A 72,089-nucleotide genomic window follows, 5' to 3' on the forward strand; every position below is an offset into this window, starting at 1 on the left:
GAAAACTTATCAGCATTTTAGTGTGAATTTTCTCAAATATACATGTTTCTATGCCATTTGGCCAAATACACACAATATTGTACATTGCTTTCACTCCTATACAGATTCTCCTGTACAAATATTGTACATTGCTTTCACTCCTATACAGATTATTTTGTGCACTTCCCCCACCCAGGATGTGAATTTTGTACACATGACTTGGTTAGAACAAAATGTGGAGAATTTTGAAGGGTGGTGTTCATATTCTTTCGGATGATGCTCACTACTTGAAGCAGCCAGAATGTTACACAAATTGCAGGTGCCAGCTAATATTTCTTCTCCATCTTGTCCTCCATCCTTTTCCTCAAAGTTCAGGTACATTTTGTGGACTTTGAACCTCCATGTAGATGAATTGTATGTATTAATTCTCTGCTAGATATCTCACAGAAAAAAAATTGCCTCAATTTTCTGGGACCCCCCCCCATGTGCAATTCTGGGGTTAAGTTTCATGCCTCCTCTCTGCCTGTTTGCTGTGCATGTCACTTTTCACATTTGTTGACCCATCCTTCCTGTTTTGCACATTAAGCTGTGATTCCCTCTTCCCGGTGCAGAAAAATTCACATTTGAATACCATTACTAAATGTGTTTCCCCACAAATTAAGCCTCTCTAAATGGATTTTCTCTCAAAATGCACATTTTATAAGGTTTTTTATATGCTCATTGAACCAAGAACTGCAATGGAACATACAGGAAGTACGAAAGCCAATGGATAAATTAATTCCAATTTTCACTCTGGCCCAGGAGGTGCAGATTATATCAGAATCCACAGGAATCCTCCATTCGATGTTATTCAAAACAGAATCCTCCCATTGTAAACTACACTACAATTCTTGATTATGCACAGCATCCTATACACAGTTGGCCCCACTGAAATGTGAGGTTGTGGCAACATTGGTAAGGAAAGAATACAAGTTTCTACCTGACAGGATCCATACTGGACCCCACATCCCAGCACCACTGAGACTGTTCCCTTTTTTCCTCAAAGTAATCACATCCTCCACCCTCTTCTCTTTGCTGTGATGCCAGTGTGTAAATTATCCTTCTTAAAGTGGGTGTCAATTTCAGTCGTCTTATGCCTGTCTCTGGAGGGGAACATTATGACTACTTGGAGCTATGTAGCTGCACAGTTAGGAATTGCTTTGGTCCTTGCCAAGGTTAATGATTTAGCATATATTAGCTGTGTGCTCAACTTAAAACATTCATCACCCAGGCAGAAATCATACATTTATATTCATAGATATTTAACTTGTACGGACTTCACGGGAGAGAATGAAACCCTCCTAGCATTAAATATCAGTGTGTTAGTTGCAGGCTTTTTTCCCAGGCACTGGAGCAATAAGGCTGCAATCCCATACACATTTACCTGGGAGTAAGTTCCCATTGAACTCAGTGGAGTTTGCTTCTGAGTAGATGCTTATAGGCTTGCACTGCGATCATCATGTATTGATACAGAACTACGATGGACAACAAACAATTCTGTCTATATCTATCTAGAAAGAGGACAGCATTGTTTCTAAGCGAAGGTGAGTGGCAAAACCAAGGTTTCATCAATAGGAGTCTCAAAATCCTACAGCTTATAAAAAGGGAATCTGACGAGCTAAAAACAGGAAACTGGATATGCATCACCTACTGGATGGTGTCTATGAAAGTGCCAGATTTCAAACCCATCAAGTAACAGAAGACCGTCCAGAAGACAACAAAGTATCAGAAGAGAATGCCAGTTTGGTGTAGTGGCTAGAGTGTCAGACCACGACCTGGGAGGTCAGGGTTCAAATCCCCACTCAGGTGCCAGCTTACTGTGTGAGCTTGGGCCAGTCACTTTCTCTCAGCCTAAACTACCTCATAGGGTTGTTGTGGGGATTAGAGGAGGACAACCATGTATGCCACCCGAAGCTCTTTGGAGAAAACGGTGGACTATAAATGCGATAAATAATGCAAATAAATAAGTGCCAACTCTAATGGGTTTTTTATGGCATAACATGTGTGTATATTTTTGCTGGAGCAGTGATCAGATTGCAGCAGTTGTGGAGAACCCCTACTCTCTGCAGCCCACAGCTCTTCATTGACCCTGCTCCACACCTCAAGTGTCTCTGTGTTATTGGCATGGGCAACCCTGTGTGGAGGACCTGTGCCACTATTTATTGCAGTGCCCATTATATATAGACCCAAGAGACCAATTCATAAAACCCCTGTTTCCGAATGGAACTCACTTGAGTGTGGTGGAGTCTCCTTCTTTGGAGGTCTTTAAGCAGAGGCTTGACAACCATATGTCAGGAGTGCTCTGATGGTATTTCCTGCTTGGCAGGGGGTTGGACTCGATGGCCCTTGTGGTCTCTTCCAACTCTATGATTCTATGATTCTATGATTCTAGGGTGAAATTAGGTGAAATGGTTGCTGACCGATACTGATAACTTTGCAACTTATAAAGTAGCACTCTATGCGTTGGCAGCTAAGAAGATCAGGAGGAAAGAACTAGATAAAATAGTGGTCAACTGCAAAGGGGATTCGGATATTTAATTTGGTGCATTTTACTAGAGAATCTTCTGCTGTTCTATTTTATGCAACAAACAATCTTAGTAGTTGTAACCGTGGTTTATATTGTACAGTATGTGTGGTACCTGATGATTTTTATGGTTATTGCTGTTGTTCCTTTCGTATTTTTCTGAATGATGCCGTGGCCTATAGCTAGTGCAATAAAAGTCTATGATGATAATGATGATTGGCATGTGTTCTGGGACTCTGATAAGCTGCTTGTCTGAATGGAGAACAGAGAAGAGTACATGCATAAACTAGCCTACCGTACCATGGTAAAACTTACATGTGTTGCTCATGTCATTGAATTCTACTCAATATTGATCTAGAGAAGAACTCTGACGTATAGTTAGTAGAGTAAAAACTTAAATACGTTGTAGGAGTTCCAAAAAAATAGACCAGAGGCCATTGTATTTCATCCAGCAGAGCTTTACTGCTACTGAAGGCAAATGAGCATAATGGTCACCAATCCAATACATTCAGGATTGGCACTGGCCATAAGGAATCCAGTTGCAGCAGACTTAACTTAAACTTGCAACAACTTATAATAAGTCTAAAGCTTAAGACTAAGTATACAGTCATACCTCAGGTTACAGATGCTTCAGGTTGTGTTTTTTCAGGTTACGGACCCACCAAAACCCAGAAGTACTTCCGGCTTTTTGGGGTTGTGCATGTGCAGAAGCACTAAATCGTGCTTTGCACATGTGCAGAAGCGCTGAATCGCACCTGCGTGTGTGCGGACATGCTGCTGTGGGTTGCGAACGCTGCAGGTTGCGAACGTGCATCCTGCATGGATCATGTTTGCAACCCGAGCGTCCACTGTACTATGTACACAACACCACACCAGAAGGAAAAGAGATAGAAAGCGAAAGGGTGAAACCCAGAGTCCTTCTGGCCTTACTTTTATAGTCAGCATGACCTTGACTGAAAGGAATAACGCAACATCAAGAACCTTCTGCTTGTTTCTTTCACACAGAGAAGCTCCCAGAACCCTCTTGAATTAAGTAGAGCAGGAAAGATCTCTGCACATCAGATGAATACTTTCTGCACTAAGAAATGCAAACTGACAGCTCAGTCCACTTTTCCATCATCTTGCCCTGCCCTCCACTAGCATGTGACTGAATAGCATCCCCCATTACTGCAGCATAGGGTGGTGGTGAGTTTTTACTTGTGGTCGTGTCCAGCTTTTATTCAACTCTTTGTTGCTTTGGTAGCATCTTGCACTTAAGTCTCACATCCATCCACATCAGTTGTGGTTGGTGTTTCCGGGTGAGGCTCGCCCACCCCACTGCAGAGCTTGGACACCAAGCTTGCAATGTGTGTCTTATAAAATCCCAGGTTTATTTTTATAGTGAAAAGCAGAGTATCTGCTGAAGAGCACCAGATCTTCCCAAGCTTTTTACACCTCTCCCCACAAACCCTTTTGCACTGTACGGAGGAGGGTGGGGAGAGGACCTGCTCTCAGCAAGGATGCCATTATAAGAAGCAGCTAGTGCCTCCCCCCAAAAACACACTTGGTGACATCTAGCCGTGAATCCCACCATCTGCCACATGCTGCAATGAGCCTCAATTCCACAAGAGTGAGTTTCTGATTGGTGAATTTGTCATTGTTTACCCACTCTCGCCCATCTTTCCCAATTGCACTCGCCCCTGATCCTGCGACTCTGTCTGTCATCGTTACATTATTGATGGCTAGCTCCTGAGAAACAATGCCCATATATTTTGCACTAGATACCCAGAATCTACGGGGAGCACATAAATGGCTGGTTGCTGCTATTGTATTTTTTTTATTATTTTTAAAACCCTCATTATGCGGGAACAAGATGCTATGTGTCAAGAACATTTCTTGTCAATCAACCTGTTAGATGTTAGATCTTGCCAACTTAAGAACTGAGCGGTGTGCAAGCCAGTTGAGGCTTCTGCTTGGTTTTGCAAGTACCAATATTTATCTGTTGCCTCTGTAATACAGGGGTGCCCAAAATGGAATTCGTTCTACACCTGAAGCTTGAAAATTGTGCTGGCTAGAGCTGACAAATGTTGCAGTTCAAATTATCAGGAAGGCACCAAGTTAGAAAAGGTTGTTTAGTGGTTGTATAACTGCTGTAGTTTCTAAAATGCCTTTTATATAAAAACCTCATTCACAATATCTTACAGCAAATTAAAATGTACAGACATTAAAACAAGGCAGTGTAACACAAAACAGGATTAGCAATAACTTAGTGTCATAACCACACCACCCAAGCAGCTGCCTGCCCCCTCCCCAAAATCATGGATAATCAACTTTTAAAAGATATAAAAGCAACCATCCTACCCCATCGTATTTCTGGCAGTAGAGGGTGTTAAGTATAATTGTTTAATTGTAGATTGAAATGGAAAACGACTTTGTATGGGCATTGCTAATGGTTAAATATTGGGGAAATTCTATTGAAGCTAAGAAGAGCTCTCTGAGCTCCTTTTGGGTTGGTGATTAACTGTTAATGTCTCTCTGTGCTTCTCTTACACATGGTGTTTAACCTTAGATCACATGAGTAAGGTATTCAGTTGTAAATCGCTGTTTTGAAGGAGGCCTTTGTTCTCAAGCCACTGTGAGTGAACAGCCTCAGGCTCGAATGCAGGCTAATGGATTGGATTGGATTTGATATGTTAATTAGATGTTCTTATTGGAAAATTAATAAACCCTTTTAAAAAAAAGAATGCAGGCTAATGGAGTCTGCAGGAGATACATAGCTCTGTTTTATAGTTCTGATTATAAATAGTATATCATATTTGTAATGTGCTGAACCTATGCTTGGGAAAGCACATGATTTTATGCAACTATTTGGATGTATTACTATTGTTTTATGTCTATTTAAAGAAAGTTCTGTTAGTAAAGCTCTGGAACCATAGTCTTTGGTCTGAATTTTTTTTATTCCAAGAGGAGTCAGTTTTTATTCATCCTATTGCTTCAAGCTGCACAATATTAATATCTGCAATAGAGGAACCTCTGAAAAGATGTCAGGCAGGTCTTGCTGTGAAGAGCATTCTACAGATGGAGTACTACTGCTGAAAAGACCCTGTCCATTGTCATCATTCTTGGAACCTCTCTTGGGTGAGGTATCCAAGAAAGGCCCCAGGCATTGGCCTAAAGGTATCAATAGGGACCATTGCTCTGTGGTAGAACATGTGCTTTGCATGCAGAAGGTTGCAGGTCCAATCCTCAGCAACTCTAGTTAGGGCTAGGAGAAACTCCCTGTCTGAAACCCTGGAGAGTTGGTACCAGTCAATGTAGATAAGACTGGGCTTGAATGGACCAATGGTCTCAGCATAAGGTAGCTTCCTACATTGCGGGGACAGGCAGAGACCCCCACCCCCACCCCCACCCCAGGCGACTCCCTAGTGGAATAGTGACTCGTGACAATGTGTTATGGGATTAAAATTGGCCACAACTTTATTAAAGATTCAGATGTAGGGAGACCTTGGCTTAGGCATTGGCCGTTTATCCCTCCCAGTCCCCAGCCAGGGATCTGGCGAACATCAGGGTTATCCAAAATGTGTGGGGATTGGGCTGACTCTGGAAAACGTATGTTTAAGCAGAGAGGCCGCCCCCCATTTCGCCGCAACGCAGGGGAGACTACTGACAACCTATCAGTGTATGGCCAATGACTCCCCTCAAAACAACCCTTTTAACGGGGAACCCTGAGATCGTTGCTGCAGGGAGAGGGCATGGGTAACCACTTCACCACCACCCCCCCCCCCATTTAGGGAAGTTAGACTAAAGGATTCCGCCCAAGGCCTGAAACCACCAAAGTTGTGACGTTTTGCTACGGGGAAGGCAAAACCTGCCAATGTAGGGAAATTCTTTCCCAGCAGCGCTGTTTAGGGAAGTTTTTAATATTTAATGCTGTATTGTTTTTAATACTCGATTGGGAGCCGCCCAGAGTGGCTAAGAAAACTCAGCCAGATGGGTAAGGTATAAATAAATTATTATTATTATTATTATTATTATTATTATTATTATTAATTATTGCCATCTTCAAATATCTCAAGGGCTGCCATAATGGAGCAAACTTATTTTCTCCTGCTCCAGAGGGTAGGGCATGATCCAACGGATTCAAGTTGCAAGAAAGGAGATTCTGACTAAATACTAGGAAGAACTTTCTGACAGTAAGAGCTGTTTGACAGTGGACTCTCCTTCCTTAGATGTTTTTGAGCAGTGGTTGTATGTATTATCTAGTTGAGATTTCTGCATTGCAGGGGGCTGGCCTAGGGGTTCCTTAAAGGTAAAGGTAAAGGGACACCTGACCATTAGGTCCAGTTGTGTCCGACTCTGGTGTTGTGGCGCTCATCTCGCTTTACTGGCCGAGGGAGCCGGCGTACAGCTTCCGGGTCATGTGGCCAGCATGACTAAGCCGCTTCTGGCGAACCAGAGCAGCGCACGGAAACGCCATTTACCTTCCTGCCGGAGCGGTACCTATTTATCTACTTGACTTTGACGTGCTTTCGAACTGCTAGGTTGGCAGGAGAGAGGTTCCTTACAACTCTACAATTCAATGATTCTGTTATTCCATTAATATTAAAATCTACAAGCAAAACCCTTCTCTCTCTCTTTTTGAAAAAAACAAAAACAAAACCAGTTTACCCTGTCCCAGCATCCATAAACTGAATATATGGCCACATATATCTAATACACAGTTACTGCAGCCTGTAAACTAATTATAGAGGCATTAGAGTCACTAAACCTTGCCTTGTTAATTAAAACCACCGTCAAATGTTTGTACTGCAAAGATTACCACTTATACTCACAAACAGGAGAGAATCTTAATTGTATTCCATATGCTTAATTGTGCCACATCAAAGTGACTGCCTTTTTCGTCTTGGCTCACATCAGTGCAGAGCCACAGCTCAGTGGCAGAACACATGCCTGGCATGTAGAAGGCCCCAGGTTCAAATCCTGACAGCTCCAAGTAGGGCTGGGAATGTCTCCTGCCTGAAACCCTGGAGAGCTTCTGCCAGCCAGTGTAGACAACATTGAGCTCAGATGGACCAATGGTCCCTATGTTCCACAAAAATGTGCTGCTGGAGGATTTTTGCTCTGTGTTCTTGCCAAACCATTGCTTGGTTTTACAAGGCAGAGCCTGAAGTTCACATTGCTCTTCGTTCCCCTGATTTTCTTTTGGCACACATTTTCATAGTTCTGCCAGTGTTTTTTGTTGTTTTGTCTCAAAATGGCAAATTCATGCCTGATCACCATACTAGTCCCCTGTCTGTAGCTCTGCCTTCTGAAATAAAGGATCATCTGCACACAGCCCTATCCTGTCCTACTTGCCAATTACATTCCTTTTGATCTTTCCAGCTCTGTAGTTTCATTTAGTCACGGCCTACAATAGTGACAGCTGGCTGAGGCAGAACAATACCCAATTACAGTGACACATCTGGGAACTTTGGGGAGGTCGGACGGATGCTTGATTTCTACCATTGTTAAAGCTATCGTGCAAAAGCTTCATTATTATATGCATAAACATGATACAATGTCTATACGGAAGACTGCTGCCTATAGACCTACTGTGCTTTACAGTAGACAACAGATTGGATCAGGTGGAAGGGAAAGAAAAAGGCACGTGGAAAAGTTTGTGGAGGCACATCAAGCCTCTGTATCCTCAAGGCTTGACTACTGCAATGAACACAGTCTGGGGCTGCCCTTGAAGTTGGTCTAGAAGCTGCAGTACCATATTTTTCGCTCCATAAGACACACCTGACTATAAGACGCACCTAGTTTTTAGAGGAGGAAAGGGGGAAAGCCCCATATTTTGGGGGATCAGCTCACAGTTGTGCAGCTTCTTTTGCAAAGGGGAAAAATCCTGTTTTTATGGGGTTCAACTCACAGTTCTGCAGCTTCTTTAGGAAAGGAAAGGGAGCTATTTCTACAGTTTCCAGACAGATAATCTAATCAGCCAGTCAGATGTCGCTGGGGAAACAAACAGCCTCCTTCTGCAAATCATTCAACAATGGAGGCCTGGGCAAGGGGCTGGGACTGGAAAGGGAGTCAGCGATCGACCACACATTCGCTCCATAAGACGCACAGACATTTCCCCTTACTTTTTAGGAGGAAAAAAGTGCATCTTATGGAGTGAAAAATACGGTAGGTATAAAATATTGCTGAGAGGTTGTGGTATGGAGCTAACCATACTACAATTTTGTGAAGCAGCTGTGCTGGCTGCCTATAAGCTACTGAGGTTCAAGGTGCTGTTTGGATTTGAAGAAGAAGAAGAGTTTGGATTTGATATCCCGCTTTATCACTAACCCGAAGGAGTCTCAAAGCAGCTAACATTCTCCTTTCCCTTCCTCCCCCACAACAAACACTCTGTGAGGTGAGTGGGGCTGAGAGACTTCAGAGAAGTGTGACTAGCCCAAGGTCACCCAACAGCTGCATGTGGAAGAGTGGAGACGCGAACCCAGTTCACCAGATTACGAGTCTACCACTCATAACCACTACACCACACTGGCTCTCTGTTACTTGTCCACAAAGTCCTAAACCAGGGGACAAGAAACCACAAGCTTGCATGCCCTTCAAGTCTTTCTGTCTGGCCCTCGAGAGTCTCCCCAGGCCACACCCTTTCCTAGCCATACCCCTCTAATGTGCAGCAGAAGGGAGTTCTGGAGGGTAGGTGCCACCACACTAAAGGCCCAGTTCTTATTTCATATAGACTGGACCTCCTGATGACAATGTATCAAGGACTGGCTAGCTGAGGAGGAGTGGTAGAAGCACCTGACCAGGGAAAGTACAGGACAGCACAGTCTGGACCCAGGTCCAGACTGGTGGGCAACTGGACACACTCCAGAGGAGAAGAGGAACTGGGAGATACTGAAGGGCGAGGAACAGGAGCCACCAAGCAGATGCTCCAGCCCCAAGTCAAGACAGGAGTCAGACTAGGCACCAGATGACTGTGTGTCTGCCCAAAGCCTGCTAGCACCTCCTCCCTCGCCCCAAACAAGGTGTTTACTCCATGTAACAGAGAACAAAACAGAGACAGGAAAGTTCCTGGAGGCAGAGGGAGGGATCTAACAGTTAGAAAATAGTCTAGAAGGTTTCCCAGGTGTCAAAAAAGGTTATTTATGTGTGTCACTACTACGGCCCATGTTATGTTAGCCCCCAAATGGAAAACAAATGAGGTCCCAACCAAAGAAGAATGGCAACTTAAGAATATGTGCAGCTTGCAGAGTTAACATATAGAATAAGAGAACAAGAAGAACATGTGTTTAGAGAAGATTGGAAAACGTTTATTGAATATCTGGGAAATAACTGTGTAGCTACAGCTGAAAATGCTGGCAGCCTTAAGATAAATTAAACAGTGTAAATAAGTTTTGATGGATGTAATAATGGAATACTGAATGGTGTAGTTTTTGTAAAATATGCAGGGATTTATGATATGCAAAATGAACCGTGGAAAGAGAAGAAAGGAAGTCATTGATATCTTAAGGGTGTAAAAATGAGTACTTTAAATTGTAAAACAGAAAATTTAATTATATATATATGTCTAGAAGGAGAGGAGCTAGCCACTCTGAGCACCAGCTTACGTGAGAAAGCATATCTCACAAGTTTCTGTATATTCCTGTTCTGATTTTATAATAAAACTGTTAACTCCAAGTTCACTGTGTTACCCTGTATCTCTCTCACCTTTGCTGAACTGTGCTACATCTCAGCGTTGAAGCCATGACACAAGAGTATCTGCAGGAGGCCCTCTATACTATCACTAGAGGTCGCAGTTCGTATCTTTGCTGGTGCAGCTGTGCTCAGCATGGGCTTCAGTGGACTCTCAGTCCTTCATCTCCCAGCTGGTCCTCAATGGTCATGCACTGGTGTGTGCAAGGACCTCCTAACTTGAGAACTGTGCACTCATCATACTGGAGGGAAGTTTCAAGATGGTTCTGCCCTGGGTACCGTGTTCTTCATCATTTCTACAGTGTCTTAGATGAAGAGCCATAGAGAACAGGAGTGCCATCTTGAATAAAATATGGGGGGGGGGAGTAAGCCCCACCCCACATAATTGATCACAATTTGTGGTGCACACACATCAATTGAATGCCCCTCAACTGGCTGGGCTCCCCAAATATTTTACTGGGGGGGGCAAAGACCCCTCAGCCTTTAGGAGTTGGCTCCTATGGTAGAGAGTGGTGATTAAATTTTGAGACAATGCAAAACTAGGAGGAGCAGCTAAACCCTCATAAGACCCTGGAACAAAATTCAAAATAAATTTGATAGAATGGAAATCTGGGCTGGAGATAACATAATGTTATTCAATCAATATTTGTGCAAAGTTCTGCATTTGTTGGGATGGAAATCATATGCACAGGTAGAGAATGTAGGATATCTGATTTGGCATAAATATATGAGAAATGAATCTTGGCATTCTAAGCTTTGTGTTATGTTAATACAAACACTTTATTATGCACAAGTCCAGCTGCATCTGAGCTACTCTTCCCAATTCCGGGTCCAAATTCTAAGAAGGGTATCAGCAAATTGGAATGGGTTTTGAGGAGGGGATTGAAGATGGTGAAGGGGATGGCAAACAAGTTGTATGAAGCAAAGTATTAGGATATGGCTGTGTTTATTCTAGAGGACAAAAAATCTGGGGTAGGGATGGGGGGCATGGAGGGCACTTGAAATACCTGAAGGGCTGTCACAGGTACCAGCGATGGGGAACCTCTGGCTCATTGGCCAAATAAGACCCACCAAGGGTCCAGATTTGGTACATGAAACCCACTTTCCCCAGCCCTTCTACCCTACCCCACACCTAACAGCATGTGATGTCAGGTGCTGGACAGGTAAATCTGCAAAGGAACAGCCAGGAGCCATGGAATGTGCTCTCTGTTGTTTCTCTACAAGCAGGGCTTGATTTCATTGCCTTTTAAATTTGGTGCCAAATACAAGCCCTGTCGGGATGGGTTTCACTGGACAGCTCCCAAGTGGAGCCGATCCCTGCCATGTATTTAAATTCAGCAGCAAATGCAAGGCTCACTAGGACCAGATTCATTTGGGAGTTCCCAATCAGAACTCCCAAGTGGAGATGATCCATGCTGAGCAAAGAGCTTCCATTTGGTGCTGAATTCAGTGATCCAACCCTCCTGTCACTGGTGGTCTCCAAAGGGTGGTGATGTTCTAAATCTAGCCCACTGGCTGGACCCAGTTCTTCATCTCAGCTCTAGATCAAATGTTCTTAGGTTATAAGAGTGTACATTTTGGTTGACTATTAGAAGAAACCTCTTGATGTTGAGAGCAGTTCAGCAACAGAGTTAATTATGTAGAGTGGAAGGAGCTTCCCCTCACTTGAGATCTTTAAGCAGAGACTGGAGAACCATCTGTTGGAGACCCTCTGGATCTCCTGAAACAACCCAACTCTATTATTTTGGTGTATCTTGAGGGAGGAAAGTATTGAAATGCAAGTATATTTCTACCCAAGTATTCAGCTGTGTCTTAGTGATGGATTATTTCCTAAGCTTCAGTGTATACATATGCCACACACTCATTTAGCAAAGGGAAAAAAACATGATGAAGGAATGAGGTTTTAGAATTAATAGTTCCTGCCAGTTTAATTAACAGTCTGGAGTAATCCACTGGACTGAGTGGAAGGCTCAGCTCCTTGTACTGAAGATTTGTTTTGGTGTCCTGGGAGAATGCTGGAAGCATTTTTCCACAGTTATACAGTGGTTTATATATATAAATGACGATCATTAGGATATTGGAAGGGGCAGATTAATGGGCATGCAGCTAGCAGAGAATTGCATTCTGACTGAACAATGGAGAGCAAATGATAGGCCTGGGGGCAGCACTAGTTAGATCTCAGGGTCCTCAGCATCTCTTTAGGAACACAACTTTAATATGATCTTTAATCAAACTAGAACAACAACAACAAAACCCTGAGCACTGAGTCACTTGACAAGTCAATGAAAATAAAGGCAAATCTCCCTTGAATCAATCTTTGCTTACAAGACCAGTAGACCTATATCAGTAACGGTTGTTGGGCTACACATAATTCCTGACCGTTGAAGCCACGCCAACTGAGGGTGATAGAAGGAGGGTGTAGTAGTCCAACAAAATCTGAGGAGCCTGGGCTTGAAGGTCCTTCAAGGCAAAGCGCAATTCACAGATTTGCCACACGGGGCAGCTGTACAGAGATCCGGCAACTCTTGACAGTATGCTATAGAATCGTGATAATCAAAGAGATAGCTTCTTGCTCCCTCTGTTACTTGTAGATTCTTCACCAAGCATGCACCTGCTTTCCTTCTCCTCTCTTCCAGAGCGGCCGGAATGTAATTACACAATAGAATCTAATTAATCTAACCCTCAGGCTGATTACATTGTGGCCAGGACCTCATGAACACTGAAACGAGAATTCTCTGCTGGCAATGGTGCAAGGAGTGCGCACGTAACAACGCTCACTGTCGTAACATGTGGAAATGGTGGCATGCTGCCACCTGGGAGGTTACAGCTGCTTTGCATTAGCAGCCAAGGGAGAGCAAATTTATTGTGTGTGCAAAATCCATTTTGGGATGGTTTAAAAGAAGCTGGTCAACTGTGTTAATGACAATGTTGTCTTATATTGTAAGAGCTGATGACGCAGCGGGATGAAGACATGATTGTGTTGACAGATGGGTTCCTTTTGTTCTGTACTGGAACAACAAATACCAAGACAATGTTCAACTTCGTTATTTTGTTTTTGCTGGCTTTGAGGGCCACATTCAGCCCCTGGGCCCGAGGTTCCTCACCAAACATTTATATATTAGATTCCCAATACAGTGGAATGACAATTCCTGGATTTCTAGCAGGATAAAATCCCTGCAGATAGACCAGGCATCCCCAAACTCAGCCCTCCAGATGTGTTGGGACTACAACTCCTATCGTCCCTAGTTAACAGGACCAGTGATCAGGGATGATGGGAAGTGTAGTCCCAAAATATCTGGAGGTCCGAGTTTTGGGATGCCTGAGATAGACTATCCCCTGAACAGGTCCATGCAACAGAGCTTAAAGAGTTGCTGTTAAAACTGCTTCTGGTGAGTTTGGGGGTACAATGCAAAGCACTGCAAAAGAGTTAAAAGTATGGGGAAAGGGTTTTGCCAGCAACAACTGCTTGGGGGCTTCAAGGACGTCCCTGGTTTTGCATTGTGGGAAGCAGGACACTGGTCTAGCTGAACATTTTGTCTGATCCAGCAAGGCTCTTCTAAGGTTATTAGGAGCCTTGTAATAAAGCACACTGAAGCACTATTATAGAATTAATTACCCCCCATCAGAGGTAATGTTTGGCACTCAAAGCTACGGTGGTTAAATTCACCTGCTCAGATATAATCAATGATTTTGTGCTACTTCAGAGAAATCATTAACAAGCCCGGACCCTGGTACAAAACATTCTGCAAGCAATCTAATCATAATGGCCCTGCTCTGTCTCTAAAATTAGGTCCATTTCCTATTTTTGTTTTTTAAAAAATCTCCCAGCCTCGCATATCTCCAGCCAACGCACTTATATCACAACAATGAAACACACACATTTCAAATAGCTGTTGTGGACAGCTTGTACTTTACTTTTTAAAAACAGGCACAAGTTCTAGGTGCAGGCCAAATTTGTTATGATGTATAACAACATTGGGTCCTTAAAAGGGGGGGGTGCAGGAATTTTCACTACCCCCTTGGCAGGGATTCTCAGTTCCGGCAAAAAAAACCCAAAACCCAAACAAGTCCAATCTCCTCCACATAGATTTTTCAGTTTTATAGTCTCCTTGAACCCTGCATCCAAGCTCCTCAACAGCAAAAAAAACCCAAACCAAAAACCCAGGGAATTCAGATTCGGTAGGGTGCTGCAAAAGACCTTTACCCCACATCAAAAAAGATCAATTCTCAGAACTCTGTGGGAGGAAGAAGAAGGGATTTAATATTAAAGCAGTTTGTCTGTAACATGGAGAAGCTCATGCAGCAAAATTTAATTTTCAAGCTAAGGAAAGGAGGATACACTCAGTGAACATCTGAACCTATACCTAGAAAGGGGAAAGATGAATTCTTCATATAATAAACCTTTGACTTACTGGATTCACTGCTATCCAGTGTTGTGCTGGTTACAAAATTAAATGTGTTTTTGAAAGAACAGGTCTCCAAGCCGGAGACTGATACATTCATCAGTCATGTGCTAATGCACTGCACATATCTCTGGCCACCTGCCTTCTGATGCATGCCTAGCTAAGGACTGCCAGCTCCTGTTTGGACAGACTGAACCAAAGATAATTGATGCTGGATGCGGCAATTTGTTTGGAGCTTCAGTTTGGTTTTCTATAAAAATAAAATAATAACATTTTTTTTAACTGCAGTATTGGGATCATGTTCCCAGCCCTGAGTTCCCAAATATTGCTCCCAATGTTTGGATCCCCGGTCTAATCCTTAGCAGCCTTATCCGAAATGCTTTTGGATTCTCCATGGTAATAAGAGGATGTATAAGCCCATGTGATGACTGTACCACTTTTGAAACAGCTTGTTTGAATCTTCTGTCAGATTAAACATTATGAGGGATGTGCAAGCAGAGGCATAGGAAGGTCAGGTCACACACCCCCCCCAATTATTTATTATTTATTTATTTGTTTGTTTGTTTATTTATTTATTTTTGCCTGCAGAAATGGTTTTACGTTATTTCATATTTTCTTACAAAGGAATAATAATAAGTAATAATAATAATAAACTTTTATTTATATCCCGCCCTCCCCACCTGAAGTCGGGCTCAGGGTGGTTAACATCAGATTTGTAACATTGGTATAAAATCAAACAATAATTAAATTACCTCCTAAAAACATGTCAAAATCAAATTAAAGTCTAATTAGATGGGAACAGTAAGTGCTCCCCTGAATTGAAATTTCAGCCTTCACAACATAGGAAAACAGCCAAGTAAACAGCTATATTCATGGAGGAGGGTCAAGATATTAACTGATATGCATGAAATTTCATGTTGTTGTTGTTTAGTCGTTTAGTCGTGTCCGACTCTTCGTGACCCCATGGACCAGAGCACGCCAGGCACTCCTGTCTTCCACTGCCTCCCGCAGTTTAGCCAGACTCATGTTTGTAGCTTCGAGAACACTGTCCAACCATCTCTTCCTCTGTCATCCCCTTCTTCTTGTGACCTCAATCTTTCCCAACATCAGGGTCTTTTCCAGGGAGTCTTCTCTTCTCATGAGGTAGTCAAAGTATTGGAGCCTCAGCTTCAGGATCTGTCCTTCCAGTGAGCACTCAGGACTGATTTCCTTTAGAATGGATACGTTTGATCTTCTTGCAGTCCATGGGACTCTCAAGAGTCTCCTCCAGCACCAGAATTCAAAAGTATACATTCTTCGGCGATCAGCCTTCTTTATGGTCCAGCTCTCACTTCCATACATCACTACTGGGAAAACCATGGCTTTAACTATACGGGCCTTTGTTGGGAAGGTGATGTCTCTGCTTATATAGCTATATAATCCCTAGTGTAGTAAGATAAGACCTTTGGAGCAGGCATTTTTTTAAAAAAACGTTTTTTATGACCTTCCATAAAGGTAAAGGTAAAGGGACCCCTGACCATTAGGTTCAGTCATGGCCGACTCTAGGGTTGCGGTGCTCATCTCGCTTTATTGGCCAAGGGAGCTGGTGTACAGCTTCTGGCTCATGTGGCCAGCATGACTAAGCCACTTCTGGCGAACCAGAGCAGTGCACGGAAACGCCGTTTACCTTCCCACCGGAGCGGTACCTATTTATCTACTTGCACTTTGATGTGCTTTCGAACTGCTAGGTTGGCAGGAGCAGGGACCGAGCAATGGAAGCTCACCACATTGCAGGGATTTGAACCGCCGACCTTCTGATCAGCAAGCCCTAGGCTCTTTGGTTTAACCCACAGCACCACCCGCATCCCATGAACGCCCCCTGGTAGGGCAGTAATTGTTCCTTTATAATTTGTCACCCCCCCCATGATGGAACTTGGGGCAAACTGTCCCCACCCACCCCTTCCTACACCCCTGTGTGCAAGAATAGCACTGGTGGGGGGGGGGCATGCCCTTCTTCCCATCTTGCATACAGAATTATTGCAGTTTTCTAGTGGGCTGTTAATACAATCACTGTATTTAACATCAAATAGAAAGCACTTACGCGTCTTTCTGCTGGAAAGTATTTATTGCACTTCTGACAACTTCTTGCTGGCTACTTTTCACCCCCTTGATAATTTAGCTGCAGGGATAATAGGGGGAGGGAACACCTCCAACAAAGCCCTTTGCTTTGTTCTTTCAGCATTGAAATGTTCCAGTCCAGGAGATTTATGAAGTTTATTTAAGACTGTACCTTTCGATAACAAAACAGAATCTACTTTTACTTTTCCAGTTTCATTTGGCCGAGAGAATAAGCCCACTTCCCCCCTCCCCATACCGCCTCTGCTTTCTTCTGTAGACATATTGCTTTGTCCAAGCGCAAACAAACAATATATTTAATTGCCTTTCCAGTGCCAAATGGGACAGGAGACCTGAATGGAGCTGGGCTCTTGGAGATCAAAACAAGCCCCTTGCATTGTGGAGTCTCAGACTGGCACATAAAATGTTACTGGGTTATGTAAGATATTTGGCGCTACGGGTTTGAAGGTGCATGTCTGGAGGGGGGGCAGGGAAAGATCGCACAGTGGTACCTCGGGTTAAGTACTTAATTTGTTCTGGAGGTCCATTCTTAACCTGAAACTGTTCTTAACCTGAAGCACCACTTTAGCTAATGAGGCCTCCTGCTGCTGCCGCACCACCGGAGCGTGATTTCTGTTCTCACCCTGAAGCAAAGTTCTTAACCCGAGGTACTATTTCTGGGTTAGCGGAGTCTGTAACCTGAAGCGTATGTAAGCTGAAGCGTATATAACCTGAGGTACCACTGTACATCCCTTCAGTCTTTAAATGAGCAGGTGATCAGTTTGGAAGAAAAGAACAGAAAGGAACATTACACAAGTATTCATTTGGTAGTTGCCTCAGAGCAAGGGTACCGACTTGAATAAAATATTCTGGTGAGGGGAGAGGTAAGCCCTGCCCTGCATAATCGATCACAATCTGTGATGCACACGAACCATTTTTTGGGAAATACTTCTTATTGAAGATTTTCTTAAATTACAAAAAAATGTGCAATGTCTCTCCTCTCCTCCCCCCCCCCCTCAAATCATAGAGTCCCTTAGTTACGTTCAGTGTAAGACCATGTTGTATCTAGTATAGGCTTGAAGGGGGAGAGAGAGGGGAGGAGAGAGTGGTGGAGAGAGGGGGGTGGTACATTTGAATGGCAATGCTTATCAACTTTGGGGGGGCCTGGGCCCCTCAAATATATTATTGGGAAGGTCGAAGGGACCTTGGCCCCTAGGAGTTGACTCCTATGCCTCAAAGCAGGGGTCAGCAAACTTTTTCAGCAGGGAGACGGTCCACTGTCCCTCAGACCTTGTGGTGGGCCAGACTATATTTTTGGGGGGGGTGGGATGAATGAACAAATTCCTATGCCCCACAAATAACCCAGAGATGCATTTTAAATAAAAGGACACATTCTGCTCATGTAAAAACATGCTGACCCCCAGACCGTCCGCAGACCGGATTTAGAAGGTGATTGGGCCGGATCTGGCCCCCAGGCCTTAGTTTGCCTACCCATGCCTCAGAGGAAATTAGGAGCCAAAGGGACTTTTGACATATACAGGGACCTCTTTATGGTGGCCCCCAGGTTGTGGAATTGTGATCTATCTTGCACCATCATCGTCATCTATTGGTCATGACACATCTCTTTAGCCAGATCTGTGCTTACGGTGTGGTCTTCACACTTCTTTCACTGATGTTCCACACACCAATGCATTAACTGAGTTGCTGGTTAATTCTGTGGTTGTGTTTTATGATTTTATTATATTATCTACCTGTTATAGTTGTGATGTTTCTGTAACCAGCTCTGGGAACATTCCGTGAAGGGTAGGATCCAGGAGCAAATTATCTACTATATATTTTGGACCGTTGTGATTTGTTTGTCAATTCACTCTGCCTTTAGAGGTATCGTAACCCAATATTGCATGACGGTTCCTGAAATCAAGGAACAGATTTTTGTCTATGTTTGCATACAACTGGGCACGATTTTGAACCAAGGTGGCAAAATGAACCTTTCAAAACTGCAGTGATTTTCACCACTGAGTTCAAAACTGCACAGTTGTTTTTGTTTCTTCGGATTCCCAGAAAAAAATCAGGTACAAGACTGCTGGTAAATAACTAACTAACTGGGGATGAAGTTCTACATTCTGCATCAGGGATCTATGCATAATGTCACTGAAGAGCAGGGTAGGAAAGCTTCAAATAATATGGATATACCCATTGCACTTTGCACTTCCAATGCAATTTTATTTTTTTTAGTAAATAGAAAAATCTTAAAAAATAAAATTGTGTATTTTGAGGGAAAATATGTTTAGAAATGTGTATTTTGGAATTAGATGCACATGTTCACATGATTTCTTTTTAAAGAACAGGCTGTGTGCTCCTAAATCACAGGAACACAAGGTGCTACCTTAGGCTTGGTCCATTTAGCTCAGTATTGTCTACACTGACTGGCAGCAGTTCTCTATTGTTCTAGATAGGGAGCCTCTCCCAGACCTACCTGGAGATTCTGGGGACCTTCTGCATGGAAAGCAGATGCTCTGCCACTGAGCTACAAGTTACTCCCCCATCCCTACCTGTGATGGTTATGGGTGGGTTACTCGTGTGTAAATAGCCTCCACTTCAGTTAGATCGTTTGCTCAACCATGTTTAGGGTTAGAGCTCGCCCTCCGTGACCTGTTAGTCACTTGCAGAATCCGTCAGTGGGCGTTTCTTGAATCTCTTCCAGCATAAAAGCTGTTTGACCCCAAGTCTCCGCCTATGTTCCCTGCGCGGAACGCGTCTGCGCAAGTAAAAGGACGGCAAGGGCGTGCCAGCGCTCTCTCCGCTGGTTTCGGTAGAAGGGTCTTGGAGCCCTGACACCGATTCCTCCATCTCCCTCTCCTCTCTATTGGTGTCACGCTGAATTCCTTCCCCCCGACTGGTTCCCTCTCCGGCATCGCTCTGGAGCCCTGCCTCCGCTTTTTGCTCTGATGTCAGTTCCCTGACACTACCCTACCCTACAGGTATTCCCACTATTGGCAAAGTGGTGCACCAACAAGCACAAAACAACCCCCCTGCAGAGCCACAAATCCAACTCAATGGTGTAACTCTAGAAAATGTCGGTCACTTCTCCTACCTGGGCAGTTATCTTTCCACAAGGGCCAACATTGCTGCCGAACTCCAGCATCGCCTGAGCTCTGCGAGTGCAGCTTTCTCCCAATTAAAGTGCAGAGTGTTTGAGGACCGGGAAATTCTCAGGGAAACCAAAATGCTTCTTTACAAAGCTATTGTACTACCAACCTTACTATATGCTTGTGAAACATGGATCACTTATAAACGCCATCTCCAACTCCTCGAAAGATTCCATCAGTGGTGTCTCCAAATAATTTTACACATCACTTGGGAAGACAGGCGAACTAATGCCAGTGTACTGGAAGAAGCAAAGATCACCAGTGTCAAAGCAATGATTCTTCAACATCAACTTTGTTGGACTGGTCATGTTGTGCGGATGCCTGATTATCGTCTTCCAAAGGTCTATTCCAAACTTTAAAATGGAAAGCGTAATGCTGGTGGTCAACAAAAGAGGTTTAAAGACTCTCTCAAGGCAAATCTTTAAAAATGTAGTATAAACACCGACAACTGGGAAACACTGGCCTGTGAGCGCTCCAATTGGAGAACAGCCTTTACCAAAGGTGTCATGGACTTTGAAGACTCTCGAACTCAGGACAAAAGGGAGAAACGTGCTAAGAGGAAGGTATGTTTGGCAAACCCTCACCATGATCAACTCCTGCTCGGAAATCTCAGTCCTCACTGTGGAAGGACGTGTGGATCCAGAATTGGCTTCCACAGTCACTTACGGACTCACTGTTAAGACAGTGTTGGTGGAAGACAATCTTACTCATCTATGAGTGATCACCAAAGAAGAAGATATTGTAGTCATTTAATTTCACCACTATATCACAGACAGAGTCTTGCAGGGGTTTCTGTTCTCTGCTGAGATTCCTTCTGGGGAAAGCTGCCTAATCTGAGGAATTTGTCGCCTTTTGTGGTGGCTGCGTGGGAGCGGGAGCAAAAATGCTCCAGATTTTTATTCCATTCTGCTCCTCTTTACTGATGGACATAAAAGGCAGTCTTCAGTTCTGTGCTCTGCTCATGTGCTGGTCCTCGCACATCTTTCCTTAATTATATAGCCTGCTTTCCTGATTGCAGTAAACAACATAAGGCATACCGCCGGCAACGATGTCAGATCATTTCTTGGGAGCAGTTTCATATTTAATATAATAATTGGTTTGGCTGGAGATAAATCGTATGTCACGAGACCCAGGGAATCAAGAAATTGATGCTATCTTTTCCTGGAAGAACCCCCATCTCCCCCCCCCAAAAAAAAAATCAGTCCCAGCAGTCGCAGTATTACTCAGTAATTATGCCTTGAACCTCTCTGTGTTGATACATTTGCTATTTCTCCATTGTGCACAACAAATCTGTGACGAACAGCAAAGGCTGCATGTGGCATTAATGCTCATCAAATAGTAGAGTGCAATTAAGGGATGGGACATTTATCCCCTCTTTTCTCAAGAAAATGGGACGTAGCAGCGTTGGGTACATGAAAGAGAAACCTCCCACCTGGTTTGAAACAGAGCTGGCCTCACTTGGAATTCCACTGGGGTAGTGGTGAATGTTGACGTGCAGGAATTCATCCTGACTGCTGCTATAGACACCCCTCCACACACATACAAGGGGAGTCCATCGCCATGCCTCAAAGGAGTTCAGAGCCATCCTTCCGAGAACTGCCCATTGCATGCCAAGGCAGCTGAGCCACAAAGTTCCCTGGAGACCAACAAATCACACTGACACAGAGTATTTTTCTTTATGGGTTCAAATAGGACACAACTTTATTTCTTACAGATGTGAGTGGTCTGGCTTAGGCATTGGGGTGAAGCCAAGCTATATCTTGACTCCGGCCTGTCTGCAGGGAGGAGTCCACGGAAAGGTAAACCACCGATACGGGGTGCTCTATAACTTACATCAGATACAGATAGGTAGCCGTGTTGGTCTGCCATAGTCAAAACAAAACAAATTCCTTCCAGTAGCACCTTAAAGACCAACTAAGTCAGTTCTTGGTATGAGCTTTCGTGTGCATGGTATCTGAAGAAGTGTGCATGCACACGAAAGCTCATACCAAGAACTGACTTAGTTGGTCTTTAAGGTGCTACTGGAAGGAATTTGTTTTGTTTTTACATCAGATAGTGGCACCCCAAGGGGTCCCCATAGGGCCTGTGACATGGCCCTAGCCCACAGCCAGGCTTCGGACAGTATTCACACCCCAGAGCCCTTTACAGTCATACCTCGGCTTACAGATGCTTCAGGTTGCTGTTTTCGGCTTGCACACCATGCCGAACCCGGAAGTACTGGAATGGGTTACCTCTGGGTTTCAGCACTTGCGTATGCGAAGAACCACTAAATCGAGCTTTGCACATGCGCAGAAGCGGCGAATCATGACCTGCGCATGCGCAGATGCGGCGCTGTGGTTTGCAAACGTGCCTCCCCCCCAGATCACACAGATTGCAACCCAAGCGTCCACTGTAACAGGATACTCTTACTGAGGAGGGGCAGGCAAAGGCAACAACATCCCCTCCAGCCAAACAGAGGCTTACCCAGTGCTGGCAAGAAGAGGGTGCCAATTGGCTGCTCTGGGATGAAATCGCCCACGGCCACACCCACCCTGGCAGCAGATTGGCTGGGGTTGTCCGCAGGACAGATGACACGGCTGGCCATGGATGCTCATGTTTGAAAAACAAGGTGCATATATTCACAGAAGAGGGATCCTACTATTAGATGTTGCCTCCCACACTTTTCTGCTTGTGTGGTGGCACCTCGGTAAAACCACTTCTTACTGTTTGTAGCAGAGTTTTTCCTGGAGGCAGAGGACAAGAACAGGAATCATCCTGAAATTCTTCAATAAAGAGCTTCTTTATTGCTTGACTGGTTGCACAAGCATTTCTGTTACTGTTATATACAAGCTATTTACATTCCTTCTCTATCTCTCCAGCACGGTATAATCTCAGTCCAATAGTTAACAATCCGGACACAGCAAAACTCACAGTATCAGCAGCACACATTGTCTTACTTCCAACCTTGTTGTCAGTGTATGTGCTGATAGAGTGTGTGTGTGTGTGTGTGTGTGTGTGTGTGTGTGCGCGCGCGCGCTTTCCTCTTGTGGAAATTGCATCCTGCAACTTCCTCCCTTTATTTGCACCTCCAGGTGACACCAATCAAGCCCAGGGTCCCACTCCTACACACTAAAGAAAATTCTGGAAACCTCTTTAAAGCTTCCAGGAACTTTTATCTGTTTCTTAAATAATGTTTTCCCAACACCTGCAATGGCTGTTATTTGTGATCACTACATGAAACCTTCATTTGCAGAGGCAGTCTACTCTGTGCAAAGAGTAGAAATTGTTGTGTGCATGTGGAAGAGGCTCACCTCCTTTTACAGCCTCCCTGAGAAAAACGAAGAGGGGGGGAAGCAGACTGTCTCTTGCTGCAATCCAACACTAGATTTGACAGCCCTTGCTCTGCGTGACCCAGCAAAGCAATTCTTCTGTTCTCGTTCTTATTAGATGATGGAAGTGCAAGCCACTCCCGCTTCATTTCTCACACTTCAAAAACCAATTCGTTTCCTGCTCTCTTAGACCAAGGGAAAATAACTTGTTTGCTTCAGTTTAGCCTCTTTTGGCAAAGCCTCGTTGTGGCGGCATCCCCTTCGCGTCCGCGTTTTTAACTTTTGCCTTGTTTCCTTGGAATTTGTTTTGCAGCTTTTGCATGCTGGTGAGATTAAGCAGTGAGGAAACAAGCCTGCTGTTGCTCAATTCCTTGAATATATAGGAGAAAATGAGTGAGATCTCATAGGAACAACATAAGAACACAGGCCTTTCACCAAGTCAGATCCATCTATGTATTGTCTTTTTTTAAAAAAACTTTTTGTTCAGTTTTACACTACACATTTAAATTCAAACATTAGACATCATCATCATCATCATCATTTAGGATTCCCTGAATCCTTAGACTCTCCTCCACCCTTCCATGGCTTGCATTTTCTGTCTTTTTCAACTGCATCATATATTTTCTCTATTTTTCTTAAAATAACCCATTTTTACCTTAGTTTTTAGTACATTACAAGCGTTACTCAAAGTTTTTGGTAGTTTACAGTGTTCTCTTAGGTAATTTGTAATGTGAGTTTCTGCTAGTGCAACCGCTCTGCTGGCTTCCTCTGTTGCACAACATTAAAACTCATCTGCCTGTTGTTGTTGCTGTTGTTCTTGTTGTTGTTGTTGTTGTTTGCATTTATATCCCACCCCTTTCTCCAAGGAGAGCGAGGTTGCATACATGGCTCTCCCTCTCTTCCTTTAATTCCCACAACACCAACCCTGTGAGGTAGGTTAGGCTGAGAGGCAGTGACTGGCCCAACGTCACACAGTGATCTCTGTGACCAAGTAGCAATTTGGATCCTGGTGTCCCAAGTCCCAGTCCAACACTTTAACCGCTACACCACACCAGAACTCATGTGCTAGTGGGCAGAAAATGTTGGACATAGCCCACAGTAACCTATACTGGAGCAGCTAAATGAAAAATGAAGAAGCACATGCATAGATTCTCTTACACACTGAGCTGCTTGGTCTGAACACAAAATGTTTTGCCAGTCGTGAGCAGCATCTGCAATCTCCTTAAAGGAAAGCAATGTGTTAGCACGAGCTTCTTAACTCCGGTTCTGCTAGGCAGCTGATACATATTAAATATTTAGGAACCACAGAATTTTAATATCACAAGGGGCCCTTTGCAAATTTATAAGGTTAACTCCCCTCACCTACAGAAGCCAGTTATGAAGAGATGGAATAATTGGAAGAAAGAGTTCTACAGCAGGACACATGGAAAATGTGCACTTTCCACAGAGAAATGTTTTGCTCTTTCCTTTGCCAGTTGCCTTGAGCTTTGCAGGGGTTATTGTAGTGGTTGTTGTTATTCAGTCGTTTAGTCATGTCCGACTCTAACCCTAACCCTAACCCCCTGGACCAGAGCACGCCAGGCACTTCTGTCTTCCACTGCCTCCCACAGTTTGGTCAAACTCATGCTGGTAGCTTCGCGAACACTGTCCAACCATCTTGTCCTCTGTTGTCCCCTTCTCCTTGTGCCCTCCATCTTTCCCAACATCAGGGTCTTTTCCAAGAAGTCTTCTCTTCTCATGAGGTGGCCAAAATATTGGAGCCTCAGTTTCAGGATCTGTCCTTCCAGTGAGCACTCAGGGCTGATTTCCTTCAGAATGGAGAAGTTTGATCTTCTTGCAGTCCATGGGACTCTCAAGAGTCTCCTCCAGCACCAGAATTCAAAAGCATCAATTCTTCGGCGATCAGCCTTCTTTATGGTCCAGCTTTCACTTCCACACATCACTACTGGGAAAACCATAGCTTTTACTATACGGACCTTTGTTGGCAAGGTGATGTCTCTAGTCTTTAAGATGCTGTCTAGGTTTGTCATTGCTTTTCTCCCAAGAAGCAGGCGTCTTTTAATTTCGTGGCTGCTGTCACCATCTGCAGTGATCGTGGAGCCCAAGAAAGTAAAATCTCTCACTGCCTCCATTTCTTTCCCTTCTATTTGCCTATTCTATTTTCTATTTGCAGGGGTTATTAGGAAACATCTAAGAAATGATTTGGATAGAGCTGCATCCTTTGGCTGGCAGATCTGGTCCAACGGCTTGGGTGCAGGAATGACCAATGATTTGTTTTCAGGCTGGTGGGGGCGGTTCAGGTATTGGGTGCTGTGATCTTTGAGTGCCTGGCATTGTGCCTGGATGGCATCTCTTGATGCCCAGCACTAAGTAGTAAGGGCAACAAATGGGCAAGCAGATTTTGTGCTGGGTTCCACTTCTTTTTATTTCAAGCATTCACAAATTTATTTGGCTGCCTGGAGGACCCAGAGCTGCATTGTTTGGAACCAATATGACTCTTTGGCACCTGACAGTCCTGAGCCACTAAGACAGTTACTATAATGATCTCTTGGCAGGCAAGCAGCCTGATAAGCAGCAATGACTCTCCGTCAGTTTTATGTATGTTTATTTACATCTGCAGAGTCGGCCCCTTGCTCGCTTACCTCAACTTCTGAGGCTCAATGTCTGAGACCCTTCCACTGCGCTCTGGAGGGCCACATTCCTGGCAGTTACTTACGAAGAACAGACTTGGTGTTAAAATATTATCTGTAAAAAGATGCCTGGCCTAAAAGGTGGCTTATCACACCAAAGTCAAAAACTTACTCAACTGACAAGATTTTGAGATGGGAGATGGGAGACGGGGGGAATGGCAAAAGCTGTTGCATATTCGTCCATTTCTGGAAGTGTAATCATAATTTCGAAACAGACATTTCCAGTTGTTTGTGCTGTTTTGTAGCATGAAGTTTTCCTCTTTGAAGTTGCAGTTGTTTTTGAAAGAAGTGATCTGTATTTTTCTTCTTTCACAGGAGTAATGAAAAGATATACATTAGAGAAGATTGCTGAGCAGATGGAGACAGAGTACTTCTTAAAGACTGTCTTGAACAAATGTCTCGTTTGTCCAGTCAGGCTATTGAGAGAATGTATAACTAACCTACTCATTAAACCATCCTCTCTCTCTCTTTCACTCTCTCTCTCCCTCTCTTCTTATCCCTAAATTGTCAAATATGAATCTGTCCAAATTTAATTTAATTTTTTTTATGCTTTCATCTTTGGCATTAAGCAGGCTCTTCAGTAAATTAAGCCTACTGGATTTGTTCAAGTCTCTCTAATTTCCTCACAGTATGATCCCCCCCCCCCACACACACACATACTACCAGACTTCAAATCCAAATTGTATTTCGGCTTTGCAATCAACTCTTTTTTCTTTTTAAAAAGAATGGAGACACAATGCGCTGAGAATGTCTCGTAAGAACAAAAGAACCTAAATCCTAAAGAGAGCTTTGTTGGAGGAGACCAAACCACCATCTAATCTAGTGGTAGCCAACCTGACAAGCCCTCCAAATGTTCCTGGACTACAGTTCCCATCATCCCGGACCTTTGACCATGCTGTGGGCAGCTGATGGAAGTTGGGATGCAGCAGCATCTGGGAAGCAACACTAGTTCCTCAACCCTGATCTAGTCCAACATGCTGCTTCTAACAGCATTCATCCTTCTGACTCTGGAAAGTTTATAAGCAGTGGCACGTAGCCAATGACCTTCTCCTTGAGAAATCCAGTAGTAAAGGTAAAGGTAAAGGGACCCCTGACCATCAGGTCCAGTCGTGACCGACTCTGGGGTTGCAGCGCTCATCTCGCTTTATTGGCCGAGGGAGCCGGCTTACTGCTTCCGGGTCATGTGGCCAGCATGACTAAGCTGCTTCTGGCGAACCAGAGCAGTGCATGGAAACGCCGTTTACCTTCCCACCTATTTATCTACTTGCACTTTGACTTGCTTTCGAACTGCTAGGTTGGCAGGAGCAGGGACCGAGCAACGGGAGCTCACCCCGTCGCGGGGATTAGAACTACCGACCTTCTGATCAGCAAATCCTAGGCTCTGTGGTTTAACCCACAGCGCCACCTGCGTCCTAGGAAAACCTAGGTTGGAATCCAGCAAGTCATGGTTTGCTGTGCTGTGGGGTAGTTGAACTATAGCAGTGATGGCAGCTCCCATCATCCCTAACTAACAGGACCAGTGGTCAGGGATGATGGGAACTGTAGTCCCAAAACAGCTGGAGGGCCAAGTCTGGCCATCACTGAAAATATAAATAGTTAAACTGCTAGTTAAACTACTTTTCCTATACTTGAAAGTGCCCCAGATTCTTGCTGCTCATAGCATCTTTTGTTGCACTCATCTCCAAAGTAGGGGATTCATTTCAAGTATCTTATTGTATGGCTAAGGCAAAATTACTTACCTTTTCTGCATTTGTGACAGCATCAAAAATGATAACAAAAAACAAAACACCACTTTCAGTGATTTTGCAGTTGCACTGCCCTTATTCTGCTAAAAGCTCTATATGACCCAGACCCTGAATATCTGAGAGACTGCTTCCTTCTTTACAAACTCCGTCAGGTGTAAAGATCAGCAGAGGGGGCCCTTTTGGTAGTTCTGCTTTCCTCTGAGATTCAAGTGTGGTGGCGGGACAGGGCCTTCTCTGTGGTGTCCCCTAAGTTGTGTGAAGGTGCACCTGGCAACTTCATTAAACAGTTTTTGGCAAATGCTGGAAATGCACCTCTTTACCCCTGGCCTTTGACAACTGAGAACCTACGCTATTTTTGTGTGTATTTGCAAAGTGTGTGTGTTTTAAAGCTGTTCTTAATGTTGTATTTTAAATGACTGCAACGCAGCCCAGGACCTTAGCGTGAAGGACAGATGGGGGGAGGATAATAAAATATAACAGCTGCCACTGCCGCAACAATTTAATTTGTTCTTGGTGGCATTAGCACCTTGCCATATCTTGTTAGCGACATAGTGGTGTTACATCATCTTGCTTGGTTCTTCATCCTGGACTAGACGGGATGGGGGTTATGGGGCTAACGCAGCAATAAATGTCCTTGTTAGCCTTCTTTGGGTGTTATTTTTCCCAACAGCTGTACCCTTTTAATCCTCCACCACCCCACATGTTGGGGGCTGAATGTCTGCCGTGGGGAACTTTCTCTAATTGTGCATCCTCCACAATCCATTCAACACCCTATGCCGGTTTCTACATCACAAGTAAGGAAGGTTCCCTGTGGCATAGGTTATCCTTCCAACACATGGAGGGCAGTAGGAATGCATAGCATGGTTGGTAGAGCCAATAGGTTTGGTATCCCAGTTGTCCCCTTCTTTCGATTCTATTTGAGGGGCGGTGTGTGTGTGAACAACTGAATAAGTTTATTCTAGATTCATTTTGGCTTCCCTTCATCACAAATCTGAATGACTGGTCTAACACGACACCTTGTCTCTTATAGACTACAGACTAAGGCCATCGTGTGAGTAATATGGGAAGGAAAATGAAAGCCTTCAGGAGGAAACAAAATGGAGCAACAGCAGAAAGGAAATCAATGTCACTGAATAGGAATTATAAAGGTGAAATTAATTGTGCAAAAGCCAGTGCTTTTTTCTGGGGGGTATGCAGGGGTACGCATACCCCTAAACATTTTGTGAATCTAAGTTTGGCCTCATTGAAGGGCAATATTTCAATATGAGTAGGAAAATGAGAGTACCCCTAAACATATATATTTTTATTGGGGGGGGGGGAACACTGGCAAAAGCAATAAATGTTCTGAGCGCCCCACCCCAATAGCTGTTCTGTACTTGAAGATCCAAGCGGAAATAATGGTTGGTGTAGTAGCAGAACTCTGGCTCGTTGCCATAACTCCATTATAACCCAATGAATACTTTTCCTTCATGCTTAAGGAAAGATAATGGGGAAATATTTGCCTCCTTATTGGAGGTGTTAACAGCAACATTACAAGACTCTCAGCTCATTGATTCGGAACAGGCTGCTGAGATTATGAGCGTCACACATTATTTAGCTGCGAATATATCCCTAAAGGGCCTGTTGTCACACTTACTCCTTTTTAGTAATTCCGTAAAACACTTTCCCCTTTGCTTCTTTTTCTCATGTTGGATCATATGTCTCTCTGCTCTTTTCCCAGTATTTAGTGGACTTTTTATTTAAAATTTTTAAAAAAGGATTTTGTGTGCATGCTTTATGCAGCCCTTCTGGCAAAGAGAACTGTCCCTCCCCATATACCATGAATAGTTCAGTTGGTTAGAGCATGGTGCTGATAACACCAAGGTCACAGGTTCAATCACCATATGGGAGAGCTGCATATTCCTGCATTGCAGGGGGTTGGACTAGATGACCCTCAGGGTCCCTTCCAGCTCTATGATCCTCTGAATCCCCCAGCTCTGCAGAGCAGGGGTCAACAGCATGGTGCCCTCCTGATGCTATTGGGCCACAAGTCTAATCAGCCCTGGCTATTGGCCGTGCTTATTGGGCTGGATGGAAATTGTAAGCCAACAATCTCTGGAGCTGAGATGTTGCTTACCCTTGTGTTAGAGCTTTCCCCATCCTGTGGGCTTACCAAGACCCAACAGTCATGATCATTGTCACTGGAGATGGAATACTGGGCACAGTTCGGGTCAGAAAGAAGACAGTCATACCTTAGAAGTCAAACGGAATCCGTTCCAGAAGTCCGTTTGACTTCCAAAACTTACAGAAACCAAAGCACAACTTCTGATTGGCTGCAGGAAGCTCCTGCAGCCAATTGGAAGCTGCAGAACCTCCACCAGACGTTTGGCTTCCAAAAGAACATTTGAAAACAGGAACACTCACTTACGGGTTGCATTTGAGATCCAAGGTACTGTACTCTACAGTTGGAAAGGGTTCAGAACAACAGGATGGAGTAACTCCACTATGTGAAAAAGGTTGTAGCCCTTGAGACTTCTTTGTTTAGAGAAAGGATGAATAAGAGGTGACAAGACAGAAGACTTGTAGCTGGTTGACTGACAGAACCCAAAGAGTGCTCACTAGTGGTTCCTCATCCTTCTAGACAAAAGTGGCAAGTGGGGTGCCGCAGGGTTCTGTCCTGGGACCGTTGTTGTTCAACGTCTTTATAGATGACTTGGATGAAGGAATTGAGGGGTTGCTCATCAGATTTACAGATGACACTAAACTGGGAGGGTGTAAAGTTGGTGTTCCCTCTTCGCAGTAAAACTCCAGCACACACAGTGTGATATTTACAGTCTTTATTACATATATACAGTCATACCTTGGGTTGAAGTAGCTTCGGAATAAGTATTTTCAGGTTGCGCGATGCGGCGACCTGGAAGTAACAGAGCGCGATACTTCCGGGTTTCGCCACTCGCACATGTGCAAAATGACGTCACACGCATGCGCAGATCCCATTCACATCCAAAGGTACCACTGTAAAAAGTTCAAAATCACACATCCGAACCTGTCGAGTCAGATTCGGGGAGTGGCTTCCTTAGATTTCGGTGCCAACAAAGTAGACATGGAAACCTCACGATACGTCTTTGCTCTTTACATTTCATTTCCCTCCTTGCCTGTGCTGGTATGAAACCCCGCCCCCTTTTCTAAGTCTGAACTTCCTCTTACTGGCTCTGGTACGTTGTAGGGCTCTTCACCATCCCTGACCCCCTGCTCCTCCTGACTACGCCCCGCCCCGCCCCCTGCTCTGCTTCGTGCCTCAGTTCCCTGTCTTCCTCTTCTGCCAGTTCCTGCTCAGAACCCTCCCCTGCTACTGAGGAAACTGCGGGTTCTGGCTATTCCCTGACAGAGGGGTAGCTAATGCCGCAGAAGACAGAATCACAGTTCAAAATGACCTTAACAGATTGGAGAACTGGGCTCAAACTAACAAAATGAGTTTAAATGTTTCTGTACTAAGGCAGGGAGAACCAGTAAACAAATATAAGACAGGCTTGCCAGTCTTCTTTACTCAAATCCACTTCACTCCCTCCTCTGAGGAGTTCGGCACATTGATCAATTGATGATGACAAGCTCAAAGAAATACCTTGCAAGTGTGAAATGGGCTTTCACAGGTAATAAAGTTACGTAACCTCAAAAGCAATGATTTTTGGAAGAGATAATTCACACATGTGGTATTTATGTTATTTTGTGAAAGCAAGCATTGGGCATTCAATCGCTTATTTTATGCTGAGTCAAACCACTGGTCCATCTAGCTCAATATAGCCTGCACTGACTGGCAGCAGCTCTCCAGGGGTTTTATAAAGGGTCCTACTTGGAGATCCTGGCAACTGAACCTAGAACCTGGAACCTTCTGAATTCAAGGTAGATGCTTTGCCGCTGAGCTACGGCCCTTCCCTGCAAAAGAAACCATAATTAACTAATGTTATTTCCTCCATCAAACAACTGATTGGTTCAAAATTGGGAAAGGAGTACGACAAGGCTGTATATTGTCTCCCTGCTTATTTAACTTATATGCAGAATTCATCATGCGAAAGGCTGGGCTGGATGAATCCCTAGCCAGAATTAAGATTGCTGGAAGAAATAACAACAACCTCAGATATGCAGATGACACAAGCTTGATGGCAGAAAGTGAGGAGGAATTAAAGAACCTTTTATTGAGGGTGAAAGAGGAGAGCGCAAAATATGGTCTGAAGCTCAACATCAAAAAAACAAAGATCATAGCCACTGGTCCCATCACCTCCTGGCAAATAGAACGGGAGGAAATGGAGGCAGTGAGAGATTTTACTTTCTTGGGCTCCATGATCACTGCAGATGGTGACAGCAGCCACGAAATTAAAAGACGCCTGCTTCTTGGGAGAAAAGCAATGACAAACCTAGACAGCATCTTAAAAAACAGAGACATCACCTTGCCAACAAAGGTCCGTATAGTTAAAGCTATGGCTTTCCCAGTAGTGATGTATGGAAGTGAGAGTTGGACCATAAAGAAGGCTGATTGCCGAAGAATTGAGGCTTTTGAATTATGGTGCTGGAGGAGACTCTTGAGAGTCCCATGGACTGCAAGAAGATCAAACCTCTCCATTCTGAAGGAAATCAGCCCTGAGTGCTCACTGGAAGGACAGTTCGTGAAGCTGAGTCTCCAATACTTTGGCCACCTCATGAGAAGAGAAGACTCCCTGGAAAAGACCCTGATGCTGGGAAAGATGGAGGGCACAAGGAGAAGGGGGCGACAGAGGACGAGATGGTGGGACAGTGTTCTCGAAGCTACAAACATGAGTCTGACCAAACTGTGGGAGGCAGTGGAAGACAGGAGTGCCTGGCGTGCTCTGGTCCATGGGGTCACGAAGAGTCGGACACGACTAAACAACTAAACAACAACAACAAATTTCCTCCATAAAAATTAAATAATACAATTCCCAGTCCCTGGAGCTATTATCTGGAAAATAAATGCACTTAAAGCACCCATTGCTATCCAATGAATTGGCATGGTCATCTGTCATGGATGATATAGGTGAGATTCTCGCATTGCAGGGGGTTGGACTAGATGACCCTAAAGATCCCTTCCAACTGTACAAATCTATGATTCAATGAGTCCATTTCTAATTATAGTGACGTGGCAAGGTGGAAATATTAAAACCATTAAAAATTATTCGGAGATGTTGCCCACAGTGCAGGTTCCAAAACACTTGCATTTTAACAATGAATTAGTATTGCTTAAAAAGTGGAATTTCCTTAAGAAAACGTCCCTGAGTTCCGAGCCGTAGCTTTTGACAGCTTAGTTATAGTTTTCAAAGCAGGCAATACAATTAATGTCAATCCACTTGCCTAGCTGACTTAGGTACGTTTTAAACTTTGTATTGTGTTTCTCCTCACCACCACCTGCATTGTCAAAAAAGGAGGAGATGCAAAAATTGATGATTTATGCTTCTTTTTTTATCCGCTACTGAATATTTCACCAAAATAAAGGACGCTGCTTGTTGGAAGCTGTAAACACTAACAAAAATTGATCTTTTCGTCTTGACAGATTGAATTCCCGGCCATCAAATACGATTATTTTGTCTTTTCAAAAGCTGGATTAAATCATCAAACAAAAAACTTGTTTCAGCGTCTAAGTACAACGTCACTATAGAGATTGCCGAAAGCTTGGATGTTTTGAGCAAACTACTCCATCCATTCATTTGTCTCTTTTAAAGCTAATGGCACATACCTTTCACTGAGTTCTGTGTGCAAAGGTAAGAGAATACCAATGAGATTGCAAAAAGGAAATGTCTAACTTGGTTTCCCAACACTACAGCAAAGTCTGCTTTGGAACACAGTGCAAACATATCCTTCAGAAATTAGATTTTGTCATGTTCTCATTCAACACCATGGCTCCCCCCCCCCCCCCGCTCCCTTGGAAAATACTTCAAGGAGGAGGCGTGAAAAGACAGAACACCTTGTGCTTTGAAAAATGCAAGTGCTCTTGAGCAGGAATAAACCTTGTGTCTTTCGCCTGGGAAATCACCTACAGTTGGAAGTTGCATCTGAAAATTGCTTAATTGTTATATACCAGTTCATTTACATTCCACTTTTTGGCCCGAAGCCCTGAACAGCATGTTAATGTGGCCCAAAAGAAATGCACAATAAAAGTAAAATAAATGCAATAAACCATTCAAAAATAAAAGAGCAACATCACAAAATACCCACCAATCACACTGGTTATATGTTTATGAGCTGCATTCATTCTTTCACTCCAGAGACAGCTCCCTAACATTCCACCTCCCACTTGGAAATTCAGTTAACTTACAGCCCACAGCCAAGGGGATGCCAGGGGAGCCGTGGGGCACAATCTTTGAGTAGGTGAGAACCAGGCGCCCCCAGCCCAGTGCTCCTTTCCACCCACCAAGGGCTGCACCAGCTGGCCGGGCTCCCCTTGAGTAGGTGGGCTGGCAGCTCAGTGCGGCCCCGCTTTGCTCTGCTGGGTGGCATCGACAGCGAGGTCTTGGCTGGCATCTCACCACCTGGCACCTGCACACCCCCCATCTGGTATGCTGGTATGTGCATACCCACTCACCCCAGGCTCTGGCAACTGATGATGTGTGTGCGCGCTGAGGAGCAAGCTGATCGGGCACCTGGGGCAGCGTGTGTGCCCTGTGCCCAGGGGTGGGGCCAGCTGGCCATGGGGCAGGGCCAGCCGTGGCAGGACACTCCACAGGGCCTCTGAGGAGTCTGCCTGCCTCCTCCCACTCAGCCACCCTACAGCTGAGAGGGAGGCGGTGGGTGGACCATTTGCGGCAACGCAGAGCCTGTGGGCCCCCAAGCCACTGCATCACTCCCAGGAGAGACACATGGCTTGGGCACACTGTAGGCCCCACAGTGAGTGCTGCCTGGCATTTCTTCACCCCCTCAGTGGTGACACCCAGGGCAGACCGCCCCCACCACACACCCGTTCCTCCACCCCTGGTGTGTGGGTGTGCTAGCCTACAGTGCAAAGCTACAAACGTTTTTCCTCTGACCTTGTTCACCAGGCAGGGAAGTGGCTTGTGGGAGGTAGCCCGGAAGAGAACATGGCCATCGGACTGAAAAATGATTCGTCACTCCTGCAAGTATGCCCCAACATCCCTGACCATTGACCCCCCCCCCCCTTTCCAGGGCTGTTTGGAGAGCACCATGTTAGATATGCCTACTACAAAACTTGGCACTGGACTGTTGGTTGAATCGTGGCTATTGGATTTTCACAAGGGTGTGCATAACATCATTCCTTTATTTGCAAGGTTATATACAGCTGCCTAACAGGGTGTGCTGGGCCTGGGGGTTAACTCGAGCAACGCGGTCCAGGTCCGGTCCCAAATCCAAGGATTCCACGAGGAGTCAGTCCAACAGGGCCAAGGCAGGAAACCAGGCTAGGTCAGGCACAGGGTAACAGGCAGGTTCCAGCAATGTTGCTCCCGCAACCTGGGGCGGGGTCCGACAGCCTTTTATCTCTGACAGGGTAACGGCCAGTCCTGATCCCCTGTTGACTCACCTCCCTGTCTCACCTGAAGGCGAGCACTCCTCCTGCGAGTACTCTGGTCTCTCCTTCTCTCAGACCTTAGTCTCTGCAGCTCGGGAGACGTCAGTGGGTTACTAGACCCAGAGGCCGCCTTAGCCTCCCCTGATCCAACCAGTAGTGGAGCAGCTGTAAGTGATTGCCCAGTAGAGGGCAACGAGGTAATCCCTGCATCTGGAGCCAGGGCAGGCTCAGGCCCCTGACTCGGCCCAGCTGGTGCTTGTTGCAGGGGAACATGTGCAGACTGGGGCTCTTCAGAATCAGGCCCCAAACTTGGTTCAGATGCTGCCTGAGGCAGAGGATCAGGTGCGGACCGAGACTCCTCCGGTTCCAAGTCCGAACCCGAGTCCCAGGCCATCACACAGGGTTCCTAGCACAGGCCTGCAGCGTGGCTTCTCCTAGCCGGAGGGAAAGGAAAGGAGGGAAGGGAATAGCTGGATACTTGATCAGGACAGTTCTGGGGTTTAATACAACACAGACATGGAGCATGTTTGATTCTGGCAATCTTGAGCATCCAGTGCAATTTTAAATGTTACAAATTGTGAGTTCCACAAAAGGAGTCAGAGTTCTCTCCCTCCTTCCTCATTTTAAACCAGAAACTTTTCCCCCACCCCAGTCTCTGATTCAGCTACTCTTCTTTGCATTTGATCTTGCTCACTCCATCTCAATCAAGCAAATGTGGCTATTCCGCTAATCATGTATTCACAGATTGTCCCTCGGAGGACACCAAGCATAAAACCCACTTCGATAAAGCAGCCACTGAGGCAAATTGGACAGGGTTGGGATGCATGATGTGTCAGGATCCCTGCTGGCTCCACTTGCCAGGATGATTGGCTAATTGGGTTATCAAGAGTGGTTTTCTCAGCCCTCTGAATCAATCTGGTCCCGATATAATTATATCAATGCCTGTGTTTTTACAGATGGGAAGCTGGTTAATCTTATTCCTTTGTTCCCAAAGCCGTTTGGTTGTGGGCGCTGGAATCTCCTCCTTCATTTCATGCACAGCTTGAGGAAGGACTGCAGGGTAACCAAAGCGGAGATTTCTTATGGGCAAAAAACAAAAAGAAGAAAGCATAATTATCTGGCCTGTAACTACGGATGTCGGTGGAGTCTGATGAAAACCGAAACAGGAGCAGAAACTGACAACGTTTCCTTATTTGTCCCATGTCCAAAATGGAAATCAGTCCAATGAATCTACAAATATACATCAAATCAAATCAAATCTTTATTACGGTCATTTAAAATCTGAAAAAATGATTTGAAAAACTAAAAAGAATTAAAAGTCTATAAAAATCTAAAGAAAGCAAGGAAATTCTTAAAAAAAAAAAAGAGTTAGGAACATTAGACGGGAGTGGCATCGCATAAGTAGTTAGTATATACAAGACTCAGCCCCGGATTTATGTATAAGCTAAACTAGCTATAGCTTAGGGCCCCACTCTCTTGGGGCTCCCCCCCCCCAATATACTTCTTCTTAATTGTATCTCACTGTTAATATACTTCTTCTTAATTGTATTTCAAAAGGGATGCGGGTGACACTGTAGGTTAAGCCACAGAGCCTAGGGCTTGCCGATCAGAAGGTTGGCGGTTTGAATCCCCACGGTGGGGTGAGCTCCCGTTGCTCAGTCCCTGCTCCTGCTAACCTAGCAGTTCAAAAGCATGTCAAAGTGCAAGTACATAAATAGGTACCACTCTGGCGGGAAGGTAAATGCGCTGCTCTGGTTCGCCAGAAGCGGCTTAGTCAGGCTGGCCACATGACCTGGAAGCTGTATGCCGGCTCCCTCAACCAGTAAAAAGAGATGAGCGCTGCAACCCCAGAGTCGTCTGTGACTGGACCTAATGGTCAGGGGTCCCTTTACCTTTAATTATATTTCAGTTCAACAATTACTTTGATAAAATACATATTTTGTTATGTGCAAATGGCTTTCGTTGCCTATTAGGTGCATAAATTACCATATAGCATATATTCAAGACAAAAAACAGTGACGATTTGTTGTTGACAAAGGACAGCTGGACATATAAAGGGCCCTATTACCTTTAGTAGCTTAGGCCTCATCAAACCTAAATCTGGCCCTGAGAAGACTATAAGCTATCAGTCTACAGAGCACTCTGATATGAGTGCTCATTAAATTTAGTTTGTGACACAGGTCATCATCCGTTGAATTTTGAGCGCTGCTGTGCAGAATCTGGCAACATTGTATGTTGTCGCAGGGTTGGTATCTGAAAGCAGCAAGAATGTACAGAATTGTCCTGTGCCCCCTGGGTAGTTATGCAGTAATGGTAAGATGGCGCTACTGTAGAACAAATGTCTCTGGAATACAGGCACTGTAGAAGCACATTCTCCCTTGTTTCTATTTGTCCAGAGGCACAGGGGCAGCATGCACCATTTTCCATCTATGCCACCTTTCCACAGCATCATACATACACCATTTTCCATCTATGCCACCTTTCCACAGTTAAAACCATGCTCAGGGTGGCTGAGGGAACATGGGGGGTGGGACGACGATGAAGCAGAATTCAAAACATAAACAAAACATCAAAAAATACGCAGCCAAGACAAGGATGGTTTCAAAGCACCAGGCACAGTGGGAGGTGCTATGCAGAATTTTCAGGTTGCTTGTGTACACCCCGTCAGCTGAGGGGGGTTAAGTTAGAGTAGAGACATGGTCACGCTGTTGCTCCAATGGTCCAGTTCAGGACTCAAGCCTGGGGGTTAGATGCCTAGCTAGCTAAGCAGCAGGTGTGGATACCCTTGTGCCCCTTGCAAGTTGCTTCAGTTGAGTGCTTTGCCATAATAAATTAAGCTATCACCCATTTGTTCCCCTTGGGCTGGGTTTGCTCAGGACAGTTACTTACTTTGATGGATTGTTTTGTCGATGCTGCTTTTTAATTCAAGGCAAGTCATATCCAATTCCTAATTATCCAATCATATTTTACCTAATTTTGTATGGATCCCTGTACATTCCATTTTCTATTTTCCATATAAATCCAACATCATTTCAGATCATTCCCATTTTTCATTTCTATTAAGCTTTGTACATCAATAAACCAATGGTGTTTGCCCCCCCCCCCAGTCACATCCAAAAGTCACGGGGAGGGAGACCGTAAGCTTTATGTCCTGTTCCGCTGGGTTTCTACTGAGCAAAATCAAAACTTAACAGGGATCCCACGAATGTTAGTGCATTGGCCAGGATTTGGCTTGGTGGGTATCACCCGATGAACAGCTGCAATATGTCCCTGAATTGTGATAATGCCTCTTGGTTGCCTGGATGTTGCATCTGGTTATCTCCCGCTTGGATTACTGCAAAGAGTTCTACATGGGGCTACCTTTGAAGGTGACTCGGAAGCTACAACTAATCCAGAATGTGGCAGCTAGACTGGCGACTGGGGGCAGCCGCCGGGACCACATAACACCGGTCCTGAAAGACCTACATTGGCTCCCAGTACGTTTCTGAGCACAATCCAAAGTGTTGGTGCTGACCTTTAAAGCCCTAAACGGCCTCGGCCCAGTATACCTGAAGGAGCGTCTCCACCCCCATCATCCAGTCCGGACACTGAGGTCCAGCACTGAGGGCCTTCTGGCAGTTCCCCCACTGTGAGAAGTGAGGTTACAGGGAACCAAGCAGAGGGCCTTCTCAGTAGTGGCGCCTGCCCTGTGGAATGCCCTCCCACCAGATGTCAAGGAAATAAACAACTATCTGACTTTTAGAAGACATCTGAATGCAGCCCTGTTTAGGGAAGTTTTTCATATCTGGTGTTTTATTGTGTTTTTAATGTTCTGTTGGAAGCCGTCCATAGTGGCTGGGGAGACCCGTCCAGTTGGATGGAGTATAAGTAATAAATTATTATTATTAGTAGTAGTAGTAGTAGTAGGTTGGAATGTAGCCTGGCTGTGATTCCTGCATTGCAGGGGGTTGGGCTAGATGGCCTTGGGGTCCCTTCCATCTCTACAATTCCATCATTCTATGAAGGTACAATTCATATCCATTACTGCATCTGTTTTCGCCTCTCACTCCACCATAAGTATTTGCTCACCCACCCCACTAAGAAGATTGCCCAGATTGAAATGTGCTTCAGGCCAGAAACTCTTTTTCTGCTGCTGCCCTGAATTTACTGTGACGCCCAAGAGATCACCTGGGCTGCTTGTTCAGTCGGGCTGACCCTGTTTCCTTCCACCATCAGTACAGTAGCTACCACTGGAGGGGGAATCACAAGCGCTGTGAGCGAGCCAAAAAGGAATCCAGCACCGCGCAGTGACATTTGCCAAGATGCAATGTGCAAACAGTGAGATTTTCACGCTAACATTTACCATTGTTCCCACAGCTCCAGGCTGCGAGGAGATGAGATGTAAAACAGTATCTTTGTCATGAAGCTCTGCCAGCTGCTCAAAGCAGTCAAAGTGAAAGGGGAACGGGACCCGTTGTAGGGCCAACCAGAGAGCAGCAACTCATTTTCACAGCCCAGGGATGAGGCTATGGAAGTGAGAGATGTTTTCCTCACATTCCCAGGTGTTCTGGAGACCACAATGTCTTAGCTTTTTAGCAGCCAGAAGCATTTCCTCCTGTTTTTCTTTCTTGCGCTGTGCTGAAACCCATCCTCTAATTTCTGGAAAGTTTTCTTCTGTTCTGAAGGAGCCTTCCATTTCCCTACCTCCTTCTCAGAGTGCAAACAAACAAACAAATATCTGAGGACCATCTTGTTCTGACGGAAGGGGAGAGAGAAGGTGGAACAGCCTAAAGGGCTGTTCATCATCTGGATCCTGGTGTTGCAGTGACATGAGTCTCTCCCTTCCACAAATTTCACCACAGTGTTACCCAGGAACCATCTTGCCCTGACAGAAGGACAGAGAGTATTGAAGAGCCTGGAGTAGAGCTCACCATTTGAAGCACCATATGATGTGACCTCACCTTCCCTGCCAGGACTGGAAGGATGGAGAGAATGGAAACCTGGACTTTTAAATGTATGCCTTCCTTTGAAGCAGGTCTTCTTAACGAAGCCAGATCTAAGAGTGTTTTCAGAGAGAAAGTTGGATACAAAATCCAAGAAGAGCCAAATAATAGATACATGACCTCATCTGTTCCCTTTCAACCAAAATATCATTAAAGCACAAACAGCATGGCTAGATGAGAGAAAGAGATGAGAATTCAGATTTTCACCTCTGGCTACTTTTTCTTCCAAAGTTGGATGTGAACTTGACAAAGAGATTGAAAAATCTGTCAGACACACAGCTCTCTTTTTCCATTTCATTCGTGCAAAGTGGGCTGCTCTGTAGTGGGTGGAATAACATCACCTAAAGACAGGTCATAGAATCATAGAATTGTAGAGTTGGAAGGGGCCCTGAGAATCATCTAGTCCAACCCCCTGCAAATGCAGGAAATCTCAACACGTGGTCCCTCATCCAATCTGAAACCATATTGGACCCTGCTTAGCTTTGCAAGTGTGCCAGCAGTTTTATTGCTGCACAACTAGGAGAACTGCCCATTGCTATACACCGCATGTGAGGAATAGGATTTGACCAGTGGGCTAGATCCTGAACTCCTCCAACTCCTGCAGGACATTTTGGCGGGTGCAGGGGGTTTGCTATAAGCACAAATCAGATGATCAGTGCTTACGGAATCTCCCTCTGTGAGTAAGGACTGGCTGTGCCACATTATCAAGGAGCATTGTGGTGCTTGTTCGAAGACTCCTGGCTGTTGCTATGCAGTGACTTACGGACATAGAACCAGCGTGCTGGGTCAGACCAATGGCCCATGTACTATAGCATCCTATTCTTACAGTGGCCTAACAGATGCCTGTAAGAAGCTGGTAAGCAGGAGCTGAGCACACTGGCATTCAGAAGCATTTCTGTCTCCAGCCATGGCTACACTGTGCCTATAGTACGGTGCAGATACTACGCTTCTACTATGATAAATTGTGCAAAAAAAATGCACGTATTAGTGAAAATAACATACAAAAAGCGTTGGATCAAGGGAGGTGGCTCTGCATGCAAAAATGTGCATGATAAGAGAAATTCACACTTAGATGCGTCGACATGCAGAGGGCTGGGAGACCAGCTGATAAGCCCCAGCTGTGCCGTCTCCTTCCATCGGCCCATGCTCTGACGTAACTCAGCAACCCAGACTTCAAAACCCAGGGCACGCAATTAGCAGAGTGTACTGCTCAGATACAAGTAGGCAGGAGGCTTGTGAAGTCATTCTAACGGCTAAAGATTTATTAAGCATAAATCAGAACAAAGAAACATGTCGTCTCTCTCTCTCATGTCCTCTCAGAGAGAACAGCAAAAGCAAAAGCTGTACACAAATGGAAGTTCCCAGCATACTGTGCTGGAATGTAAACGGACATGTGACACACAGCAATCTCATGTTTAGTCGTGTCTGACTCTTCGTGAACCCATGGACCTGAAGACACCAGGCACGCCTGTCTTCCACTGCCTCCCGCAGTTTGGTCAAACTCATGCTGGTAGCTTTGAGAACACTGTCCAACCATCTTGTCCTCTGTTGTTCCCTTCTCCGTGTGTCCTCAATCTTTCCCAACATCAGGGTCTTTCCCAGGGAGTCTTCTCTTCTCATGAGGTGGCCAAAGTCTTGGAGCCTCAGCTTCAGGATCTGTCTTTCCAGTGAGCACTCAGGACTGATTTCCTTAAGAATGGATGCGTTTGATCTTCTTGCAGTCCATGGGACTCTCCAGAGTCTCCTCCAGCACCATAATTCAAAAGCATCAATTCTTTGGCGATCAGCCTTCTTTATGGTCCGGCTCTCACTTCCATACATACCTGGAGCAGGAATCGGCAAGCCACTCCAGTATCCCTGCCAAGAAAACCCCATGGACAAAGACAACAATCTCATGTCTGCTCCTTAAGGTGGAATGGAAATGTCAACAAGATGCTGGTGCATTTTTTTATGAGGACTTCTGTTTCTACATACAAACTGACGTGGAAATGTGGAGAACTGAACTGGAGCTTGGAAAGGTGAAAAACCAAGAGGAACTACAATTGACAGCTTGGTACATCCCTACAAAGGATACGTGGTTATACACAGCGGCAGAGGAAGCCGCTCAGGCGCTAGGGGCAGCGTGCCCATAGGGCCTCTGGAATCTGCCTGCCTCCCTCCACTCAGCCACCCTACAGCAGAGGGGAAGCAGCAGGCAGACCGTTTGAGCAGCTCGGAGCCTGCCTGAGCCCAAGCCACCACGTCACTCCCAGGAGGGCGGCACTCACGACAGGGCCTGCAGCTCGGGTGCGCTGCAGGCCCTGTCGTGAGTGCCGCCCAGCATTTTGTGCACCCCCCAGTGGTGACACCCAGGGCAGCCTGCACCCACCGCACCCCCCTTCCTCCACCCCTGGTTATATGCAACTTGTAGCTCAGGGCCTCAATTGCTGCAACCCGACTTTCTTCTTGTCCAATTAATAAATTACAGTCATACTGTCCTGGAACTCAGTTCCCCTGGCCTTTGCAACCATAAGAAATGACATGTGGCTGTGAGCAGTGCATGCTATTTCTCCATCCATATATGCATGCATTCAGCTTCTTCAACTGCACCATGCTCCCCAAAGGCATTTAATTCCTTTTCCAGCATTGTCTGAGATCGTTTTCTGCTGCATTTTATTTTTTAACGATGGATGTTTTGATTGTCTGATGAACAATTTGTTTGCTTGAAATGTTAGGTTTATTGCAGCCTATTTTTACTCTTGGATGTCACCTTGAGCAAATACTGGAACTGCGGCTAAAAACATGTTATGAATGAATGAATGACATGGAGCACTGATTCTCACAGAGAGGCACAGCACTTGATTGCTCGATGCCTGATGACTGGCAGTTGAATGTCGAGGCTGAGATCATCAAGCTTTGTGCTCATTCATGAATCCTTTTTAAAAAACTCACTGCATGTGATGCCCTGGATATTTAAATAGATCACTGCAGATGTAACAGCATACAATGGTAACTTGGTTTATAACCATAATCCATTCCGGAGGTCTGTTTGTAAGCCAAAACAGGTTGTAACCCAAGGTGCGCTTTCGCCAATGGGGCCTCCAAAAATTTTTTTTTTTTTTCACATAGACACCACCTTATACCGTAAACCAACTGACCGACAAACATATCTACATGCCTCTAGCTACCATCCCAAACATACCAAACAGTCCATTGTATATAGCCAGGCACTACGTTACAGCCGCATCTGTTCCAATTCTACAGACAGAGACTCTCACCTAAGAGATCTACAGCAAACCTTTTTAGAACTAAAATACCCAACAGATGAAGTTAGACAACAGATCAACAGAGCCAGACTGATACCCAGAGAGAACTTGCTGCAAGACAGACCCAAAAAAGAAAATAACAGAACACCTCTAGTCATCACATACAGCTCCCAAGTTAAAACAGTACAACGCATCATCAGAGATCTACAACCTCTCCTGGACAATGACAGTTCTCTTTCTCAAGCTCTGGGAGGAAGACCTTTCATTGCCTACAGACAGCCACCCAGTCTTAAACAACTCCTAACCCACAATAATACTACAACCAGACCTAACACGGACACTGGCACCAGAGCCTGCAATAAACCCAGATGCCAACTTTGCTGCCACATACACCCGGACAACACCATTACTGGCCCCAACAACATCACACATACCATCTCGGGACTATTTAATTGCTCATCGTCTAACATTGTGTATGCCATAAAATGCCAACAGTGTCCTTCAGCTCTCTATATTGGACAAACAGGCCAGACCTTACGCCAAAGAATAAACGGACATAAATCGGACATCAGGAATCACAAGACAGAGAAACCAGTAGGAGAACATTTCAATCTCCCAGGACATTCTATACAAGATCTCAAAGTAGCTGTTTTACTACAAAGGAATTTCAGAAATAGACTGGAAAGAGAAGCTGCTGAATTACAACTTATCACCAAACTCAAAACCATGGAGAAACCTGGTCTGAACAAAGACCTTGGATTCTTATCTCATTATACATGACAAAGCCATTTTTCACCTTTTCACCCCTTGCTTTTTCCTGTAAGACCTATTGCAGTCGTTAAGAGTCGTCAACAGGCTCATCACAGCTATCTGCCAATCACCCATTCCCACCACCCTTCTGAGTAATACCCCTCCCCACCTTCTCACTATATAGAAGGGTCTGGAAACTTCTGTTTCAGTGTATCTGAAGAAGTGTGCATGCACACGAAAGCTCATACCAAGAACTGACTTAGTTGGTCTTTAAGGTGCTACTGGAAGGAATTTGTTTTGTTTTGACTATGGCAGACCAACACGGCTACCTATCTGTAACTAAAAATTTTTTTGTTCATAATAATAAAAAAATGAGTTGTAATCCAAAAAAAGGTTCCAAACCGGGACATGCACTTCCAGTTTTGCCGTGTTTGTAGTCCAAAATATATGCAAACCAAGACGTATGCAAACAAGGTACCACTGTATATTTTAAGTGGCCAAAGATTTTTACCTTGACAGTTGAATTCCCTTGGAGGAAACTTGCTAGAGGCTACATCCAAGTGGCTCACAGGACACACCAGAGCACCCAACTCTCTTTTAAATTTACAACAACTCCACAAAGTCAGGTTTCTTAAGAGAGAAAGAGAAGCATTGTGGTCTGGTCTCTCTCCCTCAGAGAGAGAGAGAAAGAGAGAGAGAGAGAGAGAGAGAGAGAGAGAGAGAGAGAGAGAGAGAGAGCTCTCACAAAACTAAGATGCACAAAAGAATGCCTTTTGAAAGTACAGAGTACAGATGTTCTAGAATTACTCAAAGTGCTCTTCTCTCCCTGGTTAGGTGGGGTTTCCTCCTTCCTATTTGGGCAAGGAGGATTTTTGAAAGTCCACATTATTCTACCACTTTGAGGTTTGACTAAAATCAAGTGGTATATTAATTTTGTTAAATTAATATATTATCAGTTGCGAAGGAGTCTGATGGCATGCATGAATATCTGAGAAAAAGAAAGCAAATGCAGAGCTTAGAACTTGAAATACAATGGTCTGCGTGATGTGAGCTACAGAACAGCCACTGAGCCAGTGGTCCACCTCCAACAAATATCAACCAGAGTCCCCTTAAGGAGTTGGCAAAGCAGAGCATGATGGAGAGAGCTCTTCCTAATTTTCTGGGCCCCAGCTTATTGTAACCAGGGGTATGCTGGTATTGAGCCTGGAAGCTCAATGTTTCGTTACCATGGCTAATCACTAAAATAGATCACAAAGGCTGGAAGTGTTGGACTTTAAGATCAGACCCCAAAATTAATAGCCCTTATTTTTGGTTCCAAAGAAAATCCCTTATTTCTGAGGGCAAACAACCAGGGATAGAAGCTAGTACCTTCCTTTCCCACTTTGCTTTGAGTTTCTGACATGATAAGACTGGCTTACATACTCCTTTTTCACCTCTTCCAGGTTCTCAAGATGCCTGAACATGGATCACTGGGCAACAATTTTTTACTTTTTGAATGTTGTCTAGATTTCTACAACTGATTTAGGGTATTTTGCATTGCTGAATCAGGAAATGGCATCCGTTTCTCTCCATCAGGTCAGGTTTTTGTGCTATGTTGATTTGAAAAAAATCAGATCCTGTGACAAAATCGATTAAATTTTTGTGGAAATATCAGCTGATTTTTGTCAACACATATCATCCTAAATATGTTTTTAAGAAAAAAAATGTTTTTCCAACAACATATATTGATTACCTGATAGAAACATCGATTACTGTAAACTGAATGGTGTACACGTAAACTGCATGTTGCTTCACCATTTTTCATACTTCAAGGCTTGAACTTCCATTTCTTGGAACTCCTGGAATGCTCAGCGGCAGGGAGGTCTCTCTTCAAAGTTCTCTCTTCAAAGTCCAACAGTAGTCAGCCATCATGACTGCATCCCAGCGACCCTGATACCTGGTCTCCATCTCTTTCATGTCCTGATGGAATCTCTCCCCCTGCTCATCACTCATTGAACCCAGGTTCTCAGGAAACTGGTCCATATGTGAAAATAGGTAGTGCATCTTGAAGCTCATATTGCAGCCCAGGTTTCTGAAGGCAGTCAGCATGTTGTTGACAAGTTCTGCATAGTTTCTGGCCTTTTTGTTGCCAAGAAAGTTCTTCACTGCCAGAACAAATGCCTTCCACGCTTCTAGTTCCACTTCGTTCATTGAATTTCCGAACTATGGATCTCTGATGAGCTGACGGATCTGAGGACCGTCAAAGATGCCAGCTTTCAACTTCTCCATGGTCAATCCTGGAAAAGCCTGGCACAAGTAAGTGAAGCAGTCACCATCCTTGTCCAGAGCCTTGGTGAACTGCTTGATTAAGCCGAGCTTGATGTGCAGCGGTGGGAAGAGTATTCTGTCTCTGTCCACCAGAGGGTCATTGATGACGTTCCTTTTTTTTGCAAGGCATCAGTTCCTCCCACACAGGCCAGTCCTTCTTTGTGTAATGCTGAGCACGGTCCCTACTATCCCACATGCACAGAAAACATGGGTACTTGGTGAAGCCAGACTGTTGTCCCAACAAAAAGTTCACCATCTTCAGGTCAACACAAATAAACCACTTATGCTGATCATAACCAATTTTCTCCAGCACATATTTCACCGCTTCATAGTTCTCCTTCAGTGTACTCGAGTGAGCCAGGGGTATAGAGGCAAACTGGTTGCCGTTGTGTAGCAGAACACATTTCAGTGATCGCTTGCTGCTGTCAATGAACAGTCTCCAATCTTTGGGTTCGTACTATGGCACTCCAAGCTTGAGCAGAAGCTGCGCAATATCTGCACAGTACACCAAGTCCTGCTCTTCCGAGAAAAAATGGAGATACTCTTGATGCCTGTTGCAGAAGAAGCTGATGCAAGCACAGTCAGAGAGGTTTTTTTCCTTCAGTCTGGATGCCAACACTTCGGCAGAGTCCTTTGACAAGCTGAGGTCATGAACTAGATCATTCAACTCCTTTTGGGAAAATGGATGTGGAGCATCATCTTCAAGAACCACTTCTTCTTCTTCATGTCCTTCAACACTGGAGGCATCTTCGTCACTCAAAAACTTGACCTGATTGAGCAAAACCAATGTGATTTTTTGATTCAGCGCATCAGATTCGTCCTAAATCAACTGAAAAAACACAGACAACAAATTTGTTGTTGACCAGTGATTTATGCCCTACTCAGACTTTGGGCACCTCCCTCTCTCTCTCTCTCTCTCTCTCTCTCTCTCTCTCTCTCCTTCCCTCCCTCCCTCTGTATATATGATGTGTTTCAGAACATGATTTTTATTAAAATGTAGCAACTTTTATAGAAAACCTTATGAGTTGCATTCCATAAATAATAAATCACATAATCTTGTTTTTGGTGCAATGGTATTGCATCGTCTGGTTATAATAGATAGTGCTACAAAACTTTATAGAAAGTCTTACTTCAGGGCTGCCAAGGAAAAGGAACCTCTGGTTCAGATTCTTACCACCACCCCAAAGAGAAGAGGGAAATGAACTCTGCTTATTTGATACTACCCTCATTTCCTTTCCAGCTTCTGACTACCTTATCTTTTATCCCTCACCTTAAAGATAGTCTCACTGTAGTCTGCCCGAGAAGGCCTCCATCAAATAACAACTTATCAGGAGATCCATTCTGTATGATCCAGGAATCAGGCTTTTCATGTGGTGGCACATACCTTAGGAATTCCCTCCCCTTAAATATCAGGCATATGGTGCCACTACTTCTGTCTTTTCAGCACGTACTGAAAATCTCCCTCTTTCAACAATACTTTTAAAATGAAGCTCATTCTCCCAGTCTGCATCTGTACTCAAAATGTTTTTAGAAGCTGAATTGTTTTTATATGATTTAAATATGGAATGGTTTTAACCCTTTTTCTTGTTTTGTGGCTTCCCCGTTTTCTTTGCTCATTAATTGCACATTTTATTGTAAAGGGAAAAGAAGTATAAATAAATAGTACAGATGGATAAATAAATCAGATGTTTCATTTGTAGCCCTTTTCAGGATTTTCAGATATGATTTTGCATGCGCAGTTTATCCCTATTGTAGATGGCAATACATTTGCATGCATGGATCTGATCACAATCACTCGCATACATAGTGTTTGATTAATGGGCACTGGTGTTGTGTTGTTTCCATGCAAATAACACACACACACACACACACACACACACACAATGTCAATACACATTTGACTGTAGATCAGTGCAGCCAGTTTTACAATAGCCCTTGATAGGCTCTCCCCAAGGCAGTTGCCATGTGTCTGCAATCTATCAGAAGGACAGTTCTGCTTGAAGGGATGTCTGGTCCAGGTCCAGTTTAAAGATTTAAAAAACCATAAAAAAGGAAAGCAGCAGCGGTGGTAGTGGTGGTGGAAACAGCCCACCTGTAGGAAGCCTTTGAATAGAAAACTGAGCAAGTACAAAGGCTACCTACTCACAGTCTTACTCTCTATGTTGAGAGATAGTTCTATACAAAGTTTCTCTAAATTTGCATCTATACATATGCATTAACAAATGCAAATCAAGTCCTCACTTTTGCAATGCATTGGTGATACCACCATGCCTCTAAATTTCCCCCCGAATGGAGTCATTCATAATGACAATGCAGAATATATTAAACCAGGAGCCAGTGTGGCCTAGCAGTCAGAGTGTCAGAGTACAACCTGGAATGTTGAGTACAATTGTTTAATGGAAAACAACTCTTTATGTGTACTGCTAAATGCATAGCATGGAAACTTCCGCAGTAGCTAAACAAAGGAGTTGCTGAGAGCCTAACAGGTTGATAATTAACTTAGAATGTATCTCTGCTACTCTGACATGATGTGTTTAACTTTAGATCACATGGGGAGTATTCAGTTGTAAATCTCCATTTTGTGTGAGCTGGTCTTTGTTCTCTCTCTCAAGCATTGGAAGAGAAAGGATGTGTGCTTAATCTCTCTCTAAGACAACACAGCCTCAGGCTAATTGAGTCTGTGTGAGAGAGAGGGAGAACTTTGATTTCAGTTCTAGACAAAGTAATTTCATATTTCTAAGATGCTCTGCCTGTGCTTGGCCAAGCACATGATATTATGTATGTATTTGGATGTAACTTTTTTTTGTTTTAAGTGTCTGTTTTGGAGCAAGTTCTGTTAGTAAGACCTTTGAACCCTATTTTTGGACTGGAGAGGAGTTTTTTTTTTATTCATTCCATTGCTTCCATATGTACAATATTAATAACCACAATATGGAAGACAATATGGAATCCTCACTCAGCCATGAAGCTCACTGGGCAACCTTGGGCCAGTCACTGTCTCTCAATTTAACCTACCTCACAGGGTTGTTGTGGGGATTAAATAAGGACGGGGGAGAACCATGTATGCCACCTTGAGCTCCTTGAAAAAAAGGTGGGATATCAGTGTAATAAGCAGAAAAAAGAAAGCAGAATACATCTATGTGTTGAGGAGTCACCAAGACATATATTTCCTTTCTGAATAAGCTTCATAAAATCAGCAAGAAAGCAACTCTAACTCTTCCCTGGGGATCTCCTCCAAGACTTCATGTTTTCAGAAGGGCTCTGAAGCTCTTTTCGTTGCACGAGACATTTAATGGCTGGTTTTATTGGGGATGGCGGCTTTTATGTATGTTTTATATGCTGTCAGGTCTTAAAGTATTTGGTTTTAATTGCTGTTTTGTTATTGTGCTGCTGTTTTCCACTCTTTTCAGCCATTTTGGTTTTGTGTTGTTGTTTTTTAAAGAGACAAAAATGGCTATGACAAATAAATCATGAATAAATGTCTTGAGAATGAGCTCAATGGATTTATTTCTCATTTAACGGCAGCATATCTTCGTAACAGCTCAAGGTGTAAAAGACCTTCTGGGATCAGATCATCTACTGGTTATCAATGAGCAGGAAAGAAGATTATCTGTGCTCTGTCATGGGCTCCTCAGACATGTTAGGATCTGGCATGGTTTGGCAGCCCCAGATAGAAGAGGAGCTGGAGGAAGGGAAAATAGGGAAGGTTCAGGGCAGATAAAAGAAAGTCATTATTTACACAGTGTATAGTTAAACTATGGAACTCATTCCCACAGGAGGCAGTGATGGCCACCAACATAGATGGCTTTAAACAAAACAAAAAAAAGACAAATTCATGCAGATGAGGAAAATTGATGGTTACTAGCCATGATAGCTATTATCCAACACAGCTGAAGGCAGTAATGTTTCTGAATACGAGTTGCTGGAAACCATTGGAAGGGAGAGTGATCTTGTGCCTGAATCCTGCTTGTGAGTTTCCCACAGGCATCTGGTTGGCCACTGTGAGAACAGGACGCTGGCCTATATGGGCCATTGGTCTGATCCAGCAGACTCTTCTTATGTTCTTAGGTTGTAGGGTGATGTGCTTGAAGGCTGGCACCAAGCGATGGAGGTCCTCCCATTGTGATTTGAGACATTGAAGAGGGGGAGAACAGATTTGCCTTCTCCAACCCCCCATTGCCCCTCCCATGGGCCTCACTGGGGACTTCAAGTAGCCAGTGAGAAGGGCAAAGCAGGAGCAGGAGATGGAGTCAGGGGGTAGGACACTGTCTTGTTACTGAGAACTAGGTGCTGCCCAGATGGAGTGCATGTCTGAATGTGTGGTGGTCCCACCTCATCTTTAGAAGCTTGGGAGGAGGGGCATGCTGGCTGTTGGGACATCTTCCTTGCTTCCGTTCAATTGTGTGTCTCTTGCCATGCTCATGTAGCTTGGAATCTTGATGCCTCTACATAAGAACATTAGAAGGTCATGCTGAATCCAGCCAATGGCCCATCTAGTCCAACATCCTTTTCTCACAGTAGCTAACCAAGTTTCTGTGGGAAACCTTCAAGCAGGATCTGAGCACAAGAGCACCATCTCTGCAAGAGGATCCAGTGCTTGCTGCTGGGCCTTGACTGTTATATATCTCCTTTAGTCTGAAAGTAAGAACCGCTTTGTTGTGCGAAAGAGTGGCAGATGAAGATGATGGACTTTGCAGAACTGGCGAAACTTACAGGAAAAATCCGAAACCAGCATGATCAAATATTCCAAAAGAACTGGATTAAATTTATATGATACCTGAAAGATTATTCTAAGCAATGAACATCACTAGCAGGGTTGTCGGAAGACTTGTAATGAGAAATTTTCTATCTTTCTATTTTTATTTAATTTTTGAGTTACAGTATTTTGCAATGAGTGTAATTAGAATTGGAGAGCGTACAAAATCCAATGATCTAAAGGTTAATTTTGAAAGCCATGAGGCGGGAGGGAAGGAAATCGATAGGCTCTAAAGAGCCAAAGTGGTAAAATGGATAATGATGATGTAAATCATAATATTAAATGGAAAATAAATAAAAATTATATATATGAAAAAGAAAGAAATAGAAGCACTTTATTGTGCTTTCAGATGGGAGCATAACAGGCAGCTGCTTTTCATAGAATCATAGAATCATAGAGTTGGAAGAGACCACAAGGGCCATCGAGTCCAACCTCCTGCCAAGCAGGAAACACCATCAGAGCACTCCTGACATATGGTTGTCAAGCCTCTGCTTAAAGACCTCCAAAGAAGGAGACTCCACCACACTCCTTGGCAGCAAATTCCACTGTCGAACAGCTCTTACTGTCAGGAAGTTCTTCCTAATGTTTAGGTGGAATCTTCTTTCTTGTAGTTTGGGTCCATTGCTCCGTGTCCGCTTCTCTGGAGCAGCAGAAAACAACCTTTCTCCCTCCTCTATGTGACATCCTTTTATATATTTGAACATGGCTATCATATCACCCCTTAACCTCCTCTTCTCCAGGCTAAACATGCCCAGCTCCCTTAGCCGTTCCTCATAAGGCATCGTTTCCAGGCCTTTGACCATTTTGGTTGCCCTCCTCTGGACACGTTCCAGTTTGTCAGTGTCCTTCTTGAACTGTGGTGCCCAGAACTGGACACAGTACTCCAGGTGAGGTCTGACCAGAGCAGAATACAGTGGCACTATTACTTCCCTTGATCTAGATGCTATACTCCTATTTTCACTGTTGACCATTAGCATGGAGATTGTTCAGACAAGGAGATTCTGGACGTGGTTGTATCTGGGTGGACCTGGGATTTTCTTCTGTTCTTATAACAGAGAGGCAATCAAGTGCCTGTCTTGCACCTTGAATGCCCTCTACGCCTTCTGTTACAGAGATGCAAATTTGTGAGGCAGGTGAGAATTTTCTTCAGAGAGAAAGATCACAAGGTGCATCCCTCCTGGGACTGCACACAACACTTGTCACATGAAGAGAACAAACAGATCAGGGGGAAAGCAAAAAAAAACCCAAAGACCTGAAGAAAAAAGAAGGAAGCTCTTCCATGGCTACTGATAATGGTGGGCCCAGCTCCCAAAGAAAAACAGGAGCAGAGGAAACTGCCTTATACTATCAATGACTACTAGCTGCAACTGCTGTGTTCTACCTTCTCTGTTGAAGACAGTATGTCTTTGAATATAAATTGCTGAACACTGCAGCTGGGGAGATTGCTTTAGTGCTCAGTTCCAACTTGTGGGCTGCCCATAGGCATTTAATTGGTCATTATGAGAACAGGAAGCTGGAGTAGATAAAGCTTTGGCCTGACCCAACAGAGCTATTCTTATTTTGACTCAGATCCTTCATCCATCTAGGTTAATATTGCCTACACTGACTGCCAGAGGCTCTCCAGGATTTCAGACTGGGGTCTCTGCCTGGAGATGCCAGTGATGGGGAGGTTCTCTTCCTCCTCCTGGATAAACTTGGTGATATGGTCCATCTCCCCTCTCCTTCCCCAAGTTCTCTCCCCACAAATATGCTGGAGAATTTTCCCGAGTCCATTTGCACACTGCTCTAGAGACCATGACACTAGTCATATTGGAACCAATGTCTACAACTTGATATCCAGTAGAAATAAGCGCAAGAGATCTGAAGTAGCTAGGTGGAACACCTCATTCAAATGTGATGCTGGGCTGCCAGATGGTGAGATGGAACTTTTTTCCTCAGAGGAAGAGGTGGGAAGACACATCGGCCAGTTTGCGAAAAGGTAGCAAGAAAGAAAGCTGCAAAATATGTGTTACAGGTGTGAGGAACCACCACACACCAATGATGGGATCTTCAGTGCTTGTTCCTGAAGTATTTGCTTCTGAAGAAGGAGAGGGAAACCCACACACACCCCAGGAAGCCGCAGTTTATCAATTAGTAGTGATAATTCTATTTGCTACTGTGAGGAGAAACATAAATTAATACTAGCACTTTCACTACGAGTAAAAAAAATGCATCATTTGTAATGCCAGGCGAGGGGAAATGAATCATGGATGGAATCTTAAAGGACCTGGCTGGTCTAGCTCAGGTGCAGGAAACCTTTGGCCCTCCAGAAGTTGTTGGACTCCAATGCCCATCAGCCCCAGGCATTATGGCCAGTGACCTGGGATGGTGGGAGTTGTAGTCCACTAGGGTCTGGGAGTCCAAAGCTTCCCCATCCCTGGCCAGGATAAGCCCTGAATCTAGCAGTAATTCAGAACTGCAGGGACACCAGAGTTTCAGAGCTGGCTGCTGAAGATAGGGAGAGTGTTGTGCCTATGGAGGTTGTACGGGGGGGGGGGCAGAGGGATAGCTAAGAGTACTAGGGCCTATAGGGCCACAGCCTGGACCCTCACCAGACCTACCCCCTAGTCTGAAGAACTAGATGCCTCCCACAGGACATCACCAGTCTGGCAGTGCAAAGAGAGCACTGGAAGGGAGGTTGTGGAATGAAAGAAGATTGCACATTGTAAGGTCGGAGGGATGGCCCATTAAGACTCTGAAGGGGGGTGGAGCCCAGTGCTTTTTTCTGGGGGAACGCAGGGGTATGCGTACCCCTAAACATTTTGTGAATCTGGATGTGAAGGCTGTCTGGCTGCGACATCTGTCACCCCATTGATCGCCACGGTTGATTTGGCTGATCTGGCTGGCTAGGCGGGTGTCCTTTTCCTCCCTCACCACTCCATGTGCGTCCTTCCTGAAGCTGCGCAGTCGGTGGAAGAGGACAACCATCCCTGATAGAAGGACTGTACTGTTCTTCGGTCAAGGGTATACAATAGCTGTGCTCCCCTGCTAGAACCTCCAAACAAGCTCAAGGTCCATTTGTAGGAGAACATAGAGTAATCAAGCTTCCAAGACTCCAGACACATCCAAATAAGGCGCTGCATGTGGCAGTTTTCCATTAAATGATAATAATAATAAAACATTTTGTGAATCTAAGTTTGGCCTCATTGAGGGGCAGTATTTCAATATGAGTAGGAAAATGAGAGTACCCCTAAAGATTTTTTAACAGAAGAAGAAGAAAGCACTGGTGAAGACTGTAGGAGATAGGCTGGAGACTGAGGCTTAAAAAGACTCAGTCTATTCCCAACTTGTGTTGCAGCAAGTTTCTCACTTGTTGCTATCCATGGTCCACCAGCATACAGCCTGCCTCCATCCTTCCCACTTTCTCTGTGGGATCTGACATCAGCCCAGAACATTGCAGATTCACCGAAAATATAAATCAATTGGGGAAGTGAAAAATACAGAATGCTAACACATCATCATCATTCCAGATGCCCATGGCCCTTTACAAAGCAGCATAAAAACAGTCGCAGGCCTTGACCTGGAGAGCTTTCTATCTAATTTATGGGGAGGGGGACACGTGGAGACTGTGATAAGATGATAGATAGGAAGATGATAGAGGCAAGACTAATGTTGTTGTTTAGTCGTTTAGTCGTGTCTGACTCTTCGTGACCCCATGGACCACAGCATGCCAGGCACTCCTGTCTTCCACTGCCTCCCGCAGTTTGGTCAAACTCATGCTGGTAGCTTTGAGAACACTATCCAACCATCTCATCCTCTGTTGTCCCCTCCTTGTGCCCTCCATCCTTCCCAACATCAGGGTCTTTTCCAGGGAGTCTTCTCTTCTCATGAGGTGGCCAAAGTATTGGAGACTCAGCTTCAGGATCTGTCCTTCCAGTGAGCACTCAGGGCTGATTTACTTAAGAATGGAAGAGTAATAGGTAAAGGTAAAGGTACCCCTGCCCGCACGGGCCAGTCGTGTCCGACTCTAGGGTTGTGCACCCATCTCACTTAAGAGGCCGGGGGCCAGCACTGTCCAGAGACACTTCTGGGTCACGTGGCCAGCGTGACAAAGCTGCTCTGGCGAGCCTGCACCAGCGCAGCGCACGGAAACACCGTTTACCTTCCCACTATAAAGCGGTACCTATTTATCTACTTACACTTAGGGGTGCTTTCGGACTGCTAGGTGAGCAAGAGCTGGGACCGAAAGACGGGAACTCACCCCTCCGCGGGGATTCGAACCACCGACCGTACTATCGGCAAGTCCTGGGCACTGAGGTTTTACCCACAGCGCCACTCGCATCCCCGGAAGAGTAATAGGGAAGTAAGAGGGACGTTTTCCATCATTCCTGACCATTGCCCCTTTTGTGACTGATGGAAGTCCAACAGCATATGGAGGGCCACAGGTTCCCTATGCCTCAGCTATTTTTAAGCTTAGTTCCAATGTGGGATGAGTTAAGCCAAAGGCTAAAGGGTTAAGCCAAAGACTTTATGGAAGAAGACTGAGCTAAAATATCCCCTCTTTGTTCATCGCCCCATTTAAGAGTTCCATTCCAGATCTTAATAGATCAGTACAACAGAACTTAACTTATTAACAAGATATGAGAAAACAAACTATTTTGGAAATACAAAGTTATATTTTTACTCTCAAAAGTTGCTGATCCATGGACAGCTTTGCCGCCTACATCTTTTCAGAAACATCTCTTCCCTGTTTCAACACACACAGTGCACCTAACAGGTAAAACCAGCCATTTATCCTACCTGGCTCTTATTTTCTCTCCTAATTAGTGCATTAAGAAAAAGATGCCCCTGTAACAGTTGGGCAAAAAAGCAAAGTTGATGTACAGTTGATGGGTTCATTAAAACCCAGGTCCTCCTTTTTTGTGAGCTGTTGTTTTTTAAAGAAAGAAAGAAAGAAAGAAAGAAAGAAAGAAAGAAAGAAAGAAAGAGTCGATTACCCTTAACAACTTTGGAAGTCAATAGAACTTTGTTACTCTTTATCACGAGAAGGTTTTCATCACTTTGGAGAATCAGGGTTGATCTACAGAGAAAGTTACACTGCTTAAATTTAAGGTGTGAACTTGCACAGCCTCCTATCAGGGTTTTGCTGACACAAGGAGAAAATTCTCACACATTTCAGAAACACATTGCTGCCGCGTTGTCCTGAGGTCTTCAGATTTGTGCAGAGGTTGGACAACCGCCCATGCAAAACCGGAGACTCGTGCTCTTTTTGATCAGTTGATGCTGGTGACACCTTATGTAGAAATTTCAGATCAAGAAGGAAGAGGAGCTGTGTGCAACTCCAGAATAAGTTTATGCAATTGGGGTGGTACAGACTAATTTAGCAAAATACTATCTCTCAAAGCCTAATTTGCCAAGACAACTTGAACGTTGGAATGGCAGAGACAATTAACTCAGGAATTTAACTCTGCCTACACTTCCCAAAACAACAGGAGAAACTAAAGGCAGCCATCCAGTGCTCCCCCCCCTTTAAAAAAATGTGTTTAGGGATACTCTCATTTTGACTCAAGAAAATCACCATTTTATAGTTCAAATCGGGTAAAAAAATTTCAGTAAATGGACAAAAGTACAAAGATTCACAAAATGTTTAGGGGTATGTGTACCCCCAGAAAGAAAGCACTGCAGTCATCCCTCAATTTCACATGATTCCTTTGCAGTACCAAATACCGTATTTTTCGCTCTATAGGACACACTTTTTCCCCTCCCAAAATTATGGGGAACTCTCTGTGCTCCGGAGGCTTCGCGTTGCTTTCGCTGAAGCCTGGAGAACGAGAGGAATCGGCGGCTATCCCTGAAGCCTTCGGAGCGCAGCGGGAACTCACGCTGCACTCCGAAGGCTTCGGGTTCCTTTTGCTGAAGCCAGGAGAGCAAGTCTTTCCTGGCTTCAGTGAAAGGAACCTGAAGCCTCCGGAGCACAGCGAGGACTCGCGCTGCGCTCTGAAGGCTTCAGCAAAGAGGGAGAGCTGCGCAGCGCCCCTTCAACAAAGCAGGAGGAGAAATGGAAGGGGCCCGTTTCTCCTGCCGCTTCACTGAAGGGGCGCTGAGCAGAGAGGGGGAGAATTTTTTCTCTCTTGTTCTCCCCCTCTAAAACAAGGTGCGTCCTATGGTCGGGTGCGTCCTATAGAGCAAAAAATACGGTAATATGCACAGAAATGCATTGTGCAAAAATACAACACAAATATGCATTGCGTTCTGGAAGTGGCCTTGCAAAAAAAATGTGTACAGCAGGGAAGATTCACACTAAAATGCTGAAATTTTGGTTGCAAACTGTTGCAAACTGACGTGGAAATGCGGAGAACTGAAGTAAAGATTAGGAAAATGAGGAACTGAGAGAAATCAAAATTGACACATTCAGCCACCCCTGAATGGGGTGGTGGTTTTACAGAGTTGAATCAAAGGGATGGGTGTTTAGCCAGAAATCTGTGACCAATGATTCATTCTTCAAATGGTTCCTCAAGAATAAGATGCCCCAAGATAGACTTACATCCTGCTTGGGTACTGGAGAAGGGGGTAAGCAATTAAACCGTTGGTGACATTTGGAGAAGAGAATCAGTGAGTTGACACAATAGGGTGGATTCTTTAGTATCTTTGACCCTCATATTCATATTTCCCTTCTGAGGAAAATCCATGGTTGGAAACTCCATTTTCCTCCTCACATGGTGACTCACACAAGAATTCAGACATCGTTTGCCATCACTGGTTGGCTATATGGATTCTGAACAGAGATTTGGCCAGTTTTGTGATTTGTTCATTATGGTGGTGGTGTTTGTAAATGCTAAATGGTATGACTTGAAGCAGTGGCTGGTCCTGCTATCCTTTCTTGATGTCAGAACTGTGGAGTTTGGGAGCCTGCAAATTGCTTAAAAGAGTATTTTTCACCTTTCAACCCAACTTCTTTAAGCCTCACCTTCCTCAGCTGCATGGGCTTGCTTTGTTTATCCATTATCTAGATCATAAGATGAAAGATACCACCAAGAAGGAACGATAATGGTATTAATTTACACATAAACGTATTCCTTTCATCTTATCCTTAAAATTCTTTGTCACTTCCACAGCTGCTGCTCCTTCAAGGGGTGTGTGTTTATGTGTGTGTGTGCGTGTGTTGTGTTGTGTTTTGCATTTATCTGTGTGTGTTTTGTGTTTATCTCTGTGTGTGAGAGAGAAAGAGAGAGAGAGAACATTATTCTCCCTGTACATTAGATAAGACTTGCAGGAAAACATAACCGTTAAGCTAGCAAATCTTGGCTGTACTGCAACTCCTATTATTATTATAGCACTTACATGCCAAAATGGCTTCTAAGCAGTTTACAAGTATAAAATCAATTATTAAAATATCCACAGGATATGGGGGTGGGGGTGGTTACATTTTTAAATGTCTGAAAAGCAAGTACTCAGGCTTGCTTGCTCCTTTCTGCTTTCTTGGCCAGGGGGAGCTGCCATACTTTTCTCCTCCCAAAATCAGAGGTGGTTTTAGGGTAGCACAACCTGCTTAGATGCCCTTGGCCCTGTGCTGCAGGGGGCGCTACAACCATGCTGTAGGTGTCGGCATCCAGGGATCAAAAGGCCAGCTGGCACGTCTCCCTCTCAGCCATCACTCTGCGGTGATTCATCGACCTCTGGCTCTGACGTACATCAGCGACTCAAGCTTGCAGACTTGAGCACACTTTACTCAGCAGTGTATACTGTGCAACAGAAGTGGCTTGAGGCTGTAGATACATACTAAGCTACACATTTATTAAACATAAAAGGTAAAGGGACCCCTGACCATTAGGTCCAGTCGTAGCCGACTCTGGGGTTGTGGCGCTCATCTCGCTTTATTGGCCGAGGGAGCCAGCGTACAGCTTCCGGGTCATGTGGCCAGCATGACTAAGCAGCTTCTGGTGAACCAGAGCAGCACATGGAAATGCCATTTACCTTCCCGCTGGAGTGATACTTACTGTATTTTTTGCTCTATAAGACTCACTTTTTCCCTCCTAAAAAGTAAGGGGAAATGTGTGTGCGTCTTATGGAGCGAATGCAGGCTGCGCAGCTATCCCAGAAGCCAGAACAGCAAGAGGGATCGCTGATTTCGCTGTGCAGCAATCCCTCTTGTTCTGGCTTCTGAGATTCAGAATATTTTTTATCTTGTTTTCCTCCTCCAAAAACTAGGTGCGTCTTATGGTCTGGTGCGTCTTATAGAGCGAAAAATACGGTATTTATCTACTTGCACTTTGATGTGCTTTCGAACTGCTAGGTTGGCAGGAGCAGGGACTGAGCAACGGGAGCTCATCCCATCGCGGGGATTCGAACCGCCGACCTTCTGATCGGCAAGTCCTAGGCTCTCTGGTTTAACCCACAGCGCCACCCGCGTCCCGTTTTATTAAGCATAAATCAGGACAAAGAAACATGTCGTCTCGCCTTGCCGTCTTCTCGAAGAGAGAGAGAAGAAACAACAGCTATACAGACCGGAAGTTCCCCTTGCACCAGCACTCTGTGCTGGAATGTAAACAGACCTGTGACACGCAATAAACTCATGTCTTCAACAAAAGGTGGAATGGAATCCCAACAGTAGGAAGGAGTGAGAGAGGGATGGGGAATCTTGGAGAATCATAGAATCATAGAGGTGGAAGATATGGTGGTGGGGCATTGGCTGGTACTGCCTGCTTGCTCTTTAGCTCTCCTCCTAGCAGGCAAGCAGATGGGAGTCAGGATATTTACTGATTTAATCAATCTATCCTTTATGGTCCAAGCTTTTCTAAATTCTGAGCATCTTTACTCAGCAGTTCTTGTTTCACGTTATTTCCCGCTGACCTCTTTAAGCAAAAAAAGATCTCTTAAGCTTCCTTGGGTAAATTGGTTGATAAACAATTTTTAATGCAACAGGGATTTCTGATAGCAACTGGTCTTTCCTTCCTGTTTAATCTGTGTTTTGAAAGTTAATTCTTCATGCTTTCTTCCAAAATTTATGCTTCAAATTCATTTTGTTTTTATCTCTCCATTCTACAATTGCTATAAATAGATTCTTTTGGTCTCCTACTTCAGAGCTCAACTAATTAAGGATTTTTACAGAACTAGAAAAAAAATGAGAATTTAAGTGCAGATTCCTCTAGAACAGGAGCCTAATAATCAAAGCAAGTAATGCTGTAAAGCTGGGTTGGCCATGTGGATATTTGCTGTACTACAAATCCCATCAGCCCTGACCATTGGACATTATGGCTGGGTCTGATGGGAATTGTAGTCCAACATCATCTACAGAAAAAAGCATATGGTGCAGGCCAACATGTTGTCATCACAAGTTATTGGACTGCAACTCCCATCAGCCCCAGCCAGCAACTATTACCAGCTACTTGATATGGATGCTGGGGCCTGCTACAATGATTCAATTTATCTGTCCTCCAAACGTTTATCATCCTGTTGCTTGGCACTGTGGTCTAAACCAGTGTTTCCCAACCTTGTGCCTCCAGCTGTTTTTGGACTACAATTCCCATCATCCCTTGCCACTAGTCTTGCTAGTCAGGGATGATGGGAGTTGTAGTTCAAAAACAGCTGGAGGCACAAGGTTGGGAAACACTGGTCTAAACCACTGAGCCTCTTGGGCTGGCTGATTGGAAGGTTGGCAGTTCAAATTCCTGCGACAGGGTGAGCTCCCGTTGCTCCGTCCCAGCTCCTGCCAACCTAGCAGTTCGAAAGCATGCCAGTACAAGTAGATAAATAGGTACCTCTGTGGCAGGAAGGAAAATGGCATTTCCGTGCACTCTGGTTTCCATCACTGTGTTCTGTTGCTCTAGAAGTGGTTTAGTCATAGTGGCCACATGACCCGGAAAGCTGTCTGTGGACAAACGCTGGCTCCCTCGGCCTGAAAGTAAGTTGAGCGCTGCAACCCCATAGCTGACTTTGACTGGACTTAGCCATCCAGTGGTCCTTTATCTTTACCTTTACCTTATAATGAACTGGCTAAAGAGTCCTGGGAAGCAGTTCAGGAGGAAAAGGGAAGAGGCGCACATTATAAAGTGTTTACCCTCAGCTGTTTCTGGGACACTCTGCAGTCTTATTTTTTCTCATCTTTCAGCGTGTTATTAGAACCCAACAGTGCAATCAAATACATGTTTGCTTAGTAGTAAACTCCACTGAGTACAATGCGACTTACTCCCAGATTGCACTGAAACAAGACAAAAAGTGACAGGTACTGTTCAGCTTCTATAATACAGAAATCAACTCCAATCTTGATTTACTGGAATACACAATACAAATGTATTGCTTTGAATCCCCCCTCCTTTTTTTGTAAACCTTTCTTTCTCTTTAACAAAACTACTGTCCAGTTCAATTCAGCCATGCTTCATTTGGCACAGTCAAAAGATGAGCAATTTTGTCTCGCTTGGCAGTTTCGTCTTCCAGCGCAAAAACAATTGTCCTTACTCACTTTGTTTCTTTGTTAAAGACACTTGTCTAACACTATATTAATCAACTGCTTTCTCTAAGACATTCAATTCTTCTTCATTTTGCTTAATTTTCTGACCCAGAAAAAAATAACTCTCTCTCCCCCCCCCCAATTCCTTCCTCCTCCATATGCTTCTAAGATATTACCAGCTAATGTGTGTGAAGCTTGTTGAAAACTCTGAAATGCTACTTAAATGGAAACATATGGATCTGTCTTGCACTGAGTCAGATCATCACTCCATCTAGCCCAGTATTGCTTTCCTCTGATTGGCAGCAGCTCTCCAGGGTCCTTGGCAGAGTCTTATCTCAGTCTTGACAGCTGAAGTTCATTTCACTAGCGATATAGGAGGTGGAAGCTAAGACCATTTGCCATTAGCCATGATGGCTCTGCTCTGGCCCCACAGTTGGAGAAGCGATGCTTTTGAGTACCAGTTGCTGGAAGCCACAAGCAGGGAGAGAGATCTTGTGTGTGAATCCTGCTTCTGGGTTCCCCACAGGCATTGTCACGGCAAATAATTGGCCGCTGTTTCTTTAATGCTAAAAGAACTAAGTCAGCATGAGTCAGCAGCCTACAATGACTCATGCAACCTTTCACCAAATTGTACCTGTACAGTACCGTATGTTCCGGTGTACAAGATAAATTTTTATCCCTGGAAAATCACCCCAAAAGTCGGTGGTCATCTTATACGCCGGGTATATGCGTTAGGAGGGACGTGGGTGGCTCTGTGGGTTAAACCACAGAGCCTAGGACTTGCCGATCAGAAGGTCAGTGGTTCAAATCCCTGCGACAGGGTGAGCTCCCATTGCTCGGTCCCTGCTCCTGCCAACCTAGCAGTTCGAAAGCACGTCAAAGTGCAAGTAGATAAATAGATACCGCTTTGGCGGGATGGTAAATGGTGTTTCCGTGTACTGCTCTGGTTCGCCAGAAGTGGCTTAGTCATGCTGGTCACATGACCCGGAAGCTGTATGCCGGCTCCCTCACCACAACCCCAGAGTTGGTCACGACTGGACCTAATGGTCAGGGGTCCCTTTACCTTTACCTTTATACGCGTTGGGAAGGAGGAGAGGGAGCCGGTGAGCAGAGGCGCCCCTTCTGCCATCGCTCCTCCTCCCTCCCCACAGATGGGGATACAGAAAGTTCTTCTGAGCGCAGCGCTCACCTGCCCACCCGCTAAACACCTCGCCTCAGGCTGCTGCTGCTGCTGCGACAGCAGAGGCAGCGGAGGGGTGCGCGCTCTGCCCCTGGCAGCGCTCAAACTCTAAAACTCTAAAATTGAACAGCAAAAGTTGGGGGTCATCTTATACGCCCAGTCGCCTAATATGCTGGAATCTACAGTATATATAGAGTGATCAGTGTTAGTGTTGAGTGTTGGTTGGTTGGTTAGAGAAAGCTGGTAGAGTTAATGTGTGTACAGTTGGTCATTTTGCAGATGAAGACTTTTAAGAATAAAAGCAGCAATACTCTGCAAGAATACTCTTTCTCAAAGACTCTTTTGTGCCAACTAAGGTCTGAGGACTAGGCAAAGGAGTAAAAAGGAGGTCAGAATATTTTCTTTTTCAAACACTGACAGGCATCTGGTTGGTCCTGTGAGAACAGGATGCTGGACTAGAGTCATGGAATTGCGTGGACAGGCGGAGTCCCCAGATCCCGCGCGGTCCCCCCGTCATGTGGAATAACGACTCAAGACAACGTGCTATGGGATTAAATTGGCCACAACTTTATTAAATTTCAAATGTGGGTAGACCTTGGCTCAGGCATTGGGCGTTCTCCCTCCCCAGTCCTGAGCCGGGGACCTAGGGAGCATCAGGGTTATCCAATGTGTGTGTGGGGGATGGGCCGGCTCTGGAGAACATATGCTCAAGCAGAGATAGCCGCCCCCGTTATGCCGCCGCCGCAGGGGAGAGCAATGACGACCTTTCGGCGTACGGTCAAAGCCTCCCTTCAGAAACCCCTTTAACGGGGAACCCTGGTATCGCCACCGCAAAGAGGAAGATGGACTAAAGGATTCCGCCCAAGGCCTGATACCGCCAAAGTTGTGACATTTTGCTACGGGAAAGGCGCAACCTGCCAATGCAGGGAAATTCCTTTCCGGCCCTTTAACAGCGACCTTAACGTAGCAGCGCCCGCGTACCTGTGAAGAAAAGCTAACCTGCAAAACCTGTGAAGAAAAATTAACCTGCAGAATAAGACATTAACTGAGGGTGGGTAGGGTGGGAGAAGCTCTGGAGCCAAGTGAGGATTCCCAGGTAAGATCCTCCCTCTATTGTGTGGGCAGGTAATCCCTCCCCTACCTGGCCTGGTCTCCTTGGCAACGCCTCCCCCCAGGTGAGATTGGACAATTGACTGAGGTAGGCGGAGACCTCTAGGTATCCCACCTGAGGGAGGCAAAGCCAAGCCTATGCTGTTGGAGCCGCTTCAGATCTAGGGGCTGCGCGCGTCCACGCAAAGGGCGCCCCCCGTTTTAAGCGGGAAGCGGTCATTCTACTCAGTATTGATCCAGAGCAGAACTCCAACATATGGTTAGCAGAGTAAAAATTTAAACACGTTGTAGGATTTCCCAAAAAAATAGACCAGAGGCAATTGTGTTTCATCCAGCAGAGCTTTACTGCTACTGAAGGCAAATGAGCATAATGGTCACAAATCCAATACATTCAGGACTGACACTGTTCATAAGAAATCCAGTTGCAGCAGACTTAACTTAAACTTACAATAACTTATAATCAATCAAAACCTTAACACTAAGCATACTGTGTACAGAACACCACACCAGAAGGAAAAGAGATTGAAAGAGAATGGGTGAAACCCAGGCTCCTTCTGGCCCTACTTTTATAGTCAGCATGACCTTGACAGAAAGAGATAACAGAATCAGTTTAAACCAGGTGTACTCTGAAGGAATAACCCGAACATCATGAACCTTCCGCTTGCTTCTTTCACACAGAGAAGCTTCCAGAACCCTCTTTAAATAAGTAGAATAGGAAAGATCTCTACACATCAGATCAATACTTTCTGCACTAAGAAATGCAAACTGACAACTAGATGGGCCACTGGTCTGATCCAGAAGGCTCTTCGTAGGTGATGTTTATTTATTTGAAATCAGAGCTGCCAGCCACCCCAAACCCAGTTATGCTTACAATTTATATAGGCACAGACAGGGAAGAAGATATAATGTACCATAAGTTTACCATCAGATCCACCACACCAAAGGAAGGCATGGAAGATGGCACAATGTACTTTGCAGAGGTCAGCAACCAGTGCTTGGATAAGAAAGCATGACTCTTGCGGGGTGGGCGGGGTGTGTGTGCTTATAACAGATGGGCTTGAGAAAGCACCAAAATAGGACATATTTGAAGTCACATTTGGATAATTGGAAGGGTGGAAACGGAGCGATACTCCAGATCGTCTTTGAACATTATGACTCTGTCCTTCTGAGAGGGAAGATATTTTTAAAAAAAAACAACAACAACCAGCACATTTTAATTAAATTGGGAAGAAATTGACTGAACAAGGAGCTGGATGTTTCCCGCAAAAAGAAAGCTTGTACAAAGTAGGGAGGATCCAGCTTTCATGCATTGAACTTGGACTCATAGGCTTTGTTCATGTGGACAAAAGCAGACAGTTTGATATATTTATGAATGGGTGTTCAATGGGATGTGCTTTGCATTCAATACTGCTCTTGTTTCATTTACCATGCACTTTTCCTATAAAAGAGAACCAATGTGAATAAATAAAGACACATGGGATATTCATCACTTTCCCTACGCAGTGTTTTCTCTAGTCATAGAACTGTAGAGTTGGAAGGATCATCTAGTCCAACTACCTGAAATCCAGGAACAACAGCTAAAGAAACCCTGACAGATGGCCATCCAAAAAATTTCAATGAGTGAGAACCCGCCACCATCTGAGGGAGTCCATTCCAATGTCAAACAGCTCTTGCCATCGGAAAGTTCTTCCTGATGTTTAGTTAGACTCTTCTTTCTTGTAATTTGAACCCATCAGTTCAGGTCGTACCATCTGGAGCAGCAGAAAACAAGCTTGCTCCACCATCCCTGTGCAAAATGGCTATCATGTCACTTTTTGGTCTTTTCTGCAGGCGAAAATGCAGCATCAAGGAATGAATGCTAGCCAGTGGTGAAGGGGGGTGGAGCTGGAATCATCTCCGCTTCTACCAGCCTACAGCGCTTTTCAGACAACATCTTTGTCAGAAGAAGTAAGGCATGAACTTGTCCTTGTCTTCCATTCACAGGTTGAGTCAGGTGATTAGCTGTGGGAGGAGCTTATCAGAGCTTGCAGGGCGGCGGCGCACACAGTTTGATCCATCTTTTAGATTTAGGGGAGCTACGGTAGTCTCAAACGTTTGTTGGGGGAGACCTAGGGGTTTTTTTTGGGGGGGGGTTATTTGTCCTGTCTTCACACTTTTTAAGATGGAGGACCACTGTAGCCACCCCCAACGACACGTTTTCAAGATGGAGGGTGAGGGAACAGCTGCAGTCGCCTGCAGTTCCTGCGCAATGTTTGCCATCTTGCCAAAGGTTGCAGGCAGCTTTACCTGCAGCAATTGTATGTTGATTGCCCTCTTAGAAGACAAAGTCCAGCAACTGGAGGAACGTGTGGCTACGCTCCAAAGAATTAGAGAGCTGGAGCTCTTCTTGGAAGCAACAGAGCACACCGTCTCCACCAAGGAGGAGACAGGGGACACCCCTGAGAAGGAGGCTAGTTCACCAACACAGGAGCCAGATATATGGAGAAATGTGACTCAAAGAAGTAGGAGGCCCAGGGTTCGCTCTGATTGTTTAGAAATACACAATCGCTTTGAAGTCCTCTCCCCTAGCATGGAAGATGAAGAACAGACTCCATTTGAGGATCTCTCCCTCATTATAGTCGATCAGGTATATGAAGACGAGCAGCAAAGTCAGTCCTCAGGGAATGTGCAGGCGACCTTGGAACGCAAAGCTCACGGAAGAACCCCGACCAAACGTAAGAGGAGGTGTGTAGTGGTGATAGGGGATTCCCTACTGAGGGGAACAGAAGCAGTGATCTGTGGGCCTGACAAGATGCCTCGGGAAGTGTGCTGTCTCCCCGGGGCTAAGATCCAAGATGTAACTGAACGACTGCAAGGAATCATAAAACCCACTGACAAATACCCCTTCCTCTTGGTTCATGTGGGAACCAATGACACTGCAAGCAATAGCCTCCAGAAGATCAAAAGAGACTACGAGGCTCTGGGCAGGAAATTGAAGCAATTAAATGCACACATTGTCATCTCATGTCCTCCCAGTTGAACGACGTGGCCCAGGGAGAGAGGGAAAAATAGTGGAAGTGAACAGCTGGCTTCGCAAATGGTGTAAACAGGAAAAGTTTGGATTCTTAGACCACGGACTGCAGTTTCTTGAAGATGGACTTCTGGCAAGCGATGGGCTGCACCTCACAACGGTTGGGAGGAATGTTTTTGCCAAAAATCTCAGAAACCTCATCAGGAGGGCTTTAAACTGGCTAATGTGGGGGAGGGAGACAGTGCTCCTGAAGGTAGGAGTCTATCAATTGATGAAGATGATCATCCAAATGTCATAGACCAAATGGAGCAAACAGCACGCAGACCTAGTGATGGGAGGAAAAAATCCTTAAATAAGAGACACGGGGGAATGATTAATGGACTTCAATGTCTGTACACTAATGCGCAAAGCATGGGAGATAAACAAGATGAGCTTGAGCTCTTGGTACAGCAAACTAAATATGACATAATAGGCATCACTGAAACCTGGTGGGATAAGTCCCACAATTGGAATGTAATAATGGAGGGATACAATCTATTTCAGAGAAACAGACCAGACAAGAAAGGAGGAGGAGTGGTGTTATATGTCAGGGATGTGTATACCTGTGAAGAGATCCAAGATTTAGAACCTCAAAGCCAAAGTGAGAGCATTTGGGTCAAAATTAAGGGAGAGAAGAATAACGGTGACCTCATTGTGGGAGTTTACTATAGATCCCCAAGCCAAACGGAGGACATAGATGATGCCTTCCTGGAACGGATGGCCAAGCATGCAAAAGGAAGGGAGATAGTAGTAATGGGGGACTTCAATTACCCGGATATTTGTTGGATGTCAAACTCAGCCAAGAGCATAAGGTCAAACAGATTCCTCACTGGCCTTGCAGACAACTTCGTTGTCCAGAAAGTGGAAGAAGCAACAAGAGGAACAGCCATTTTAGATCTTGTCCTAACCAATGTTGATGACCTGGTTAGTGGGGTAGAAGTGGAAGGATCATTAGGCGCGAGTGATCATGCTCTTCTGAAGTTTACTATACAGCGGAAAGGAGCAGCCAAGCATACTAGGACTCAATTTCTTGACTTTAAGAAAGCCGACTTCATAAAACTTAGGGAAGTGCTGGGTGAGATCCCATGGACAGTAATACTAAAAGGAAAGGGAGTTCATGATGGCTGGGAGTTTGTTAAGAGGGAGATAGTAAAAGCACAACTTCAGGCAATACCAATGAGACGGAAACATGGAAGGTGCCTAAAGAAGCCAGGATGGCTATCTAAAGAACTTTTAACTGAGTTAAGATTAAAAAAGGATGTGTACAAAAAATGGAAAAGGGGGGAAACCACCAAAGAGGAATTCAAACAAATAGCCAGCACGTGTAGACACAAAGTCAGAAAAGCTAAAGCACAGAATGAACTCAGGCTTGCTAGAGAGGTTAAAAGCAACAAAAAAGGCTTTTATGGGTATGTTCGTAGCAAAAGGAAGAAGAAAGAAACAGTGGGGTCACTCAGAGGAGAAGATGGTGAAATGCAAACAGGGGATACAGAAAGGGTTGAACTCCTCAATGCCTTCTTTGCCTCAGTCTTCTCCGATAAAGAAAACAATGCCCGACCTGAAGAATTTGGAGCAAATGATTCAGCAGAGGAAACACAGCCCAGAATAACTAAGGAGATAGTACAAGAATACTTGGCTAGTATAGATGTATTCAAGTCTCCAGGGCCAGATGAACTGCATCCAAGAGTATTAAAAGAACTGGCAGATGTGATCTCAGAACCACTGGCAGTCATCTTTGAGAATTCCTGGAGAACAGGCGAATTCCCGGCAGACTGGAGGAGGGCAAATGTCCCTATTTTCAAAAAGGGGGAAAGAGAGGACCCAAATAATTACCGTCCAGTCAGTCTGACATCAATACCAGGGAAGATTCTGGAGCAGATCATTAAGCATACAGTCTGTGAGCACCTAGAAAGGAATGCTGTGATCACCAATAGTCAGCATGGATTTCTGAAAAATAAGTCATGTCAGACTAACCTGATCTCGTTTTTTGACAGAATTACAAGCCTGGTAGATGAAGGGAACGCAGTGGATGTAGCCTACCTTGATTTCAGCAAGGCATTTGACAAGGTGCCCCATGATATTCTTGTAAAGAAGCTGGTAAAATGCGGTCTTGACTATGCTACCACTCAGTGGATTTGTAACTGGCTGACTGACCGAACCCAAAGGGTGCTCATCAATGGTTCCTCTTCATCCTGGAGAAGAGTGACTAGTGGGGTGCCACAGGGTTCTGTCTTGGGCCCGGTCTTATTCAACATCTTTATCAACGACTTGGATGATGGACTCAAGGGCATCCTGATCAAATTTGCAGATGACACCAAACTGGGAGGGGTGGCTAACACCCCGGAGGACAGGATCACACTTCAAAACGACCTTGACAGATTAGAGAACTGGGCCAAAACAAACAAGATGAACTTTAACAGGGAGAAATGTAAAGTATTGCACTTGGGCAAAAAAAAATGAGAGGCACAAATACAAGATGGGTGACACCTGGCTTGAGAGCAGTACATGTGAAAAGGATCTAGGAGTCTTGGTTGACCACAAACTTGACATGAGCCAACAGTGTGACGCGGCAGCTAAAAAAGCCAATGCAATTCTGGGCTGCATCAATAGGAGTATTGCATCTGGATCAAGGGAAGTAATAGTGCCACTGTATTCTGCTCTGGTCAGACCTCACCTGGAGTACTGTGTCCAGTTCTGGGCACCACAGTTCAAGAAGGACACTGACAAACTGGAACGTGTCCAGAGGAGGGCAACCAAAATGGTCAAAGGCCTGGAAACGATGCCTTATGAGGAACGGCTAAGGGAGCTGGGCATGTTTAGCCTGGAGAAGAGGAGGTTAAGGGGTGATATGATAGCCATGTTCAAATATATAAAAGGATGTCACATAGAGGAGGGAGAAAGGTTGTTTTCTGCTGCTCCAGAGAAGCGGACACGGAGCATTGGCTCCAAACTACAAGAAAGAAGATTCCACCTAAACATTAGGAAGAACTTCCTGACAGTAAGAGCTGTTCGACAGTGGAATTTGCTGCCAAGGAGTGTGGTGGAGTCTCCTTCTTTGGAGGTCTTTAAGCAGAGGCTTGACAACCATATGTCAGGAGTGCTCTGATGGTGTTTCCTGCTTGGCAGGGGGTTGGACTCGATGGCCCTTGTGGTCTATTCCAACTCTATGATTCTATGATTCTATGATCATTAAACAGCTCAGTTGTACCACTCTGACTCATCAGACATTTGTAAGAACTTAAGAGGACCTCTGCTGTATCAAGCCAATGGTCCGGCTAGTCCAAGTATCAATTCTCACAGTGGTCAACAATGGGCTGTCCCAATGGGATGACCACAAACAGGACCTGACCACCTGTGGTTTCCAGGAACTGGCCAGAGGCGCTGTCGAGTACAGGAGTTTCCCTCTCCATTCCGGTGGTGCACCGATAATAATTAATGAGCATTGGGTAGATTTATAGTCCTTTTATTATAGCATTCTGTTACAAGCACAAACAGGCCACTCTCCGCAAGGATTTCAGCTGCCTACTCTGACTCCTTCCCACTTCCGCAGCAAGAAGCACGCCAATGGGAAATTCCTTCCCCCCCCCTCCCAGAGTCACCTTTGTTCTCTGACACGCTCGGACTTTTGCGTTTGGGGGGAGTGGGGAGTTCCCCCCCACACACACTCTCAATTGAGGTCTTCCTTAGCTGCTCCCTCCCTTCTGGTTGCTTAGCTACTATCTCATAGCTGAGCAGCTCCTCTCTCAACTGTGCAGTTTCTGTGTCTGCCTGTCTCTCTGCTTCTGGAAATGCTGGAAGGGGGGAATAGTCCCCCTCCTCTTCTGTTAGGAACTGATCTTCCCACGATTGCATTCCCCAATCTTCCGATCCAGATCAGCCCGTGACAGGCGTACTGCTTCCCACTATGGAGCAGAACCTAGCCATCATGGCTAGTAGCCATTGACAGTGATAGCATTATCCTCCATGGGTTTATCTAATCCTCTTTTAAAGTCACCCAAATTGGTGGCCATCATTGGGTGTGTGAAAAAGAGCTTTCATTTGTCTATCCTGGATCTTCCAGCACACAGCTCCATGGGATGTCTAATATTCTACTTGCTTTCTCTATACTAGGCATAATTTTATTACTCTTACTCACCTTTTATCTAAACCTAAATGCAGCAATGTCACAAAATGCAGGTGGAGGGAAGACATTAAACATTCTGCAAGATCTCCATTTCACATGGGTTGAAAGCTCTGACCTCAATTTAGCCCTCCGGGCTTCTCTATCTGGTGTTGAAGATTCCCCGCTCCCCAGACCACATGACTCCCCCAGCAATGTGCTCTCTTCAACATTCCAGGATCTGCATGCAGATTAGAACACAAAACCATCTGAGAGATCATGCACTTGGCAGGGGGTTGGACTCGATGGCCCTTGTGGTCTCTTCCAACTCTATGATTCTATGATTCTACTTCTCTGAATTTTGCAATGTAGTTTTGTTAAATGTGTTTTGCATTAAAAAATGTCTACAAAATATGAGTCTGAAGAGTAAATGCTCTGTAGTGCCTTTAAGATACATATTTCATGAGAAGGGTACATTTGAAATGAGTTGAATTTACATGTGGATTTTTCATGCATTCTTTTAGAAAGTCCTTAAAAAATGGGTTCAAATGGACCAAAGACTGAATGTGAGCAAAAGTGACGCGGAACAGATTTAGTCTGGTCCATCCATCTGTAAAAAGGAAGAGGAAATGTGAATGAATTCACCTCATCATTTGTTTCTACACAGCCTAGACAAAGGGGGCTGCCTCATTAGGGCCAATGGGATGTTGCCCCAGCAATCTCAGTCTGACCTCAGCCAGTCCCCATCTTCCTGTCTTCTTACTTACAATCCATGGGGTTGCCCTGGCAATCTGCATCCTCCTCCTTAGTCTCAATGCTTCTCGTTTTAGAATTTAGCAGGGAGGAGGATTGGGGCAAAACAATAATTGGCTCTGCCTGTCATTGACTCTGCTGCCACCTACTGTTGGCCTCCCTGCCTTTCACCCTACCAGTCCAAATGGGAACCAACCATCCCTGGGATGATGATGATGATGATGATGATGATGATGATGATGATAGAAATAAATAACAAAAAATGTGTGCTTCTGTTCAGTCAACTAGCTTTGAATATTTTTTTAAAAAAATGTTTAAAGGGGCCT

Source organism: Podarcis erhardii (genome assembly GCF_964252035.2).
Source record: "Podarcis erhardii genome assembly, chromosome: 9".
NCBI lineage: Eukaryota > Metazoa > Chordata > Lepidosauria > Squamata > Lacertidae > Podarcis > Podarcis erhardii.